Here is a 72,089-nt window from a genome sequence, read left to right on the forward strand (position 1 = left end):
ATCAGTTTGAGAAATATTGCCATCTTAACAATGTCTTTTGATCCATGAACATGAGATATTTTTCCATTTAGTTAGATCTTCTTTAATTTCTTTCAGCAATTTTTTTTGTAGTTTGTATTTATTTTGTTGAATTCATTCCTAAGTATTTTATTCTTTTTGATGTTATTGTGAATGGAGTAGTTTCTTAATTTCATTTTTGGGATTTTAATTGCAAGTATATAGAAATACATTGGACTTTTGTATAGTGATCCAGTGTCTTACAACCTTGCTGAACTCATTTATTATTCTAATAGGCTTTTTTTAGAGGATTCTTTCCTATGTACAAGATCATGTCATCTGTGACCAGAGATAATTTTACTTCTTTCTGTCCAATCTGGATGCCCTTCCTTTCTTCCATCCTTCCTTCCTTCCATCCATCCTTCCTTCATTCTGTCTTTTTTTTGCTTACTACCTTGGAAAATGCCTGAGGTACAATGTTAAACAGAAATGGTGAGAGTGGTTATCCTTGTTTTGTTCCTGATTTTAGGAGGAAAGCATCCAGTCTTTCACCATGAGTATGATATTAGCTGTGAATATTTCTTAGATGCCTTTTATCAAGTTGAGGATGTTCCATTCTATTTCAAGTTTGTTGAATGCTTTTTAAAAAAAAATTAAATCAATTTTTATTCTTTCATGGATTTTAACAATTATACACAACTTTTAATATAAAGATAGTGTAACTCAAGGATAAGGTGGCAATATATACGACCTCTCCCATTCATTATTCAGAATGGAAGGAAATCTTCTGAAGGGCACAGTGTGTGAGATTTAACACTGGAAAAATACATACAAAACTTGTTTAACTGGCTCCATTTAGGACCAGGTACAGCACAATAAATATAGAACTGCATCATCTTTTTAAAAGATTGTTGTAATTGTAACACATTCTTATTAAAGAAATATGATTAGTACCCTAATCTGAAATTTTACAACATATAAGTGGTGAAGGGACACTTAAAATGAATATCTGAGCTATTCTCCAGCATCTTCACACTCATACATCAGCATTCTTAAAAGGACACATTGCAAATTCAGAACAAGAAAACTTGTCAAACTTTCTTCAGCATACATTCATTCCTATCACAATTCTAATTTGCTGATAGCTTTAAGGTAGGAATAGAATATTTTTTATCTTTCTAATTTCCATTGGTCTTAGGGCCTCTGATAAGAGACCACATTGGAAGTGTAGTCTGAGCAGCACCATTATGTCTACATGTCAACAAATCATTGCATAATTTTTATCTGCCAATATTCTGAAAGATTAAAAAAAGTTTCATGGAAAAATGTCTTTCCTGTATAGCCGGCAACTGTTACAGCCTACAATCTGCAATCTAAATTATAAAAAATAACTTATATTTTAAGTATAACTTAATATATACTTAACTATAGCTGAATTTTCTGTTGATTGCATCTTTCCTTAATAGACCAGCAGAAATGCATTACCTAAAAATTTAAATGATAATATATTGAGGCATAGAGTAAAAAATCTATTCCATTGCATTTGGGTATTTGAGATTGTTAGGCATGTTCACACACCCTCTCTATTTCTTATCTAGGAAGCAATGGGACCAGCATTATTGGTGAAAGAGTTAATGGGAAATTTTTGCTACCAGAGCTGCTCTGAAGTGCGCCCTATTATACAAAAACCAAAATTATTATTTTAAAAATATATTTAAGGAACAGGATGAAATGAGCTTTCTTCCACATGATAGATTCTGTTATCAGTAGATATAGGAATTAATTTCATACTGATCAAACAGAATGAAAATTGTTATGCTGGTATGGCTATAGATGTTTTGAGAAACCTTTGAGCCAGTGAATCAAAACTAAATGAAAGAAAATATTTCTACAATTGGTAAGCTGGTTATTTAAAAATGCAATATGCAAACAAACATGTAAACATGTGACACATGTCATTAATTTGTGAAAACATAATGCCATTATGGTCCTAAGAAATACTACAGCCAAGTTGGACCTTGAAAGTACAAACAGATTTCATCTACTAAAAATCTTCTCTGTGGCCTTTTTTTTTTTGCATGGGCAGGCACCGGGAATCAAACCCTGGTCTCCAGCATGGCAGGCGAGAACTCTGCCTGCTGAGTCACAGTGGCCTACCCTCTCTGTGGCATTTTGATGCTCATACATACTGCTACATGGTTTTAAGAAACTTTGGTTTCTAAGATGTTTGAAGAAAAGAAAGACTGTATGATGTGGATCAAGTTTTCAGTGATTGTTTTAAATGTTTTCCTAGTAATACAGTACAATAACAGTCCTTGATACTGAATTTTTACTAGTGAAATAAAATATGCTTTAATAAGATGATGCTAATCTAGGTTTGACTGGCTAGTTCCATTTTCACTATTTTGGAGGGTAATGAGTCATATATTATGCTGAACCACACAATTGCCTGTTTTGAAAACAGTATAGTTCCCAACAGTTTCCCCCCAATATTCCTAACTTACACTGGGGAAAAATGCATAATTATTCATGTTTAAAAATGGGAAATATTTCCTGCAAAGTGGTTACTTGTCAAAGTGCTAAGTTGCAATTAACACATAGATATTGAGTTATTTCACAGAGAAGCTGTCAAAAGGTATAGAAATCTGGATTTCCATTCCAAATCCATTGCAAATAGAGTACATGCAGTAATCCTGTTTATAATTTAACAGTGAAGAGGAAAGGGGAAACCTAGGACAAGGGTTGTCATCCTACATACAAGTTTACAGTAATGGAACCATTTTATGTCATATTTACTACATTCACCACCAAAGATAAAGAATCAGGGAGGTCCCTCAAACATGGAAATGAAGGAATGCTAGTTTTATAGAAGACCTATCAAATAAATAGGGAAATAAATTACACGTATAGGCACTGGTCTCAAAGCAGCACAATAAAGAAACAGCGTTTGAGATGAGGAATTTAGAAAAATTTACACCTGAAAAAGAAAGAAAGATATCATAGTCTAATCTTCAAGGCTATGGAATGCATTCTGCATATCTTCAAGAAATTAAGCCCTTGATCTTTGCCTCACCATCTTTCACTGGAGCCTTGAATTTCATGAAGGACAGTTTATAGAGCGTCTCCCCCATGTGCTTATGGATAATGGACCATGTAATTTTACTGTCAATCTGGGTAGTGGTTTCAACAGCTTTATGGGCCATATCATAAAATGCAATCATGCTGGGCAGTGTCCCTACTATATTATAGAATGGGCAGAACCTGTCATAAGGAGTATTCCCATTTTGTTGAAGGTAGTCATCTTTGATAGGTGTTACTACCTCCAGAGTGATTTTATATGCTTCTGCTAAAGAAGCCTTTCCTACATGTTGTATAATTTCTACCAGGTCTTCTTCCTCCTGCAGAATTTCCTTAGCTTTGGTCCTCAGAAGAGCAAACTGTGTGAAGTGTTTTTCATAGTACTGATCCAAAGCACGCATGTGCTAGCTGTGGTTGATCTGCCAGTTGATGAAACAGAAATGCTTATGTTGAACTAGTTTCTTATCTAAGTCCCAGAACACCTGCACAATACCAAGAGTTACAGATATAACTGGATCAGAAAAATCACCACCAAATGGAGAAACTGCTCCTAAAATGCTAACACTCCTTTCTCTTTCAGGATTTCCAAGGCTTTCACCCTTCCTGCTTGCTCATAGAAAGAGACTAGATGGGCACCAAGATATGTAGGCTATCCACTATCTGTAGACATTTCGGCTAAGCAACCAGAGATTTCTGTACAGGCCTCAGCCCATCTGGAGGTATAGTCAGCCATCATACTGAGGTGATAGTCCATGTCTCAGAAATATTCAGATAATGTAATTCCAGTAAAAATAGAGGCTTCTCTAGCAGCAATAGGCATGTTGGAGATTTTGGTCACCAAAGCTGTTTTCTTCACAATTGATTATACCTTACCATCAACTTCCATTGTGAGCTCTAAGAAGTTCTGGAGAACTTCAGACACCTCATTTCCCCTTTCACCACTTCCTACATAAATGATGACATCATTGTTGGAATACTTTGATAGTGACTGTGATTTCACTGTCTTTCCACAGCCAAAAGCCCCAGGGATATTAGTAGTTCCTCTCTGTTCACACGGGAAGAGGGCATCAATGACTCCACGTCCAGTCAACAATGGATGAATGGCTGGTAGCTTCTCAGTGACTGGTCAAACTTGACATACAGGCCATACTTGGACCATGCTGAATTTCTCATCTATACCTTCAAATTGAAGGTATGATCAGAAGTATCATAGTTCCCAGGTGGAGCAATGTAAGTTACTGTTCCTCTGTTTCATGGTATGATTTTAATACCATGTGACTTCTCATTGACAATTCCATAAATATTTCCATGATTTTATGTCTAATGAGTAAGTTCTCATTAACAATTCCATAAACATCTCTACCAGTGAAATGGCTACTAACCCGTAAGTTTTTGCAAGGTGTAAACTCCCATTTGAAATCTCTGTTAAGAACAGACACATTTACTTCTGTGGGAATGTAGATCCTTTGAGTCTGACTGCTAATATCTGACAAAGGTCTTTGAATACCATCAAAAGTGGCTCCATAATGTCAGGACAAAGTCAGCTGAGAGAGGCTTACTGGTTCAGGGGACAGGCTCTCCAACAGACACACCAGAAATTTATTCATACACCTGGATAGAAGCTATGTCACTCTTTAGTTGAATACCTCTCCAACCAATTCGCTGTGGCCCACTCTTACCAGTTCATGCATAGCTGCACCTGCCATGTTACAGGCTGTAACCACAGGCCCTGAGACCCCAAGCACATAACCAAATGTACTGTCTTTGTCTTCATCAAGTATTTTGGGTAGCTTAGAGAAATCCATCATGTTAATTTACTGTGGCACGAGGTGCAGACAAGTAAGGATCACAGATCCAGAATCTTTCTCACTGCAGGAGGGGAAGATTCAGCTCTGTTGAAAGCTTTTTATCATGAAGAAGTTTGAGGTTTTCTAAAATGTTTTTTTCTTCTGCATATATTGAGCTGATCATATCCTTTTTTTTTTTTTGTCTATTGATATGATGTATTACATCAATTGATTTTCAGATGTTAAACTAACCTTGCATTCTTGGGATAAGTCCTACTTGGTCAAGGTGTATAATTCTATTTATATGTTGGATTTGGTTTCTTAATGTTTTGTTGAGGATTTTTCCAGCCATATTTGCAAGAGATATTGATCTGTAGTTTTCTTGCAATGATTTTGTCTGGTTTTAGTATCAGGGTAATGCTGGCCTTGAAAAATGAACTGGGAAGTTTTTCCCTTCTCTTCTATTTTTGGAAAAATTTGTGAAGAATTGGCATTAATTCTTTGATTATATGTTAGAATTCAATGGTTAAAGGATCTAGGTCTTGGATTTTCTTTGTGGTTAGCTATTGTAAGTCTGTTCAGAGTGTCTGTTTCTTCTTGAGTAAGTTCAGTAGTTTGTGCCTGTTTTAGTTTCCTTGGCTGCCCAAGCAAACACTGTGAAATGGGTTGGGTTAAACAATGAGAATTTATTAGCATGCAGTTTTGAGACTAAAAGAAAGTCCCAATCAAGTTGATGCTTTCTTCCTGAAGACTGGTATTCTGATACTGGCTGCCCACGATCCTTGGTTCTTACCTTACACATGGCAAGTTACATGATAGCATCTCCTGGTCTCTTTTCTTCCTGGTTCTTTAATGTTCAGCTTCTGGCTTTCTCTCTGTCTGTCATTCTCTTTATAAAGAACTCCAGTAATAGGATTAAGACCCATCACGATAAAGGTAGGCCACACCTTAACTAAGAAACCTCATCCAAAGGTCCAATTTACAATGGTTTCACATTCTCACTGGCTAGATTGTTTTAGTGAATTGTGCTTCTTCCCCACAGTGTTAAGTCTCTGATGTATTCCCTAGGAATATGCAGCTTTGTGTATGCCCACAGTCACCATGGAATGACAGTGGTACTGGTAGGGATGTCTTCTAATCTTTCCCTTACTACACCCATCTTTTAAATTACTCAAATGCACACCCTGTGTTCTATTGTTTACAACAGTGGTTTTGGGCATAAATGCCTCTATACTCCAATCTAATCTAATCCAATCTAATGCAACCTAATCTAATCTAGTCTAAACTAATCTAATCCAGCTCCTTCAATGGAGTAATTTGTTTAGTCAGGGTTTGCTATTTGTTCTGACTTTAGGAGGGCTCCTCCAAGCGGTGTTATTCCCAGTTTTCTTCTGCAAATTTGCCAGCCTCCAGTATTGGCTGTATCTTCATTCGATATGCAAATCTCCCAATTCCTTCACCACAATCTCCACTGTTTTTGAGGATATTCTTTGGTTTAAGTGTCTCCATGTTCTGTAGCAAATGAAATCAGTTCCTTTGGGGAGAGATTAAAAGTGACCTGTTTTATGGCCTGCTTCTCCCCTCCAGGCAAAATCTCTGAGCCAGAGCTCTGGAGCTGGGTGAGGACATTGGTCCCCCTCTAGGGTGGGTTGAGGGCAGTATCCTGAGGTCCTCTTGGCTTGCCTCGCCTGGCATCAAACCACTGTCTCATGAGCTGGGGAAGGGGCCCAGTATTGTTAGTGCACTCCACACGAAGTTGAACCTCTGTTCCATATTAGGGGGTTGGATGGAAGAAGGGAACCCCCATCTCTTGACTGCACTTGCTCTGGACTTGGCCTCAGCAACAGGCAACTGAGGGCAGGATGAGAAATCCTGAGGTCTTGTTCCTCCCAGAAAGAAAGCCCTCTGGCTGAGAACTTGAGGAGTAGGGAGCCCTATGTTCTTAGCTCCAGCAATCTGGAATGGAATCTCTGCCTTGCTGCTGGGGGTAGGGGAGAGGGAGGAAAGACCTTGGTTCAAATGCCAGACTCTTGCCTTTCTTACTGAATTTTGGTATATAATTTTGAATAGATGTTTCTTTATCTGTTGTTTATATATAGGAACATTTCCAGAGGATTTAAATGGCTGTTCTAAAATAATTTTCACCAATTTTACTGGGGAGTATGTCAGCAGAGCTCTTCTTACTGTCATGCCAGAAATCGACCTTGGCCATTATTTCTTCATATATTTTTTCTATTCCCTTCTTCTCCTTCTGTGATTCCAATTACATGTATGTTTGGTCACTTAATATTACCCTACAGGTTGTTGAATCTCTGTTCATTTTGTTTTATTTTATACTTCAGTTTTGTACAGTTTCCCCCCATTGCTATATTTTCAAGTTCTAGATAATTTCTTCTGCATATCTATGTTATAAGCCCATCTAATATGTTTTCCATTTTAGGTATTGTACTTTGTAATTAAGTTCCACTTGATTTTTTTCATAATTCATTACTCTTTTCATTGTGTGAAACTTTTAAATCTTTAAACATATTTACGAGAATCATATTGAAGTCCTTGCCTGCTATTTCTATCATTATTGTCATTTCTGGGTCTGTTTCTATTGATTACTGTTCTAGTTTGCTAGCTGCTGGAATGCAACACACAAGAGATGGATTGGCTTTTAATAAAAGGGGATTTATTTTGTTGGTTCTTCAGAGGAAAGGCAGCTAACTTTCCCCTGAGGTTCTTTCTTACGTGGAAGGCACAGGATGGTCTCTGCTGGTCTTCTCTCCAGGCCCCTGGGTTCCAACAACTTTCCCCGGGGTAACTTCTTTCTGCATCTCCAAAGGCCTGGGGGGAGCTGCAAGGGCTGAGATGAGGAATGCCGAGCTACTTAGACTGTGCTACGTTGCACTCTCTCATTTAGGCACCAGCCAATTAAGTCAGACGTCACTCATTGCAGCAGACACGCCTCCCAGCCGACTGCAGATGTAATTAGCAACAGATGAGGTTCACGTACCATTGACTTATGTCTGCAGCAACAAGACGAGGTATGCTCACCTGGCCAAGTTGACAACTGAATCTAACTAACACAATTACTTATTTTCTCCTAGTGATGATCACATTTTCCTGTTTCTTTACATGTGTATTAGTTAGGGTTCTCTAGAGACACAGCATCAACAGAGAACACTTGCAAATATAAAATTTATAAAAGTGTCTCATGTGACCGCAGGAACGCAGAGTCCAAAATCCGCAGGGCAGGCTGTGAAGCCGACAATTTTGATGGAGGGTCTGGACGAACTCCACAGGAGAGGCTTTCCAGCTGAAGCAGAATGGAGCCTGTCTCTTCTGAATCCCCCTTAAAAGGCTTCCAGTGATAAGACTGAGCATCACTCATTGCAGAAGACACTCCCCTTGGCTGATTACAAATGGAATCAGTTGTGGATGCAGCTGATGTGATCATGATCTAATTCTATGAAATGTCCTCATTGTAACAGATAGGCCAGCACTTGCTCAACCAGACAATCAGGTACCACCATTTGGCCAAATTGACACATGAACCTGACCATGACAGTCCACCCCTTGTCAACTTGGCAGCTATACCTATCACCTTAAACCATACCTAATTTCTAAATAAAAAACATTAAAACATACATTTTTTTTTCTTTCACCTAACAATACTCAACTGTCCTGCATAGAACTGGAAGCACAGTAACTCTCTCCAGAATAGGGTGCAAGTCCTTGGGTAATATTCATTCTTAAACTTGATATCTTACAACTTAAATAGTATAACAGGAATAAAACAGCATCACAGTCCTCGTTTCTGTAACTGATCACATGGTCACAGTTGATATATATCACTACCTTCTTCCACTACCCATTCCATGTTCCCTTTACCCTCAGCAAGCACTTCAGCTGGCCATGGTTCTTTGCCTGGTGGGCTGACCCAATCCTTCATTCCTGAAGTTTCAGACCCATTGGTAGTCCTGCCTGGATTGGGTTGTTGCAGTTTTCCATTGATTTTAATCACAGGGCATAGTAGTACTAAAAGATGCCCTAGGGGCGGGCCGCGGTGGCTCAGCAGGCAAAGTGCTTGCCTGCTATGCCGGAGGACCTCGGTTCGATTCCCGGCCCCAGCCCATGTAACGAAAACGGAGAAACAAAATACAATAAAACAAGAAAATGCTTAAAAAAAGATGTTTCCCTTTCTTCCTCCCTTCCTTCCTTCTCTCTGTCTTTCCTTTAAAAAAAAAAAAAAAAAAAAAAGATGCCCTAGGGGATCTCCTATATTCCAAGAAAACTCTCCTTTACCTACATTGTATAGTTGCAGTCCTATTTCCCCCTGATAGTCAGGGTCAATCACCCCTTCTTGGCTTGTTGATCCAGGGGCATTAATAGTGCAAAGTGACCAGGTGGCAGTCTTAAATTCAAGTTCAATGGAATCATTGTTGTTTCTCCTGCTGGAAACACTCCTTTTGGAACCAAAACCTGTAGACCAGCAGAGCTCAGGGTCGCAGGGACAGGAAGCAAAATTTTCCTAGTGGAGCACTAGGAGTAATAGTGAGTGGTGGCACTCCCATTTCCACCCCTTGGTTCCTGGACCCATGGATCCTGGCTATGGGAGAAACAGCACCATACAGTGGACGCTGATTCAGAGCATATACAGCTTCCTGGAGAACATTACCCCAGACTTTCAAGGTGTTGCCACCTAGTTGGCACTGCAATTGAGTTTTCAAAGGTCATTCCACTGTTCTATCAATCCAGCTGCCTCTGGATGATGGAGAACATGGTAAAACCAGAGAATTCCATGAGCATGTGCCCATTCCTGCACTTCATTTGCTGTGAAGTGTGTTCCTTGATAAGAAACAATGCTATATGGGACACCATGACGATGGATAAGGCATTCTGTAAGCCCATGGAGGGTAGTTTTGGCAGAAGCATTATGTGCAGGGAAAGCAAACCCATATCCAAAGTATGTGCCTATTCCAGTTAGAACAAATCGCTGCCCCTTCCATGAAGGGAGTGGTCCAGTGTAATCAACCTGCCACCATGTGGCTGGTTGGTCACCTTGGGGAATGGTGCCATACTGGGGGCTGAGTGTGGGTCTCTGCTGCTGGCAGATTGGGCACTCAGCAGTGGCTGTAGCCAAGACAGCCTTGGTGAGTGGAAGTTCATGTTGCTGAGCCCATGCATAACCTCCATCCCTACCACCATGACCACTTTGTTCATGAGCCCATTGGGCAATGACAGGAGTTGCTGGGGAAAGAGGCTGACTGGTATCCACAAAACAGGTCATCTTATCCATTGATTATTAAAACCTTCCTCTGCTGAAGTCACCCTCTGGTGTGCGTTCACATGGGACACAAATATCTTCATGGTTTAACCCACTCAGAAAGGTCTATCCACATACTTCTTCCCCAGACCTCTTTGTCACCGATTTTCCAATTATGGTCTTTCCAAGTCCCTGACCATCCAGCCAAACCATTAGCAACAGCTCATGAGTGAGTATACAAACACACCTCTGGCCAGTTTTCCTTCCAAGCAAAATGAACAACCAGGTACACTGCTCAAAGTTCTGCCCACTGGGAGGATTTCCCCTCTCCACTGTCCTTCAAGGATACCCCCAAAAAAGGGTTGTAGTGCTACAGCTGTCCACTTTCGGGTGGTACCTGCATATAATGCTGAACCATCTGTAGATCAAGACCCAAGTTATCTCTTCCTCAGTCAATTCACTGTAAGGAACTCCCCAAGAGGTTATAGCTCTGGTCTGCGAAAGAGAAGGTAATGTGGCAGTAGTAAAGACCATGGGTATTTGGGCCACTTCTTTTTTTTTTTTTGGAAATATATAAATTTTCTTTTCTTTTTTTAAATACCAAAAAACACATAACAAGCACAAACATTCCTATTTTGATCATTCCATTCTACATATATAATCAGTAATTCACAATATCATCACATAGTTGCATATTCATCATTATGATCATTTCTTGCAACATTTGCATCTATTCAGAAAAAGAAATAAAAAGAAAACAGAAAAAAAATTATACATACTGTACCCCTTATCCCTCCCTTTCATTGGTCACTAGCATTTCAAACTAAGTTTAATTTAACATTTGTTCCCCCTATTATTTATTTTTTTTCCATATGTTTACTCGTCTATTGACAAGGTAGATAAAAGGAGCATCAGACACAAAGTTTTCACAATTACACAGTCACATTGTGAAGGCTATATCATTATACAATCATCTTCAGGAAATGTGGTTACTGGAACACAGCTCTACATTTTCAGGCAGTCACCTCCAGCCTCTCCATTACATCCTGAATAACAAGGTGATATCTACTTAATGTGTAAGGATGACCTCCAGGATAACCTCTCAACTCTGTTTGGAATCTCTCAGCCATTGACACTTAGTCTCATTTCACTCTTCCCCCTTTTGGTCGAGAAGGTTTTCTCAATCCCTTGATGCTGAGTCTCAGCTCATTCTAGGGTTTTTCTCAATCCCTTGATGCTGAGTCTCAGCTCATTCCAAGATCTCTGTCCCACGTTGCCAGGAAGGTCCACACCCCTGGGAGTCATGTCCCACGCAGAGAGGGGGAGGATGGTGAGACTGCTCGTCATGTTGGCTGGAGAGAGAGGCCACATCTGAGCAACAAAAGAGGCTCTCTTGGGGGTGACTCTTAAGCCTAAATTTTAAGTAGACTTGACCTATCTTTTGTGGGGTTAAGTTTCATATGAACAACCCCCAAGACTGGGGGCTCAGCCTATAGATTTGGTTGTCCACACTGCTTGTGAGAATATCAAGAATTCAACTTGGGGAAGTTGAATTTCTTCCCGTTCTCACCATTCCCCGAAGGGGACTTTGCAAATACTTTTCCACTCACTGATTGAATCATTCCAGGATTCATTGGGGCATCACTCTCGACAAACCAACAAAATCTCATGTCCTACCCAAGGTTCTTGTACTTATGTTGTTCAACCAACTATCTACATAAGTTATATTAGGAGATGCACTAGTCAAAATATAAATTTTGTACCAAATAAACATTTTTTGCTTTAGTCTCACACATAAATTGAAATTTTAAAATATTAACTACCATCTATTTCAGCACCCTGCAGTAATGACATTCCTTTGTTCTTCCTCATGCAAAAACATTTTAAAAATTACATTTAGTCACTATCATTATACACTTTAGGCATTCCTAGATTATACCATCTCAATCTTTATCATCTATCTTTCTTTCTGATTTCATTTATGCCCACAGCCCTCCTCCCTCCATCATTCTCACATTCAGCTTCATTCAGTGTTTCAACATAATTGTATGACAGTTAGGTTGTATTCTGCTGCCCATTTCTGAGTTTTTATATTCAGTCCTGTTGCACAATCTGTTTCCCTTTAGCTCTAATTACCCAATATCTTACCCTATTTCTATCTCCTGATGGTCTCTGTTACCAAGGAAATATTCCAAGTTTATTCACTAATGTCAGTTCATGTCAGTGAGACCATACAGTATTTGTCCTTTTGTTTTTCGCTAATCTCACTCAGCATAATGTCCTTAAGGTCCATCCATGTTCTTACATACTTCATAACTTTATTCTGTCTTACAGCTGCATAATATTCCATCGTATGTATAGGCCACAATTTGTTTAGCCAACCGTCTGTTGATGGACATTTTGGCTGTTTCCATCTCTTGGTAATTATAAATAATGTTGCTATAAACATTGGTGTGTGTGTTAGTTAGATTCAGTTGTCAACTTGGCCAGGTGAGCATACCTAGTCTTGTTGCTGCAGACATGAGCCAATGGTACGTGAACCTCATCTGTTGCTAATTACATCTGCAGTCGGCTGGGAGGCGTGTCTGCTGCAATGAGTGATGTTTGACTTAATTGGCTGGTGCTTAAATGAGAGATCGCAATGTAGCAAAGCTAAGCAGCTCCACATTCCTCATCTCAGCACTTGCAGCTCAGCCCAGGCCTTTGGAGATGCAGAAAGAAGTCACCCCAGGGAAAGTTGTTGGAACCCAGGGGCCTGGAGAGAAGACCAGCAGAGACCATCCTGTGCCTTCCACATAAGAAAGAACCTCAGTGGAAAGTTAGCTGCCCTTCCTCTGAAGAACCAACAAAATAAATCCCCTTTTATTAAAAGCCAATCCGTCTCTGGTGTGTTGCATTCCAGCAGGTAGCAAACTAGAACAGTGTGCAAATGTCCGTTTGTGTCCTTGCTCTCATGTCCTTTGAGTAGAGACAGCATATAGATGGGTCCTGTTTTTTAATCCATTCTGCCAGTCTATGTCTTTTGATTGGGGAGTTTAATCCATTAACATTCAGTGTTATTACTGCATGGGTAGTACTTTCTTCTACCATTTTGCCGTTGGGATTTTATATGACATATCTAATTTTCCTTCTTTTTACCTTTACTCATAGTCTTCCTTTCTATACTCTTCTCCACATCTCTCTCTTCTGTCTTTTCGTATCTGACTTTAGTGCTCCCTTTAGTATTTCTTGCAGAGCTGGTTGGTCTCTTGGTCACAAATTCTCTCAGTGATTTTTTGTCTGAAAATGTTTTAATTTCTCCCTCATTTTTGAAGGACAATTTTGTTGGATATAGAATTCTTGGTTGACAGTTTTTCTCTTTTAATAATTTAAATATATCATCCCACTGTCTTCTTGCCTCCATTGTTTCTGCTGAAACATCTACACATAGTCTTATTGGGCTTCCCTTGTACGTGATGGTTTGCTTTTCTCTTGCTGCTTCCAAGATTCTCTCTTTCTCTTTGACCTCTGACATTCTGATTAGTAAATGTCTTGGAGTACATCTATTTGGATCTATATTCTTTGGGGTATGCTGCACTTCTTGGATCTGTAATTTTAAGTCTTTCATAGGAGTTGGGAAATTTTCAGTGATAATTTCCTTCATTAGTTTTTCTCCTTCTTTTCCCTTCTCTTCTCCTTCTGGGATACCCACAACACATATATTCATGTGCATCATATTGTCTTTCAATTCCCTGAGTCCCTGCTCATATTTTCCCCTATATTTTCTTTTTCTTGCCGGATTTCAGATGTTCCATCCTACAGTTCACTAATACTGTGTTCTGTCTCTTGAAATCTACCATTGTAGGTTTCCATTGTTTTTCTCATCTCTTCTACTGTGGCTTTCATTCCCATAAGTTCTGTGATTTGTTTTTTCAGACTTTCAGTTTCTTCTTTTTGTTCATTCCTTGCCTTCTTTATATCCTCCCTCAATTCATTGATTTGGTTTTTAATGAGGTTTTCCATGTCTGTTTGTATATTTTGAATTAATTGTTTCAGCTCCTTTATGTCATTTGAATTGTTGGTTTATTCCTTTGACAGGGCCATATCTTCAATTTTCCTAGTGTGATTTGTTTTTTGCTGGTGTCTAGGCATTTAATTATCTTAATTAGTTTATTCTGGAGATTGCTTTCACTTCTTTTACCTAGGGTTTTCTTGCTGGATGAATTTGTTGTCTATCTGTTCTTTGACATTCAGTTCAGCTTCTGGACCTCTAACTTAAGTTTTGTTTAACAGAGGAGAATTTTTCAGTTCTTGTTTCTTGCTCTGCTTATATGGTGCCTTCCCCCCACCCCACACACACACTTAGGAGCGTCTATGTAGGTATTATAGACCCCAGCCGATTTTCCGAGACCAAACTGGCCTCCTATTAGGAGGAAAGCATCACCTGCATCGGTTTTCCCTGAGGGTGAGACCCAGCAGGTTGAAAGACTTTCCCGTGAAGTCTCTGGACTCTATTTTTCTTATCCTGCCTGGTATGTGGTGCTTCTCTGCCTGCAGGTCCCACCAGCATAAGATGATGTGGCATCTTTAACTTTGGCAGACTCTCCCTGCTGGGGGCGTGGTGGAGACAGAGGAGAGGTTGTAGGCTGGTTTTAATGGCTTCAAATTACCAAGCCCTAGTGTCTGAATTCCTTGAGGGAGGGATTCCACCTGAGTTGGGCTTCACCCCTCTCCTGGGGAAGGCACAGTCTCCAGACAAGCCCTCAAACGAGCTTGTTTCTGCCTATGTCTGGGGCAGTTGCAACCTGAGAGGCCCTGTACTGTATCCAAAGGCAGTCAAGCCTTTGTAGAAACACAGTGACAAAAATCTCTGTTTCCTTTTTTTTTCTCTTTTTCTGTCAGCCCTGCCCCCTTGGCGCCAGGGCAAAAATGAGCGTCCTCTGCTTTGACCAGGTTCACCTGAGCTGGGGGCCTATTTTTAGTAGTCAGAATTTGTTAATTATTCCACAATTGGCTCAGCCCCTGCTGCTGGTAAAGTCCTTTCCTTTCCCTCTGGGAAGCAGCCTGTGGGGGAGGGGCGCCAGCCGCTGCAGCTTTGGGAACTCACAGTTCTGGGGGCTCGCAGCTGGTCCAGCTGGTCCAGACTGGGGTATGCTGTGTGTGCAGTCACTGACGTGGTCCCAGGAGCTGTTCTGTACTGTTTCTGGTTATTTAGTAGTTGTTCTGGAGGACGAACTAAAACGCACACATTGCTAAGGTGCCATCTTGGCCCGGAAGTGTTGCATTTTGATTCTTTTAAGGCTTGTTTTAAAGCTTTTTAGATAAGAGTTAGAATAATTTTTATTCTTGGGCTAGTTGAGCCATACTATTAAGGCTTTACCTTTCCAGGGTATATATTAAAAGACTTCAGTGTTCAATGAAGTCTCTTCTACTCTGTCTGATTAAAACTCACATATCTCCTAGCTTTGTCTGAGCTTTGGGAATTGTTTATAGCTCTCTGTTATTCTTTCTCCCATTGAAAACTTAAGTGATTTTTAACAGAAATAACTGACTGATACATGCTTTCTACACTGACATATTCTGCAGAGATGTTGATCACCTTGTCATTCCATAGAGTGCCACACTTATCCACTCCATTGATTATATTGTGTTGATTGAACCTGATAAGCATAAGTGGCTAGCACTATAGATACTTTAGCAGGTCATTTGTGATAAAACTCACAAAAATTCAGGACCTGTTACCTCAGAGACTTTCTAATGGCTTGTTAGGATATTTATTCCAAGATAAAAGACACGTTGCTGTGCCTTGTGCCATCTATCAAAAAAAGAATCACAATGTTTGGTGACCTTATTTTAATTTTTCAGGCAACACACAACCACAATCAGGTGTGCTACTCCAACCCATTTACCAAGTAGCCTGTAAAGCTACCAGTTTTGAGTAACAATCAGAGTAAGAAAGGGCTCCTGCAGCAAGTCTAAGCAGCTGATAAAACTGCTCTGCCTCTTGGACTTAATGATCCACTCATATTCAAAGTGTCTGTAGCAATTAGTGATGCTGTACGAATGCTCTGGTAGTTGTCTATAAGAGAATAATGTTCTTTTCTAGAAAAAACTACTCTCTTCTTGAGAAACAGCTGTTGGTTCACTCCTAGGCATTGATTAGGACTAAATGCTTGATTATGGGGCCAGAGAGACTATGTGACCTGAGCTGCCCATCATGGACTTGTTGAGCAAGTCCATCATGACTCACCAAGCCATAAAGTTGGATGTGTACAGCAGTAATCCAACATCAAGTAGAAGTAATATGTGGGAGGTCAGGCTTGAGTAGACCAGGAGGGCACAATTATTTTGTGTGAGCAGGTGACTCAGACTCCTTTGAAACCTATTCCTGTTTTACCACCTCCTCTCTCTCTGTCTCCACATTTGGCCTCATGGGGAGTTCCTTTTGACATTCAACCCAGAAGGAAAAATCTTGGGTTGATTTATAGACGGTTTTACTCCTGGAGTATTGTAACTCAAATAAGGAGTGTCCCTGAAATCAGTGGCTGAAGAATCCTTACAGTGAGCAGAACTTTGAGCAACACATTTGGCTGTCCACTTTGTCTAGGCTGAATGATAATCCCAAGATAACCCAGTATGCATTGATTATGGGCAGTAGGTAATGGTTTGTGGTATAAGGATTAGAAAATTGGAGGCAAGGAGGTCTGAGGAAGAAGTAGATGGATGAACTTCTCTGAATTGGCATGAAGTGTGAAGATACTTGCATTGCTTGTATATGTTCAACAAAGAACAACTGGATATCAGTACCAGGTGGCCAAGATGACCTTTTCTGTGGATGTCAGTCAGTCTTGTTCCTCAGCCACACACTTACTTGCTCACTCAGTTGACTCATATACCAAGTGGCCATAACAGCAGGGATGGAGACTATGAATGAGGTCAACAGCATGGGCTTTTGTTTACCAAGGCTGACTGACCTAAACAAGGCTAACCTTGATATACCCAAGGCTGAGTCCCCATTATGGCAGCATTGTCAGGGAGGAACAGTCAGCCATTCCATAACAGGTTGATTAAATTAGAACTCTTCCAACATGGAGGGTGAAGCAATTTGTCCTTAGTGGAATTCACATATATCCTGGATTTGGATTTGCCTTCCATGCCTGCAATGTAGCTGTCAACACCACATGTGGACTTATGTAAAATTTTGTTCACCATGACGGTATCGCAAATTATTTCTGATCATGGGACTCATTTCTCGTCAAAAGATGTGTGGCAATAAACCCATACCCGTGGGATGCACTGGTTTTATAATGTATACCATCACCCAGAAGCAGATGGCCGGATACAAAGTTTGGGATAATCTAGTGAAGACTCAGTTACAGTGCCAGTTGGTAGATAACTCTCCGAGAAGGTAGGTTTCCTATCTTGAAGGATTCAGTGTATGCTTTGAAAGAATAATCACTATGTGATACTGTTTATTCATTGTAAGTATGCACACAGGCCAGGGACTTAAGAGTAGAAGTAGCTTCTCTCATTACTCTATCTAGTAACGTATAGAATTTTCAATTCCTGAGTTTGAAACTTTGAGCTTTGTGTGTTTGCTGGTCTTAGTTCTCAAAGGAAGAAGGCTTCTACGAGGAGGAATCGCATAACATCCAGAACTTCTCACTGAACATATACTGTTTTATGTACTGCCAATGTTATTAGCATTTGTCTGAACACTAATACTGAAGCTAAAGGGAATTAGCAGACATACTTAGACTCTAATGTCTACACTATAATTTAATAATGACTACCTTCAAATAACAAAGTCTTTTTGACATTTAAATATTCAATTAAAATGGTTTGATTCATACCAAACTAAGCAAACCATAAATCCAGTACTTTTTTTTCTTTTTTAACTTAGAATTAGTTTTGTGGCATCCATGGAGAAATAATTAAGTGATCTAGCAAGATACTTTTAATTGACAAAGTTTTCTGTTTCAGTGGCTATAAAAGTTTTTTTCTTTGCAATTCAATTTCTCTAAAAACATTTTGCAGAGAGAAGCAGTAATAATTATTTGGTAATGCCGAGATGAATTGAACTGCTTCAATTAAGTGAAGAATTAACTTATTCTGAGACCTGCATATGCAAATGCCTAGAGATGGGAAGTATATAATGTTGTTTAAGTAAAACTGCAAGGTCCAATATGGCCAAGGGAGGACAGAATTGGAAGAATGGAAGAGATGGGGCTAATAAAGCAAGCAGAGACTAGGCAGGTACAGCGAACGAATTTGCTAAAAGCAGATGTCCTTTTTTAGGATGCATGTTTGGATTGCTAAAGGGTAAGTGAAAAAGTGGAGTTTTTATTCTATAAAATTTATTCTGCCTTTGTTATGTAATTTACTAAGTCTTTTACTTACATTTTTTTCCCCTACTTGTTACTATCCTTCCATTAGAGTATTGATTTGGAGTTCTGAAGACATGGGTTAAAAATCCCAGTTCTAATTTTACTAATTGCATGATTTAAGCAAGTTATTTAACTTGAGTCTTTTTTTTTTCTTTGCATGAGCAGGCAACTGGGAATCAAACCCGGGTCTCTGGCATGGCAGGTGTGAACTCTGCCTGCTGAGCCACCATGGCCTGCACTCTTCATTTTTTTTTTAATCCACAAAGAGGAGAGGGAGGGGGTGGGTATAAGCCACTTACAAGGCTGGTGTAAGTTAAAAAAAATAAACATCAACCAGTATCTGGCACATAGTAGACACTCAACATGTGCTCTCCTTGGATAAAAGTCCTAGAAAATAAAGGCTCCTACAATCAATAATAATAATGATATAATCAAGTCTTATATGCTCCTTTCTAACCCAGAAGTTCTCAATCTAGGTTGCACATTAAATTCACCTGAGGAACTTCAAAACCTATCAATGCCCAATCCCTACACACTTTAATTGGTCTTGGGTGAAGCCTGTGCACGGTATTTTTTTTAAAGCTCTCCAAGTGAGCCTAATGTGAATTCAAGGTGGAGAAACAGTGATCTAGCCAAATGCTGACCTCGTCCCTCTGAAATCAATATGTGTTTGTTTGTGTGTCTAGCACACAAAGTAAAAGATGAAAACATGAAATCTATGAAGAGAAAAACAACTGCAGGCCATAACACAGACATTGCTAGGAGCTGGCAACATATTTGACAGAATTTTTAGATTCTATTTTTAATGTTAAGTCCACACTGATTATGTAACATTGGGGCTAAAGGCTTCAAATAACAGATCCCTATTAACCTGTAAACTAGATTGTTGATTTTATAAATCTTGGTTCTCAATTCCTTAAAAATAATTTCTATGGTAATTTCCTTTCACATGGGAAAACTGCAGTTTCTTATTATACTTCTAGTATAAATCAGCTTTTTAAAAAGCACTATTTATTTGAATTCTTATTTAAATCCCCATTTATTTTGAAGGTCACTCATTTCCAAAAAAGTTCTGTCAGAAAATTAACTTAGTAAAACAAAATATGGCTAACATTATGAAGATACAAGATAGTTAAGAATACATATATGGATCAGCTTACATTTTAGACTTATTGTTTAAGTGGATAACTTTTCATTCAAATTTCCTTGCTGTCCCTTTAACATTTCCTAATAAGTTTCTATAAAATGTGAATAATGATCATTGTCCACTTCGGGGATATTTAGTTTTAGAAATCTAAAGTCATTTGAAGTAAACAGAGGATGAAAGGATATACAAAGTGTAGCTGTCTTAAAAGACTATATATAAATTTACAGTATTATTTCCTCTGAAATATTCATTTAAAAAGCTTCTAGTGTAGACTACACTCACAGGAAAAAATATACTGAAAATAAAAACCTCGAACAAAGTACAAATTAATTTCCGTTAAGATCTGTGTACTAAACCGACCATGCCAACTGTTTTTTCCTTAAACTGTACTGGGTACACAACAAGTAATTAACCCCCTATAATATAAATGTGAAGTCAGCAAAAAGTTTTTAAAGAGGTAGTACATGAAAGGAAGGCAACTACTTTTGTAAATTACATTACCAGAAAAACAGAATAAGAATACATTTCTTGACAGACATAAGAAAAGAATATTATAGAATTTGAGCTCAAGGTTCAGTTTTGAAGTATTTTTGTTTTTTCTAGACCTGAGTTAATAGTATAGGCTTTTTGAGACTGTCACAAGAACTCTCAGTACTTCTAATCATGATGAGGGATACTTATCTGTTAGCCAAAGGATTCTAGTAGCACATTAAAGTACGGAGACAAAAGTCAGGGATCTCTAGCCTAATGCTGCCTTCTTTCTCTGAGTATTCAGCTGGAAGAGATGTGGAACAAAGACAAGAGAATGGAGGATGAGCTAGATTCCCTCCTCCAACTTGTGATATGTAAATGTCACGAGTAAGAGCTGCCTTGGAACCTACTTAGCGGACAGGTTACCAGGGCTTGCATGACCATGTCACATATATTTCCTTCTTCATACAGCTCCCTGAAAAAAATTCTACTTTTCCCATTGTGCCAACAGTGACCTTTGAAAGGAATAGACTTGGATTTCCAGTTTTTCATTTTTGTTAAGTGAAGCCTAAAATACTCCTTTTAGCAGCAATGAGCAACTTCATTTAAAATGATCACTTTGGACTGAACTAAAGAGAAACAGCAATTGTACTCTATCTAGTTAGCCTTAGCTCAGTAAAACTTACAACGATGTATAACAAGCGGCTAAGGAAAGTACAAAGGTGAGGAATCTGGGAGAAATAAACTACTGATTATTCTGGTTTCTTCTCTAGGTGTAACTACTTTAAATTCATCAAACAATATTACCATATTTTTAATTGTGAAAAGTAGTCTTTAATTTCAAGTTTTTGGTATTGGTATTAAGTTATAATTTGAATAGACTCAGTATTATTATATAACAAGAATTTCATCTTTTTATTATCATTTTAAAAATTCAACACATATTACCTTGACATACAAAACCTTGAATGACTTGATATTCATAGATAAAACTGCCTGTAGGTTTAATTGCCTTTAAGGAAGTTCTTAGTAGGATCTCGGCCCCAATATCAATCCACCAAGTATTAAATGACTTCACCAATTTTCAATAAATGCAAAAGCTGATATAATCTGCTTATAAATCATTATATAGCCAATAGATAACAGGGTATATAGAAATTAGAAATTCACCATTAGGACCAAGGAAACAAAGAGTGATTAAAAAAAATCCTTCTGATTCATTCATTTATAGAGAAGAGGACTTGATGAATTCTGCAAAGAAATCATAGTTTTTAACTAATCCAATCAATTTTCCTAATCTTTCCTAACCTGTAAACAGGTTAGGGAGTGAGAGATGGTGGAATGAACATGAAGAGTTCTGTTTTTAATCACTGTCATAAAAGCTTGGGAAAAAGATAAACCACAAATCACCAAAGAACATTCTTTCCTTAAAATGTTTTCAAAATAAATAGGGGACCAATCTTCAGAACAATGCACCAACCATGGATAAGTTAAAACCTTTAGAAGGGAGGAAAATTGGGATAACTCCTGAATACCGTGTAATCAAGACTCAGGAGAAATGACATGCTTCCAGTTTCCTGGCTAAAGAAATAATGGATGGCAGGGTCTAGCATTTCAACACTTTATCTAAAATCACGAAACAGTAACAGTGGTGCAACACATATGGCTCAAACAAACAAGCAAAAAAACCATGTACAAATCTAAAAGTATGCGGTCAATGTTTAATATTCTGAAGACTATTTAAGTAACAAAATCAAAAAAGATTTTTTTACTTGGCTAGGTTCATTTTCTCTGGATTCTTTTAAGAGTTAAAAATGAACTATCATACTTAATGATTTAGAACCATCAGTTTTACTTCTGGAAAATCTAATACCTTTCAAAAAGTTATTTTACTTATAGTTTTAATGTTAACACAAAAAAATTACCTCCTAACATTTCATTTTAAAAAACTTTTCTGCAGCCAAAGATTCCTATTCTTTAATTACAGTACTGCAAGGCACATACAGAACTCACCTCCTTCAAAACACACAAAAGATATACTCCCTGAAATAGAATTTAAAAATCCTTGAACAATTAGAAATACTACAAAGTTACCAATTTTTAGGTAAAAATGTTGCTCCTACAGGATCATGCACCTTTCTTAAAATCAATTCAGCACATATTTATAAATATTCCTTTTTAACATTTGTACTTGAAATTCAGATACAGTGATGCTGAAGACAGCACTAAACAAAACCTGAAAAGTCCTATAGCTTGATACATTTTATGTTATTGCCTTCATTAGAGACTGTATCATCTCTAGTTTTTTCAAAGACTTGAATTTAATAAAGGGTTTATTAACACAGGAAATAAAGGGTTTTATGTTTTTTTTAAACATTTCCCTCATCTTTAGCATTGATTATTTTACAAAGAATGCTAAATAAATTACTTTTTTTTTCTTCAGTAAAACTAAGAATAGGATCATTTAAATGCCTCTACTAAATCTAATGCAGCTTAATTAGGGACCAGGTACTTATTTTCCTTTGAAAATGTTTTGGTCAAGCATATCTAAACATAAAAGCAAATGGAATTTTAAGAGGTAGATTTCTTTCCCATGATGTATTTCGTTAATAAATGTTATTGTCAAAAAAATAAAACAAGTACTGGGTGTGTTTTCTTAAAGTATAAGGGTCTACTGAAAAGAAAAATAAAAGATAGATATGATATCTGTTACAGTCTTGACATTTTAACAGTCATCATATTGGATGTTTGTGATCAGTGCATTTTGGACTCTCTCAGAATTAAAAAACGAGTCTGCCAACTGTGTTAAATCCTCCTCCACCCCCTCCACCAGTTGGTCCACAGCTTCCTGGTGGGTCATTGTCATCAAATCCATTGGGTCGAAATGAACAGGAGGCAGATGCAGCTTGTAGAGCCCGGGCTCGAGCATTCAACTCTTGTTCCTAAAATTAAAAATATTTTTTATGAAATTAAAATACTAAATACAATGGATAGGGTATAACACCTATAAAATATTTTTTAAACTGCCACTTAATAAGCATCCTTAAATCTTAATCTTAAAGTTACTGAACTTGAAACATGTTGACCACACCAGTACTTATCAAATTCAACTAAACTGTATAATCACATATGGGATAAACTACGTAGAAAACAAAATCCTAGTGTAACTGTACAGATTGGCAGATCCTAAGGGCCATTCTGTTTCAATATCTTCACTTTATACCTGAGAAAACTAAAGCTTCCAAATCATAAAATTTCTCTATGGAAAACATTACAGTTTCTGCAACACGCATCAATACATATAAGAGTGGATTTCTTTTCTAATACTCTTACTAAAGAGTTGAATTCAAAAGTTCTCACAATGGATTATCTCCTCTATATCAACTAGCACTATTTAAAAGGGGTTTAAAAATTATAAAAAGGGCTTTAAACAATAGAAGAAGCCTGAATTTTTCTACCTTCACCCCAGAATATTTCTCAGTAAATCAAGTAAGACTGATCTCAAGAACACTGTAAAGAGAAGTTATCTCTTTACCATAGAATTTAAAACTCTTCCATACCAGATCGTTAGAACTCTTATCAGAACCACTCATATTCATCAGTGTGCCAGGCACACATATAAGGTGCTCAATAAATATCAACGACCTCAGATTAGAAGGCTTTTAGGTAGTGGGTTTCAAAGGGAGCAAATGTGAATAAATAATGGCAAATTCATTTGGCAAGGTGTAAAACTGGATTCTAAAACTAGAGACCCAAAAAATCTTTGAAAGCATATACAGAATATTCTGGCATGTGCCTATTTTTCTAGGAGAGGGTCTACAGCCTTCTAATAGGGTCGGTGACCCAATCATAAAGTTTTAAAAGTTACTGGTAACAGTAAAACTTTTTGCTTGTGACATATAATCATCCTAAAGAACTTTCAAAACACAGTTAACGTTAGCAATAAAAACTGTATTATTGTTTCAACTAAAAGCCCAGTTACTTTGCTCCATCGGGCAAGGTAATACTATATCAGAATTTCCATCTAAATTTTTCAGTTAACTATTCTCCCCCAACACAAGATGCTCAAGTTTTCATTATGGAAAAAAAAATCAGGCTTACATGGACCTCTCTCCCTTGTATTATAGTCCTTTTACTTCTCAGTAATGTATAGTGAATGCTGTGTGACTCCCAATCAACAAAATGAAAAAAAAAATCACATATTTTTATGGCTAAAAGGGACCTTAGATAATATATATTCATAATGGAATGGCCCAATTAACCAGTCTTTGTCAGGGCTTTTTAATACTTAATTTGCAGGATATTTCTCAAAAATATATATTTTTTCATTTATTTGTGTCATTTGCATTGGGATCCTCTGCCTAATGTCTAATCACACAGTATTTTCAGGAGAAATATGAATTTATTCTTTAATCTGTGAAATTAAAGAATTACAAATATTTTACAGATGGGAAAATATTTATGAGAACCATAATTTTTAATGTTATACAAAATATTTTCACCTATATTAAAAGAAAATAAAAGTTTCTCTTAACTTTTATTCATTGTTAAGCTTATCTTTGGAAAACCCACAACCTCATATTTATATATATATATATAATAGATATAACAGAAACAGATACAAAAATAAAAAATCTAATTCCTTATTGCTCTAGCTCTATATAGCCTATTAAATTATCGAAACATGAATTTGTGCCTAAGGAATAAAATTTGGTTTTAGATATAGATGATGTTTCTTAATGAAGGAAGATGAGGGAAATGTTTAAAAAAACATAAAACCCTTCATTTCCTGTGTTATTGAATGACTATGTGAGGAAGAGTTCAAGAAGTTCTGTTCTTAAGAAATATGGTGAGAATTTTGCCTGGACTTTATTATAAAGTGATTTCCTCCAGGAGGCATAATGAAGAACAGACAAAATTAAGCTAATAACTTCACTGCTTCTAAGATCCATGAAATCTAAATATTTCAAGGCAGAAAGTTTCCCAAGAAAGTAATACTTCTCTTTTTCTTTATTACTAATTTATATAAATAAATATATGCCTGACAGAGAAAAACTATGAAGTTCTGGGTTTTCCAAAGACAAACTTAACAATGGATAAAAGTTAAGAAAAACTGTTTTCATTTTCTTTCTTTTAATATAGGTGAAAATATTTTGTATAACATTAAAAATTGTGGTCCTCATAGCATATCTAATTATATCACAGATTTATATCAAATATTAAAATTAATTTTTCTTTAAATAGTAAACTATAGACCTAGCCACAGAAAGGAATTATGGGTTTTGGTATACAGAACTTTCAGTATATTTAGATCTTTCACTCAAGTAAAACTGTTAACATTAAATTAATCCATTTTTTATTTTTCTTTAAACTGCACATATATATTATATGTGTTTTTCTGCAAATTTCATTAACAGAAGAAACTTATAATAGGATAGTCTCTAAAACACAAACTTACCAGATTTGGTCTGTGTGAGAAACTTCACAATTTATGATATTTTATATAATTAGAAGCCATTGCCAATTATATTATTGTATTTAAAAGTAAAACACAATCTAAATATATTTACATTTCTAATTAAGATTTGAATGTTTATTATAATATGCTTTTAAAAAGATCCTTTGATAATGACACTTTGGTTTAAAAGCCAGTCTTAATACAGGTTGAGTAAACTCCTTACTACACAACTTGGTGATATCTTTTTTGAATTAAACAACTTGCCAATATGAAACTTAAGATGAAATTTAGAATGGTTGCATAACAGTTAAAAACTGAATTTGCAAAATAACTTTTTTATAGTGACATAAGAGTCTTAAAACAATAATGTACAGAATGGCTCCTCATGCTCAAGTATAGTATGATAAGGATAAAATGGGTAAATGGTAAGATGGTTAAACTGGAAAATCATTTAGAACTAGGTCACAGTACAAGCAGTTTTTATGGTTATAAGAACATCTAGTTTTCTAATCACAGAAATTAGTTTTTCAGCTTTCAAAACGCGTTATAAAACTCTCCTTTGAGAAATGGAATATTTCATCCAATCACTGACATGCAGATTCTTTTGCATTGTTCCATCAGTAAAGATGGAATACCAAACCTTATTTTATTTGTATTATAGAATTTCTACTCTCCAATCTTCCAGAATCTTGACAATTAATATGTAGTGCTTTTTTTGGTAGACAGTAAGAAGTACATAGTTGAATAAATTCTATTTTTATTACTTTAATCTTATAAGCAATCTGACTGGATGTTAGAGTTTTCGATAATGAATCAGTTCTAACAAGCTTTCTGACTTCTATTTTTTTGTGTGTGAAGTCTGTTCTTGATTATAAAATCACTTTATAATAAAGTCCAGAATGAACTCCAAACAATGAAGAAGTTTGTTCTTTCATTATATAAAATATCATGAATTGTGAAGCATTACTGTGCTTTTATCTTTTCTCTAAAGATCAGTACTATAGTGGCCCATCTCTTGTTCTATCTACATTTTTTAGGGTTTCTTTGACTTTCAAATTAAATTTTTAGAAACTTATTTATAACTCATAAAATCACTTGGGCTACCCAATTAATAAAGCTACAATCTAATTTTTTTTCCTACAATATCACCTACAATTTACTACTGGTCCTTTTTTTTTTTTTTGATAGTTGGTAGATTCCAAAGAAAAATAATTGTATCAAGATCTTTATTAACCTTAAAGTAATAAAATCATTAACTCCTTACAAAAAGTATATTTACAAGTGAATTCATCTCATATGAAATTGCTATTCTATGGTTTTTACTTACTAATTGTCCTATTATCTCATTGGTTTTATTTACCAGATCTTCGAAGAATACAAATATCCTTTACCTTAAGTATCCTTTATCTTATATATCTGAATGTCAATAAATGCCCTCAAATTTTCTAACACAAAAACTTAGAAGAAATAAGCACCAAATTTAGTAGTTGTTTCCCCTGGTGGGTAGGATGGAGGGGAAGAATATGCTTCCACTTCTTAAAAACTTTCCATATTTCCATATTGTTTGATTCTAGACTGAGTACATCTTTTGTAATGAAACCAAAATGGTTTTCTATGTTGCAGCTATGATTTTTCATAGTTAATATGTAACATAAGAAAGTAAAACAATTATAGGTTCAGTCCATTTCCTCCCAGACTTAAGAGATTCCTCGAAAATACAGAAGTTGGATTTCACTTAATCACCTAGCAGTTCCTTAAACACTTTCTACAAACTTACCTGTAAATACAGTTTATTATCTTTTGTTATAGCATCCATAAGTTCTTTCTGTAGAGGTGGGTCTCCATTTACCCAGAGTCCACTGGTTGTATTCTTACCACTTAGACCATTAGTGCTGTTCTGTTTTTTATACAAAAGTACATAAGCTGTGTCTTTTGGAAACCTACTTGTAATTTTCTGGACTGACTGAAATGAAGTAAATGTCACTCTGCTGTCATTAAATAAAAACCACTCTTTTGACATTTCCTTATTTTCTAAGTCCTGTTCAATAATTGCAGTGGGACTATCTCTGCCCAATAAATGACTCTGAGAGGATGCTAAAACCAGAGTTTCAGATTGGTGGCACATCTGGTATGAAGACTCTGTACCTGTGATGTTTCTGGCATAAGAATAGTAATGACCACTTTCAGAGGATATACCAGAGTGAACAACAACAGAACTTAACAGATAGGGCACTAATTTTGCACAGCAAGCTTCTTCAGTCCCAGAAGGTTTTAATTTTTTAGCTAGATTCTCACTAATATCAGTAAAATCAACATCTATGGACCAATTTTCTGACAATGAAGAGAGAGTAGAAATTCTTTTAACAGGTAACTCCAAAACCAGTGGCAGTGACACATCATCTAAAATTTTTCTTCTCACTTGGTACTTCTGATCATAGGAAAATCTCAGGAGAGTAAGAATAAGGTATTCAGGTTCCTCCGTAATATGCATAGTTTTCTCAGCATTCTGTAGAGAGGCACAGTTTTCACAATAATATTGGTTGTCACCAGTAAGAATCTCTGGAGCCAAAAAATAATTTAGTAAGTCAGTTACTGAAGGTGGAGTTTCACCTCCTGGTTTCTGAGATATACCTTTATTAAGAACAATCTTGCTAGATTCATCAGGGGCAGAAGTATTTTCAGTACAGTGAAGCTCATCAGGAAGACTGTCTATAGTTCTTTCTTTCACAGTTGTATTGCAGACAAAGGCAGCTGTTGCTGAATTATAAACTACTGGTTCTTCTGAAGGATCAGGTACACTGGTTTGCATTAGACCACCATCTTGTACATTAAGTGCTGCTGCTGCATCTTGAAAAGGCAGGTTTTCCACAGAAGAAGAAGGACAAAAGGCAAGTGAAAGATCTGTAAAGGCTTCCACTTTTTGTGAGGTACTCCTGCAGTTCAAACAACATATATGAGTTCGCAGTTTTCCTCCAAACATTTTTTCTATTAAAGTCTTTTCACCGTCACTTGTATAAGAGGTCTCTGTTAGTAGAGCTGTCTTATTGGCTACTTCATTGTAGCCCAGACTTTCAGAAGGCTTGTGTGAAGACTGAACCTTCAAGACCTTTTCTTCTTCGTGGAGTCTGCAGGAGAGTGTATCATTATATAATATCATTATAGAATAATTATTTCACATAAGCTTAAATGCAATTTTTCTATTTAAGTATTAATTTAAAGAATCAAACTTCCCCTGCTTACTTGTGTCTGATGCTCCTTTTATCTACTTTGTCAACAGATGAGTAGAACATATGGAATAAAAATAAATAATAGGGGGAACAAATGTTAAAATAAATTTAGTTTGAAATGCTAGTAATCAATGAAAGGGAGGGGTAAGGGGTATGGTATGTATGTATATATATATATATTTTTTTCTGTTTTTGTTTTATTTCTTTTTCTGTTGTCTCTTTATTTCTTTTTCTGAATTGATGCAAATGTTCTAAGATATGATCACGATGATGAATATACAACTATGTGATGATATTGTGAATTACTGATTATATATGTAGAACGGAATGATCAAAATAGGAATGTTTGCATTTATTTGTTGTTTTTTTGCATTTAAAAAAAATTTCCCGTTTAAACCAAGAGTAATACTGAAAATCATCAGTAATACTGAGAATGTAGGGGCCTATCATTATCCTATGTTTTCATTATGCTTTCTTTATGCTGCTATTTTATGGCACTTATCATATTATAGTTAATTATCTATGTCTATTAACTGTCTTATAGAAAAGATATAGAGAACCTGGCACAGAAAAGCCACTTACTACATTCTTAAAACTGGAAGGAAGGCAGTCAATATAGTCGAGTCCAGCTAACTTTAGGAGTCGTTCATACAACAGAAGGCAGCAAGAAAATAAACGATGATAGGTTTTGGTAATTAAATGGAAAAGAGATAGTAAGGTATACTGATTACATCTAATGATAAGTAAGTCTGAAGTGGTAGTTCTTAAACTTTTTGATCTTGGGACCCCTTCATACTCTTAAAAATAATTGAAGAATCCAAGAGCTTTTGTTTATGTGGGTTATAACCATTGAAATTTATTGTATTTAAAAACTGGGAAATTAAAAAAATAATAATATATTTTAAAACAATAATAAACCCATTACATGTTAACATATAAACAGTTAAAAAATAGCTATATTTTCTAAGAAAAAAAATTAGTGAGAAGAGTGAAACTGTTACATTTTGTGAATATTTAAAATATCTGGCTTAATCATATCTGCTTCTGTGTTTAATCTACTGTGATACGTTTTTTGGATGAAGTATATAAAAGAAAATCCAGTCTCATACAGATATTTAATGGGAAAGAGGAGAAGCTCACAGACCCCCTGAAAGTGTTTTGGGAACCCCCAGGGGTCCTGTACCACATTTTTTAGTGCAGCTGGTCTAAAGTAAGAAAGTTCAAAAAAGAAATGAAACTAAACACAAAAGAAAAGTTTAAAAACATATAATAAATACAAGGTATTTTAAAGAATAACACTTGAAATAAGTTTTTTTTTTGAAAATAAGTCTTTAAAGGTAGAAAAAACAATATCCTATAGAAATAAACTGTTATAAAAGGTTACAATTCATATTATAATATCAAACTACTTTTTACCTGTCCAGAAGAAACCTGAGGTATTCAGAACAGTCCTGTTGGGATCTAGGAGTAAACCATGGAGGTCTGGAAGCCTCAAAGAATATCCGAGGTGCATAGGCTTCCCTCTTTCAGTAGCAACAAGAAAATACAGGGAAGTGAGTCTCACACTGTGAACCAAATAACTTATACCATAATATATAATGCTTAAAAAAGATTATTTAAAATTTCATTGTAGTCAACCTTTACTACAAAAGCGCCAAACATGAGGCAACTTAAAGGCAGATAAAATTTGTTGAAAATACATTTAGGTAATTTTTGGTCATAAATTTTCAGATGAGAATCGATATCTAGAGGAGCTATGTGATTTGGCAAGGTCACACAGACAAGTTAGTGGAACCAACAAATGTAGAGGGAACTACATTTGAACCCAGGCCTCTCTAACCTTTTTTTTTTTATTGTAAAATATAACATATATACAAAGCAAAGAAAGAAAAAAGCAGTAGTTTTCAAAGCACTCTTCAAAAAGTAGTTATATGACAGATCCCAGATTTTGTCATGGGCTACCATACCATCCTCTAGATTTTCCTTCTAGCTGCTCCAGAACATTGAAGGCTAGAAGGAATAAATATTTTTTTATCAACAAAATCAACTTTCTTCTTCTTTTTTGTGAAAAATAACATATATATAAAATAAGCAATAAATTTCAAAGCACAGCATAACAGATTTCAGAGTTCGGTATGGCTTACAATTCCACAATTTTAGATTTTTACTTCTAGCTGCTCTAAGTACTGGAGACTAAAAGAAATATCAATTTAATAATTTAGCAATCATATTCATTTGTTAAACCCTACCTTCCTCTGCACAACTCCACCATCACTTTGATCTTTCTCTCACTCTTTAGGGGTATTTGAGCTATGTCTATTCTAACTTTTTCGTGTTGGAAGGGGCTGTCAATAATATGGGATAGAGATGGATCTAGCTAATGTTCTGGAGAGGCTGGCCCCTCCAGGTTTCAGGACTACCTCTCTAACTTTTAATATAGTACTCCTCGCATTGTTTCTCTCTCACAGTTGTGTCACTTGACTCCATGATTTTTAAAAAAACCTTAACTGAAAAAGATATGTTAATGAACAGACATTTTGGATAAACTTACAAGGGGGACTACTTAACAGAGCCAAGCGTATCTACTTCAGGTAAAATTTTCTTTGTGTATGCACATTACAAATGTTCACAATGTGAGCTCATTTGGGTAGATAATTTGCTCATACTTTTTATTAGAAGGAAGGCAGTGTAGTAAACTGGTTGATAATGGACTCTGGGGTAAACTAAGTTCAAATACTAGATTTTGTTACAAGAAAAACACTGAAAAGATGCCATTATCACTTGAAAATTTAGAATTCTCCTCACTTTTGAACATTTGTGGTATGTAAGATGAGAATCCTCAATTAAGGAAAATTTTACCATAATCAGTGGTATATTATAGCATTCTGAAGGGAGAAAATTGAGTGTACGCATTGAGTACAGGCTTCAGAGCCATTAGGGTTCATATCCCAATTCTGCCACTTGTTTATGTGAGCCTGAGCAAGTAACTTCACCCGTTTCTTCCTTTGCAAAATGGGGATACTGAGGATTAAGAGATAATACATGTAAAAGCAATTAGCACAAGGGCCAACCAATTTTAAATGTTCAATAAATGCAGATTTATTAATTATAAGAAAAAGGACCTTTTTGCTTATGTAGGAAAATCTACCTACCTAAAACAATCTTTGTAGGTCTGCTGTCAGACAATTCTCAAAACTATAAAAACATTCTCTTAATTCCTTTCTCTTTTTTGAAGGATCAGGAAAAACTTCTAGGGTTCTGCCCCCCCCCCCCCCACCAATATCTTCTGACTTAATTAAGGTAACAAATATAGACTAGTGATAAAGCAAGTGTGGAAATTATTCTTCTTGGAAACAATGCTGTTGTTGGTGATGGTGGTAGACTGTTTTCATTTCCCTTTGTCCTGAGACATTAAGTTTATTTTGTGAATATATTTCCCCCAAATAAAGACTAATACAAATATCTGACTATAATACTACTCACAGGCCACCACAATCATTTCATATGTCAATCCTGTCTTGATTCTTTCCATTTAAGAAGTTATACTAGAGATATTTCCCAGCTTCTAGACAGGAAACAAGGCATTCCCATCAACTCAATCTCATCCATTTGTAACCTATTTTGTCTGCTGGTTCTAGCTATAGACTCCTTTAGACTTCTGTGAAACTAACGTAATCAGAGTAAAACCCAAAAAATAATGATAGATCTTATTTATAAATGATATAAAATATTCTCATGTATATCCTCAAAACCTAAACTATCGGGTTCCTTTAGGGGAGGAATTTCTCTTTGAATGCTCATCATATCTTGCAGATAGAGTCAACAAATATCTGTTGGATGAATGAATGTTTATAAGATTTTCTTGTCATTAGCATAAATTCATTTCCTTGGATTAATCTGTATATATAAAAGACCATCACAAAATTTTAGGCTCCAAAACTTGGTAGATAAACAAAACTACAGAGACCTTTAGTCATAATGAAAAAGTAAATATCAACAAAATGAAGAAAAAAGAAGGCAATGTGTTGCAAAATTATTTTAATTGTTCATTGCACAAATCCATCAATTTGGCATCTGTAAACTATTAATAATACATTTAAAATGATTCTTCATTAGGAGTTTATTTATTATATTGGAAATCAGACTTTATCTTCAGTAATCAGAACAATGTACCAGCATTATATACCACATGAATGAGAAGTAGGGGAAGAAAGAAAAACTTAGGGCATATCTTGATGCCCTGATATTTTAAGCAGTATCTCTTTAGCATTTTTAAATGGCTTTGTTGTGTTGGGCAGGATGTACATTATTTCATCAGTTAAAAAGATTCACCAAGTTTGTTATAATATGAGGTTTAAAGATTATCATTAATGTAGTTAACATACACATAATACACACACATACACTCACCTGTGTATGAGCCAAAAAGGCAAAAAGATGCTGTAATTTTTTCATTAATGAGTTGCACCCATTTAGATTTAAGGATAAAACTTGTCTCCTAAAACTGAAAGAGAAAAAAATATAACAATGTATGTAGATATGTGTACATATATACACACCTTTTTTAAAAAAATTAAGTTCTAAAAGCTAAAAGAAAGTTAGTTTAAAACTTATGATTCTAAAAGTTACTTTAATTACCTGATGCCCTTTATTTAGCAGAGGTCCTTTTGTATAATAAAGCGAAGAAGGAATGGGGGAATGACAATAAGTGAACACTTAATCGTTGCCTGCCACTGACCTATGTACTGTCATATATTATTCTTGTTTTCTGATTAGCAAACAGAAATGCAAAGTGAAGATCTGGTACGAACTACACCAAAGTTCACACTCTTTCCTTTTCTAACCCCTGTGCTGATTTATCTAGGAAAGATGTCCTCAAGTCCACACACGAAAAACATGTATTTTATTATGGTATGGTAAAATCTGAAGACTAAAGGGATAATGAGTAAATGTTACCAAAAACGTCTGGTACCTGCTTTAAGAAGGCATATTAGAAAAATATCTATCAAAAAAGACTGATGGGGCGGGCCATGGTGGCTCAGCAGGCAGACTTCTTGCCTGCCATGCTAGTGACCCAGGTTCGATTCCTGATGCCTGCCCTTACAAAAAAAACAAAGACTGAAGTTTAGGCTGTATTTCAATAATTTGGAATCTTCAAATCCACGATAAATGAGGTTTTGCTATGTAAATATATACCTATACCCACAGGACTAGTGTATTTGTCAATCACAATAAAAATGTTATCAAGATACAGTGAAAAATGTTAATAGATTTTCAAAAATAATTTGCATATAAAGTTAAAAAGTCATTAATATTACCTGGAATGTCACAAAACACTCACTCAAACTCTGCACAAGAGCCACAAGCTATTATTTCTTCTGTATTAAAAACTGGCAGAATGAAAAGATTAAAAAAAAAACAGTATTTCACAGCTCTTGCCATTTACTTAATTTTATTGCTCAATCTATAGCTAGAATTCTGCAAAATGTAGAATTTACTACTGTGAAAAATATTCAGGAATATGACTGTAATTACCAGAAAGTCACCAACCTAATTTTTTGCTGGTGATTTTCTTCGTATTACTATGCAAACTTGTTACTTTCTGAGTAGATAGGTAAAACAAAAAAGCATCATAAAGGAAAAAGGTGTTCACCTCAACCCACTTTTTTATTGCAATGAATAGACATTAGATTTCAGTGTCTTAATTTAATCTATAATTTAGACACTTAAATTTTTAAAAAATGCCTTTAAACCACAAAGTTAGAATGATATAACTATTAGAGAAGAATAGAAGGACTACTGTGAGACCTGAGCTCATCTGCAGCAATCCATATGGTCTTAATACTTCCTTCATTAACATTATTTCCTCAAAGTAGAGAAAGTTTAAAGAAATGCTAACAATAGTTACCTGGCCAGATCCACCTATCAGAGACTATTCCTAAGTAAATTAGGTTCTTGACTATAAGAATTCTTGACTAAAACCTCTTAAACTTTTGTAGCCAAGAGGGTAAATTATTTGACATAATTTTCTCTTAACACACAGTCAATTTTAGAATAAAATACATTTTAAATGAGAGAAAAAGTGTATCTATACACACAAATGAGCATTCATACATGCATGAATGTAGACAGAAAACTGTTAATTCATAACCTAAGTGAGCAACTTTTAAAATTCTTTCAAAATCTGTGTGAAAGAAAAAAATATCTGTAAAGAAAACATATAAAGTTAGAGTGGTTTTAACAGTGTTGTACTACTTTAGAAAGGGAAAAGGACAAACTACTCAAAAAATAGTTTCAGAACTATTGGGTGTTCACTTGGAAAAAAATACATCTGGGAAATTTGGATGGGGAAAGCTTTCTGGAATTCTGACACTATAAATGAAAAATAAAAAATTATAACTAAAACACCTCATAAAGTTGAATGAGGATTATCTTTTAGAGTATATATATATAAATCAACATGGAAAAATATTTAAAAAGATGCACAAAGTAGAGAGGTTATTCAGAAAAGAAATACAAACGGACAAAGAAAACCAGGGGAAAACCCTTTGCAATGGTCGACAATATGTATATTACAATAACAAGACACTTTTGCTTGGAATGGAAAACAATTCAAAAGACTGATAATAGCAAATTCTACTAAAGGTATGGGGTCACTGGTACAATCATTCATTAGTATGTGAGTTCAAAATGCTGCATACAGCTTTTCTGGAGAGCAACTGTGCACATCCTATTTAAACATTCTGTTCTATACACGCATATGGGCAGAAAAATGTTAATCATGAGCAAAACAATCTAATATTCATCAATAGGACAGTTAAATAAATATGGTATATTTATTAAAAAAGACACATATCTGTATTGTTGTAATATGAAAACATTTCCAGGACAAATTATTAAATAATTACCTAGAAAATATAACATGCTGTCTTCCTACTGTGAGGTAGTATTACTGGCTACTGCACTACTGATGTGCTTTTTGAATTGCTGTTGCTTGTTGAAATTGCTTTGGGAGGCTGCCTTTTTGCTCACCTGCAAAATGATACAGCTGTACTAGATGACGTGGTGGAGATATATGGATTCTTTCAGTTTTATGCCTAGTATCACTTGATTCTAAGATTATACATTTTCTTTAAAAAACAAACAAACTTCAAACACAACAAACCAAACTAAGGAAAAAACAGTATCTTCGTTCTGATAGTATAATGTGGGCTCAGAAAACAAAATAAAACTAACTCCACAAATTACAAAGGCTTGGAACTCAATTTATAGTCCCTCTGGTCAAGTTATTTTTGAATGATATTTTATGGTATTGAATAGAGAAAATCGAACCATGTTTTTGCCTTTAGGAAAAGTTTATCATTACACAGATGGCATTCTAAAGTACTGTAACCAAATATAGTAATCATCTTAAGATCTACTTTGCCATATTTTTTCATAAAATGTTTGTACACTGGAAAAATATCATAAACAAAGTTAAGATCTTCCAAAAGAACTAGGTTTGAAAGTGGTAGAAAAATTATCTTGTATATAATACACACAACATTTAAAATATATACATACTCTACATGCTTATTTTAGGTAAATTTACCAGTTATCCAATTTTTGTATCACTGCTTAGATGATAATGGCAAAGCAACAATTCATGTTCTTCATAATGCAAAGTGTTAGTGTGGGTGTATTTATGTTTTAATCCCTTCAAGGTTTATTTTTCCCTTATATCACAGGTATTTATTCCCTTTTCTGCTCTTTCCTAGGATGCAGTTATCTAGCCAATTTCCATTGGTCATATAATAAGATAAAAGGTATGTACAAGTATAAACAGTTTATCAACTTTATATTTGACATGAGAAATTTATTTACTTATCTTAGTTCAGTGAGTGATACAGCATAGGCTATGCTTTCTCTGTAAATATTCCTCCTTTTTCTACATAAACACCTTAGAACACTTATGGCTTATAGTTTTCCATACTTATAAAACTTATAGTTTAACTACTTACTAAAATCTTCTCAGCTTTCACTTGGCTCTGAATACTGAGACACACTGATTCTTCACCCAGAGTGCTAATCTTAAATTGAATGCATACTATTTCCACTCATTGACTTCATTCTTTCTTTAATGAATAGAAATATAATTCACGAAAAGATTTTTTACTCTCTGACATGAAGAATAGGTATATTTTCCTAAATAAAGTATATCCAGGGCAGGCAACAATGGCTCAGTGGCAGAGTTCTCGCCTGCCATGCCAGAGACCTGGGTTTGTTTCCTGGTGCCTGCCCATGCAAAAAAAAAAATGTATATCCAGAATGTTTTAACCTACAGGATACATGAGTTTTCTAGCTGGATTTGAGAGAGTTAGTGTCAGTTAATAGGAAGTAAAAGTCTCTCTTATCTGATCTCCTATTTGCTTTGCTGCAAAAGAAAAAGGATTTGAAAGTAAATTTTCCAGAGGGATAGGAACATGTCTGTTTATATATATGTTCAGTATCTATGCTCTTGGGGTGGGCAGCAGAGTTCATTTTTAACATCAAGGAAGAGGGTATTCTAAAAAACAGTAAAATATCTACAAGCAGAAAAAACTAAACATGTTTCCCACCACTGAAAGAAGATATAAAGAAGAAAAGTACACCATCTTATGGGATAAGAACAACATACTTGAGGACACATAAACTCTTTGGAATAGGCCCAATCAATTCACTGTTACATTAATAAATTATCAATCAGAGTTATTAAAAAGTGACATGTTAAATAGGGTGGTATATGAGAGTCCCATATTTTATTCATGATTATTCAGTAAACTTTGTTCTTCTCTAATTAAAAAATGGTAAAAAATAAAACCCAGAGCTAAATTAAATAAATAAAAAAGGTGACTTCTCAAGGGGTGCAAGGGTAGCTCAGTGGTAGAATTCTCGCCTGCCGTGCGAAGACCTGAATTTGATATCTGGTCCATGCACTTGCCAAATCGAACAAGCAAAACAAACAAAAACAAAAATTCAACAAATACTGTTGCAATAATGGGATGTGCACATGGAAAAATAATGAAATGTGACCCTGCCATACAGCATACAAAAAAAAAAAAAGTTGACTTCTAAATGCAATGCATAATATAAATAATAAAGTAGAATCTATAGACATTAACATGTTAATAGTTTCTGAGCACTAAAAGGATTTTCATTCTGAATGAGGCAATTATATGAAAATATTTTAACACTTATATTTATAAAGCATGTGAGGATAATCCCACCATCTTACATTTCATTAGCATGCACTGATTTCTATAATTAAAACAAAAGTGATTCAAATTAAAACTTACTCTGTAGCCATAAACAACGCCTGTATAACACTATTCATATAACATGTATTTCCTAGATTAATAAGACCAGTTTTCCCAGTTTCAGATTTTCCAGAAAGTCTAGACAAACAAGATGCCAAAGAATTGGATTGAGAAGTCCAGGCACTTTGATTGAGAATTAACTTAATCTTCTCTTCACTGGGCTTAGGAAAATCCTAGATCACAAAGAGGAAAAACAAGTTTAAAAGTAAAACAGAATATTTTTAGTATCAAATTAACTAACACCAAAGAAGATACTTCCACTGACATTTAAGATTTCTTTTTTCCTACTTAGTTTTGAAATCAATGACAGAATTAGGCCAGTCATCAAAAAATCAAAATACATTGCAAGGCAAAAATAAATACTGCTAAAGGAAGAGTTTGTCAAGTTGAAGAAAACTGAGGAACCAGGAATTCATGTCATATTTGAACTATTTTATCTTCCATATTTGCCAGGAAAATGCTTATAAAATAAAACTTTGGGATCAGAGAGTATTCTGCAGTGCTATTTGAAGGCAGTAGAATGAAGACTTAAATTAGCACACAATCGAATATGCTAAACAATCTGCTTTCAAAAATTGTAATAAAAATTAGAAGTGTGTCCTTTTCATTCACTACTAGTATTTACTTAATATCGGCTCTTAGAAATACAAGCCCAAAGTGATTAGTGGATGAAAATGAAAGAATTTAAGTACAATGACTTCTGATTTTGAAAAATAAAACTAAGGTTATGTGTAATCATATAGAAAATTATTGAAAGGCACAGATTCTTCCTACCTGCTTTGTGAAGTATGAAATAAAATTTTAAATGTAAATGATTTTAAGCATGAGCAGAGCATTGGAGAAAAAGAGTTGGTAAAATCACTTAGGCTTTCCTGGATTACTATTACCACTTTCTTAGAAAAGGAAGCTTTTCTGAAGGAATTTCAATCTCCCAATTTTTTTTGTTGGCAGACTCACAAGAGTGAGTCTCTTGCTTCTTCTGAGCCTACCTAAGTTATAAGAATTTTCAATATGAAAAGCACTAAAGAATTCTAAAATAGCAATCAATTAACAACAATAGCTTTCATCTATGGACATGGACAATTTAAAAGCTTAACAGTGCTGTTAAATCCATAGAAAAAGCTCTCAGATATAAAGACATTTATTTCTAAAGCGTTAAAGTGTCATATCAGTTTTCACGTTAATTATTGAACAGTCTTGTCCTGTGTGTCTAACCACAATAAATTTTATTTAGCTAACTATAAAGTAAAAATAACATGATTTTTGATCCATTTTAGATACTGATGTAAAAGTAATGACAGTTTTACATTATATTTTGAATTTCAAAATGAAAATTAATAGAACTGATTTCTAATAACTTCTGATTAAATCTCTCTGAGCCAAGTTCTCCAATTCTTTTGCTACATGTTGATTACAGAGTTTATTAGGAGGAAACTACATATTATGACCTATTTTTCATCATGAACAGAATCAGTGTTGTTTAGCTCCACTAGTTATATAAAGTTGAAAAATAGGTTAAGTTCACAAATAAGTAAAGATTTCATGAAATATGGTAATTCATGAACAGTCCAGAGCAAAATGGAATAAAAAAACTGAAAGGAACCGAAGTCAAATATTTCTTTAAAGTGCATGTCCTTGATTCTAACATGCATTTTACATATTTTAAAACTTCTGAAATTGGGATACAACTTTTATGCATGTTTTTGTTTAATATAGCTTTTCTTTTTAAACAGATTTTTCCCAAAGCTGTTATACATTCAAAGACATGACCTATAGTTGATGGCATGATAGAACTGAGAAAATATGGTGATTCATTTAGAATGGTTACAGCAAAAAACTGTCCCCTAAATAATAATGAAATCTGATTCCAATTGCATTTATTAAACAAAAAGCTTATTACAATAAAGTAGTAAATTGAATATCTGCTTATGAGAATGTTTCACCATATTCATTTATCACATCTTGGCTTGCAGTTCCACTAATACTGGTATACCTATCATTCATACCTTTATTGCCTCCAGAACAGGTTCGTAGAGATCTGGAAATCCAGAATAGTGGTACATCATACAGTGTATCAATTCTGTTAATTGCACTAAAAAGGCTGTACTGGAAGGCTGGCCATCACTTTTGAAAGAGTGAACCAAATGAACTACATGAGGAACAACCTGAAGCGAAAAAAAGATAAATACTTCCTTGGCATGAAAATCTCTAGCTTGCAAATGGAATGTCAATGCTGGACAATCAGCAAATACTTTCCTATATGTTTAGTCACAGTCTTTTTCTAAAGAAGTTTCAGGGTTAAAAATTTCTAGAACTTCAAGGCAAATTTAATTTCCAGTCACATGTAATTGTAATTCCATATAAGACCCCTCTCTTCATCTTTATACTCCATCCAAATCAAATTAAAATACAAAATAAGAGCCTTAGTTATTGCTGCTATTCTAAAAAAATGCCTTATGTTGAAAAATTTTGAGAACTATTATATTCACCAGATCATTCAATGTGGAACAAATTTTTAAAAGATAAACCCAGAAGTAGCTTAATAGCTCCATCTAGTGTGAATTCAACTTTTTTATTTGAAAGAATTCTACATACTTTGCATATTAAAGTCTACTTCAAGAAAGTCTTAGAAATAAATTATATATATACTAAAATTACAGTTCAGATAACAGGATTACTTTTCTATTAGATAAGCACAGGGATTGTGTCTTATGGTAAAGTGGCTACCCTTACCAAACACCCCTACCTACCTTCCACCCCCAAAAAGAGACATCATTCTAAGAACAAAGGGAATCGGAATGTCTATTTATTTTTAAGGAGCTGAGGTTAAAAATAAAAGAAAAATCTAAAATGTTTATTGCTCATAAACATGTAAAAATGTGTTAGCATTCATAATGAATAAAACAATGTTCTTCATTGTAGAATTAGACTGAAAAGTCACTTAATATAGAGCTTTCATGGTCAAGTTCATGTGTCAACCTTGCCAGGTGGTGGTGCCCAGTAGTCTGGTTGGGCAAGTGCTGGCCTGTCAGCTGCTATGAGGACATTTCATGGACTTAAATCATGACCACATTGGCTGCATCCACAGCTGATTGCATTTGCACTCAGTTAAGGAGAGTGTCTTCTGCAGTGAGTGATGCTTAATCTAATTACCAGAAGGCTTTTAAGGAGGATTCAGAAAAGACAACACTTTTCCTGCTTTAGCCAGCCAGTCTCTCCTGAGAGTTCACTGCAGACCTTCACTAGAACTGCCAGCTCACAGTCTGCCCTATAGGTTTTAGACTTACATCCCCATTGTTACCCAGCTAGCCTCTTCTGAGAGTTCATTGAAGAACTTCACTGGACCTGCCAGTTCACGGCCTGCTCTACAAAACCTGGAATCTTACATTTCCATGGTTGCCCAGCTAGCCTCTCCTCAGAGTTCATCAAGGACCTTCATTGGAGCTGCCAACTTGCAAGGTGCCCTATAGATCTTGGACACTTATGTCCTGATGGTTGCATGAGAGACTTTTATAAATTTTATATTTATAGATATCTTCTGCTGATTCTGTTTCTCTAGAGAACCCTTAGTACAAGAGCCAATCACATATTTAAGAGGTATTTATAAAATGAAACAAATCCTTTCATGCAAAAATGTCTCATTCTATTAGCACTACACTGTCCTTGTCCCAACTAAGTATTAGTTATAATCTGATATTATATATTTACACTTTCTATGGTAAAAAGGCATCTGATTATGTTTTATTTCTAGCTCATTTCTGTTGTTAACTCATGGTGAAAGAAAAGTTATAGTTCTATGGGTACATCATCAAATAGCAATTAAAACAATTATTTTAATATTTGTTAAATTAACTCCCTTTCCTTTTCCCTGAACACAATCACATTCTTAAATTTAATACTTATTCCTATTCTGCTCTGTTTGGGTTTATTCTAATATTTGGAGTCTTAAATCACATTTCAGGTTTTATGTAACTTTCTCTAATCTAACCTCCATCAAAAGTACTGATGACTTTAAAATGACCAGTTCCTAGTGAGTTCACTCTATTTTTGTCATTTCTGGGTTTCTAAGCAAATAAGAATTATAATTCTGACCTTTGAAGTCACAGCAAGCAGATACTCTCTTTCTAGCTAAAATATTCAGAGACCACTCTCCTCATTTCCCCCTGCTTTTAAGGGAAGGGCATGGAGGTGGGGGGAGAAGAGGAAGAACGATGGAGAAGAGGAGAAAATTTCAAAGATGATTATCAATTTACAATTCCAAGTCTCCCAAAAGCTTTCCTGGTATAGATTTGGGTTTGTAATTAGGTTACATGGCTGCTACTACTATATCCTAAATGGTCAGTATTATCATGGACACAGAAATTAGACTAAGTTCTTCAAAGCTATATAGATCCACTTTCAAAAAGGCTGTTACTTTCTAAATGCTTGAAAGCTAATTTTTTAAATATGTGAATCTAAATTGTTTACTTAAGTTACTATTTGAGTGAATGTATATAATTCATTTAACCAGAAAATTTGCTCTCCATTTGTACAATCTGCTACAGTTTCTATTTAAAATATTTCTTTTCCATTTATAAAAAGCATTGTAAAAGTAACTTAGCCCACAAAAACATGCATTATAACATCAATTTTTGTTTGCTGTGTAATACTTTATAAGCATATAATATAATGGATAATGATGCTAGTGAGTCCAGATTATTGCTTAGACTTAAACCCCTCGTTGAGCTATTTGGAATTATAAGCAATTTAATTACCCCTTGATCACTACTAGATGCTCAAATTACTTTTAATTGAGTAGCTAGTGAGGCTATACACAGCATTTAGGTAGTAATTAGGTCTTTATGTAGAGTACAGGATAAGCAACTAATCAAATTTTAAAGAATGTCTTCATTATGAAGAGTAATAAACATAATAATGGATGATTAAGTTATGTTAGAGACACTTGTTCATAGAAATTCTGAAAATAAGCCATTATTTTCAAGTGGCTTACACATGATTGTGCTTCAAGACTGGGACAAACAGTTGATACTTTTTCCCTTGGAAGATTTAATATCTGCTATATTAGTTCAAGTTTGAGTTTTGTTTGTATAAAAGGGTGAAATAAGCTATCTGCAGAACTCAGATATAAAGTTATCGGTTGATGATCAAGCTCACAAAAATCAGGGTAATTAACTACAGAAATCACTCATCTTAAGTAATAATTTATAATTTAATTATCAGTTGGTAAAGTTAGCTTATTATAAAACCTGCATATTTTCATTCAGTGGAAGTAAGGCAATGAGTAGCTTATAAAAGTGTCTGGTTCTCCTAGGCTGGTTATATTTCTAACTAAAAATCAACAACTGGAATTCTGTACCTCTTTATTAGTCTCCCCTGAAATTTGTTATAGTGAATCTGTATCCCTAAGGTTTTTACATTCTGGGTATATGAGTAATGAATTTCTAGTCCTGTAAAATTGATGATTAGATTTCAAAGGTAGCTGGTAACCACACTAAGACACTGTCTTCCTATGATGCCTTAGATAGACAAATAAACCACTTTGTCATTCTCTACCTGCAATAATTGATAATCACATTCCAATAGGTAATCCTAGTTCTGGGGCTATAACGCAAAGACTGATGTTTTCCTCTTTTGGAATTATAAAGCAACCAGTGTTTTTTCAACTATATTTCCTCTTCTATATTATATACATTTGCAACAGCCACCCATTAGTGACATCTCCACATGGAGGAGTAACTTTCATTTGATGGCAGTGGTTGCAGATGGGGCAACAAGATGCAGATTTAGTGAAACATAAAAGATGCTGAAATACATGCAATGGAATGAAATCCTACAATCTCAATTTTTAAAGAAATCATAAAGCTACATGAAAATAGTTGGATTTAGGGCTACAGTATAGTCTTTCCACTATACACAAATGTAACTCAAAATAAAGTTCTTAAAAGAGAATTTTTCAGTGTAGAAAGCTTATATCATTACCTACCAAATGGAAAGCCTCTGGAGAATGCTGGAAACTAAGCAGCATGTGAGAAAGAACTGCAAGGGCACCAGGTCTCACAAGAGGAAACCAGAGTCGATTAAAAACCTTAAAATAAGAAAAGATACCCATCTTAGAGTTTGCAGAGAAATCATTAACCTAGTCAGCAGTTATTTTTCTAGGGTCAGAACTTTCTTATGTGCATGTCCCATTCCTAGAAAGTTCTATCATAACGTGTTATTAAAATTTGGGGAGGGAAAAAGTTGAGGAATAAGAACATGATGGAGATCAAAGGGAATATAATGGCCTAAACAACCCTTAAAACTACTCAATCAAATGAAAATCTGTCAAACCCATGTTTACAAGGTGATACCTCCCTGATCCACTATTCAATCCACAAACATTTATTGAGCACCTACTATTTCTAGGCATTGCTCTAGACCCTGAGGATTCAATAATGGATCAAAAGAAAAAATCTCTAATCTCACCCTGCTATAAGGTGGATAGAGACAAAAATGTAACAGTGTTATGAAGAAATAAAAAGAAGGGTATGATGAACAGGAAATGCTGGGTGGCAAGGGGGTCAGCTGTTTTATATAGGGTATTTCAAAGTGCCTCTTGAAAAGGGTGACATCTGACTATAAAAGTGAAGGGTATGAGAGAGTAACCTGGAAGATACTTAGGAGAAGAGGGTTATAAGCAGGGCAAACAGCAATGCAAAGGCCCTGAGCCTTCCACCTCGGTGTTGCTGGAGATACAGCAAGGAGAACAATGTAAGTGAATCACAGAGATTGAGGCAAGAATAGCATGAGATGGGATCCAAGGGCCAGATCACATAGGACCTTGTGTGCCACTTAAAGACTCATGGGGGACCAATGGCAGAAGTAGAGAGCCTACTGCCTTCAACGTGGCAAGAGATGATGGTGACTTTGGACCAGGATGGTAGCAATATATCGGGTGAAAAAGTGGTGAGATTGTGGATATATTTTAAAGGTGGAATTCTCAATAGGATTTGTTAGACATAGGCTGAGAGGGAATAAAAAGGGACAAGGATGATCCACAGATTTTGGCCTGAGCAAGTCGAAGGTTGGAGTATATAAAGGTGTTTATTAAGATGGGGAGGATCAGATTTGGGACGGAAAAATCAGGGGTTAGATTTTGGATAAGTTGAACTTGAGATCTATCTAGGTATAGATAAATAGGTATAGGCAGTTACATATATTAGTCTGGAAAAATGGACTAGAAATATAAATCTGGCTGTCATTAACGTAGAGAATTATTTCAAACCATGGGATACCTATGCAGTGAGTACAGACTGAGAATAAACTGGTCCAAAGACTGAACTTTAAGAAAGATCCAGTGTAGGAGACTGAGATGCTAGTGAATGAGAACAAAAACCAAATAGTGTCCTGGACACCAACTGAGGAAAGTGTTTCATGAGGGAGTGATCAACTCTATCAAATGCTGTTGATAGGTCAAATGAGAGGAGGTTCAGAAATTATCCCTGGATTTAGTGATATTGGACAGCACTCATGTGAAATATAGTTTTGGAGAGTAATGGTGGTGAAAGCTTGATTAGGGTACATTTAAGAGGTAGTGGGAGGAGTATGTTTTCATATAAGATATATGTAAACAAGTAAAATACTTATACTTAAATGGCATTTTTTCCAAACCTATTATTTAAAACAAAAACAAAAGAATATATTCAAAATTAGATGTATACATTTATAAAGGGGACAACCCAAAGATAACTAGCTTGATTACATGAGTCCATACATCCTTAGAGTTATTACCCCAACTTACCAGTTCTATTTTCAGCAAAGTAACGTCTATCAAAATAGTAAACTTCTGGACAGCTGCCAGTCCTTTCAAGAGTGCAATCACCCATGTTTCAACATGCTGAGCCAATGGCCAGGACAGCCAGTCAATCATTCTGAAAATTGAAGGAAAACAAACAAAGCTGTCAGTATTGAAAATATTTTCAGCATTATTTAGTTAGGAATGACATAAGTTATAGTAAAAAACTGCTTACTTTTTAAAAAAAATTATTTATTAATTAAAAAATAAACAAAATAAAACAACATACATAATCAGTAATTCACAATATTATCACTTAGTTGCATATTCATCATTTCTTAGAACATTTGCATTAATTCAGAAAAAGAAATAAAAAGAGAATAGAAAAAGAAATAAAATGAACACAGGAAAGAAAAAAAAAAAAAGATTATACCTACCATACCCCTTACCCCTAGCTTTCATTGATCACTAGCATTTCAAACTAAATTTATTTTAGCATTTGTTCCCCCTATTATTTATTTTTATTCCATATGTTCTACCCCTTTGTTGGCAAGGTAGATAAAAGGAGCATCAGACACAAGGTTTTCACAATCACACGTGACAGCTGTAACATTATTCAATCATCCTCAAAAATATGGCTACTGGAACACAGCTCTACATTTTCAGGCAGTTCCCTCCAGCCTCTCCAATACATCTTGAATAACAAGATGATATCTACTTGGTGCATAAGAATAACCTCCAGGATAACCTCTCGACTCTGTTTGGAAACTCTCAGCCATTGACACTTTGTCTCATTTCCCTCTTCCCCCTTTTGGTCAAGAAGGTTTTCTCAATCCCTTGATGCTGAGTCTCAGCTCATTCCAAGATCTCTGTCCCATGTTGCCAGGAAGGTCCACACCCCTGGGAGTCGTGTCCCACGTAGAGGGGGTAGGGGGGTGAGACTGCTCGTTATGTTGGCTGGAGAGAGAGGCCACATTTGAGCAACAAGAGAGGCTCTCTTGGGGGTGACTCTTAGGCCTAAATTTTAAGTAGACTTGACCTATCCTTTGTGGGGTTAAGTTTCATATGAACAACCCCCAAGACTGGGGGCTCAGACTATAGCTTTGGTTGTCCACACTGCTTGTGAGAATATCAAGAATTCAACTTGGGGAAGTTGAATTTCTCCCCGTTCTCACCACTCCCCGAAGGGGGCTTTGCAGATCCTTTTCCACTCACTGATCAAATCACTCTGGGATTTATCAGGGCATCACTCTAGACAAACCAGCAAAATCTTATGTCCTACCTGAGACTCCAAGTACTTATGGCGAAGAACCGCTTACTTTTTGACTCAATATTTATTAACTTGTGAAAGGTACTGTCCAAGATGTAAACATGAGTGTGATAGGTGCTTGTTCTCAAGGAGTTTCCAATATTGTGAGCTTATAATTTCTTATATTTAATATAATTCCATAAAACGAATTGCTGATAAATTGTCATTTTGCAAAAATGCAGAATTTTAAATTTATGCTATATAGTGATATAAGATTTTACTTGGCAAATTTACTCTAAAAACAGTGTAGATATCTGAAATAAGATACATGGTTATAAATCAAGATTTCTTTTTCCTGATGATTAGAGTCTAATATGAAATGAACTCTTAAATAACACTGTATTTTGAGTTGTAAAACAGGTCTCTTCATCCCTTCCAAAATGCTACTATACAAAGACACAAAAAGGAAATTGCAAGTAGATAAAGGGCATCAAGTGTGCAAATATCCTAATAGTTTTTCATTTTGCATTGAGATTTTTTCTTCTTTAATACGAACCCAGTTTAACTGAAGAAAGACAAAGGATGGGGTCTGACGGAGACTGCCTAAAGTTAGACATTTACCACAGCAAGGACTAGTACAACTCTTCTGGGAAGCAACTGGGTCAAATAGTTATATTATTTAATCCAGTAATACAACTTGGGGGATAATATACTAAGAAAACAGTAGGAGAATAAAATGTAGATATTTGAAGTCACAGTGGTCTGGGATTAAAATTTCAATTCACCATTTATTAGCTTTGGAACCCTAAATCCCTTATATAAGAATATTTTACTTCTCTGTGTTTCAGCTTCCTCATCTTAGATTACATTTAAGTATGCTTTTTTACAGGGCCGTTGTAAAGACTGAATGAATATACTACACTGGAAATCCTCATTATAAATTCCTTTCTTCCACCAAATACTAACATGTGACAATAGAGAAATAAATACCTTAATTGTACAAAATGTCAAATATAAATGTTAAGTACATAAATATGCTACCAAAGAGTCTTCTACAATGTTAGAACTGACTTCTAAATTGATATGGTTATTTTCACAACAGCTTTGTTATAAGTATCTACATTAACACTGGAGTGTTACCTTTATTCAAGCTTTTGCTTTTAAGAAAAAATGTTCCATCAAATGTTAAGATGCATGTCAACTGCAAGTCATCTGTACATTCCCTCCATTCCCTACATAAATTTTACTTCCCTCTTTGTTTCTTCTGGCCATCTTCTTCCAATAATTATGGTTACAAATCATTGAAGAAGTCTCTGACAAGTATTCTATATCTTCCAACTATTGTTAGTCTGATTTTCATCAAAGTTTGTGGTCACTGTATACATAAGGAGTAAGAAAGCAGAGACACACTTGCATTTGTGCAAAAGGAATATATTCACTAATAATCTGTTTATGATATGGAAAAATTGTATACAACATAAATGTTCATCAATAAGGAAATAGCTAAATGTACCATAATATTGAAATTATGCTATATTAGAACACTATGTAGAAGTTATAGAGACTGAAATAGAGCCAAATGAATCTATCAACAGGGATATAATATGGAAAGATCTGAGATATTGATGAATTTAAAAAGAAACCCAATAAGTTTTGTTCCATTTTAAAAGAAAATCATCTAAGTGCGAGTGCATATATAGTGTATAAATATGCATACATAAGAAAGAAGTGGTCTAGATGTGGAGGCTATTTCTAGCAGGACTGCTACTGTAGTGCTAGACAAGACTCTGTAGAACACAGGGTCTGAGGCAGTAAACCCCGCTTGGTTCGAAGGGCAGTCTGGTAAAGGGTACTCATGAGCAGAGACCAGAAAATTCCATTTTGGCCATGACTCTTTATTATCCCTTATCACTTAGCCAATCTTTTCTCCTATCCTCCCCATTTCCAGCTCCCCATCCATAAGCCTCCACTCTTTACCTTATCTCATGTGTACCCAATCTCAAGAACACCCTGAAGAAAATTCAAGTCAAAGATAACACACCAGAAGTCATTCATAAAACAAATATTTGAATGCATATTACACACTAGGTATTGTGTTAGGTGCTGGGAATATAATAGTAAGATATAACTTTTGCCCTCAAATAGGTAAGAAAAGTTAGGAAATTTGTCAACAGTTAACAAATAACAGCACTGGCATTAGAACTAAGCTCTGCTGGAGTATAATGCAATGTGTTTTGCTACACTTTATATTCCAGTCTGCTTCAATCTGGCTGGACTTACCTATGCCCAAACCTTCTCAGACACAGGCATGTTAAGATGAGTTATTTCTTTGGGTAAGGACAGTCTTATCTATTATGTACGGATTCCTATTAGTTTGGTTCAGAGGACAACTTATTTAACCCTGACAGACTGATTTAATTGTTTTTTTACTACTTAAAAAACATTTAAATGCAGTTGTTATTTTTCTATTTAAAAGACTTATCTCCAACATTAGATAGTGAGCTCAAGAGCAGTGATCTTGTTATTGTCATTGTCTTATGTATTTTTGGATGCCAGTACTTAACATAGTGCCTGGGACTGAGTAGGAGTTCAAACTTGTTGAATAAATGAAACTATTTTTGCCTACCGTTAATTTTTAAAACCTTAACATTAAAATCAGCAATATTATGGTAGGCCACAAGATAGATTTAATCTTAATATACAGTGAATAAAACCAATTTTTACTTTTAGATGGCAGCCTAAGGGCTGGATTCAGCCTGGAGTTTTATTTATCCCAATGTTTTAAAAATTGGGAAATTTCATAAAGAAAATGATTAGGCTTATTTTTTTTATTTTTGCATGGGCAGCACCAGGAATTGAACCTGGGTCTCCAGCATGGCAGACAAAAACTTTGCCACTGAGCCACTGTGGCTTGCCCTGATTATTTAAAAAATGTGATCAAGTCAGACAGTGCTCAAATTTCCCTATGACAGCATACAATTAGAGTTGAGTATCAGCTTTCCTTTTCATAAGGTGTTTCTGTACTCAAATTAAGTACATTGCCCACTACTCCCATTCCCCATTCAATTACAGTTGGCCTAATTTGTTCTTTAATGTTAACTGCCTGCACCTGGTATGGTATTTGCCTTTGTAATCTTTTGGATTACAGAATAGATAACATAAAAAAATCAAAGAAAATGACAATAAAGCAAGATAACTTATTATAGGGGAGGTACAGAGTATGGGGAAGAACAGGGTGAGAGTATGGTAAAACTAATTATCACTATTACATAACAGCAACATCTCTTTTGATCACATTTTCTATAGAGAATAATTACTACAAAGAGATGATGGGTTAAATTGGATTATGTGGTCTAAATTGAAAATGCAATACAAAACTGGGCTACAACTTCCCATAGATACAAATAAATAAAAGTTAATTTCCAGATATATTTTGAAAACAAAATACATTCATAAATTGGAGATGATGATAGTTTTTTAAATGGTTGAAAAATTAAGACTCTTTAAAAAGTACTGAACATCAAGAAGTAAAATTTGCACTTGATTTAATAACTAACAAAAGTCACTATCGCTTTTTGCTCAAAAGGGAAAAATGAGGTCAGGATGACTCAGAAAAATCATTATTGGCAAAAAAGACCAACTAGAAAACTCTGTTACAACAATGAATGGCTGACTCCCTCAAAATAGTAGGGATAAAAAAAGGTGTCATTCTAAGAAATGTCTTAAAGAATCTAAAGGACCTACTAATTATTATTAATCAAAGGGAATGAAAAAAATGATGGAGTTGAAAATTGTTTATTTTGTACTGAGATATCTAAGAGTACAAGCGTGCCAACTGTGGAAAAAAGTATCAGGCCATTAACGTAAGTTTCTACTTCTGCTTCTAATAGGCAGTGACCCTGAGTAAGAAATTTGACTACTCTGGATTTGTTGCATCATTGGTGATAACTCTGGAACCACACTTGGATTCAAATACCAACTCCACCACTTACTACCTGGGTGACCTTGGATAAGTTATTCAACCTTTCAGTTTCCTAAATTATAAATAGGGCCATTAATAGTCTCTACCTCAAAAGATTTTGGTGAGGATTAAATGACTTATGGCATTGAAAGGGAAATGCTAGCTATTATCCCTTGATGTTAAAGAGAGAATGAGCAATAAGAAATTGGAAGTAAAAAATACAGGTAAATTGATACAATTACATTTAGTAGCAAAAGGAGGAAGAAGAAAAGCTAAAAGACAAAGGTCTTTTAAAACACTGGAGCAACAAGGGGAAGGTGGGAAAATCAAAGTACCTATAGTTTGTGAGATCACTTACATAAGCTTTCTGAGAATGCAATATAAATATCTAAGTTTAAAAAGAGCAATTACTGGGGTGAATGGGTAGTTCAGAGGTTAGAATGCCCATTTTTCATGCGTGAGACCGGGTTTGATTCCTGGACCATGCACCACCACCGCCTGCACTGCCCCCTCCAAAAAGCAATTATTGTACAGTCTCATTTAGAAAATGCTTTTAAGAAAACAGGGACCTAGACTGTAAGCTCTCATAACAGTCACATTTTGTCTGGAGTGGTAATTATTATTTTTGGATTTTGAGAGGTTGTTTTATATATGTATAACCTGGTATTAAGAGATAAGAATGATGGTGATCAGGTCAGGATTAAGGTAATTCAGAACACAGGGGTAAGGAAGACATTGTCTATATTTTAGATCCTTACCTACTCTTTGAGACCAAAGGAAGCAATCAATAAGCCAAGCCCTTGATCTTGAAGCTTGCTCTTGTGAAGAGCAAAAGTCTAGCTTACCTATAGGCATGCATAAGAGTCACCTCTGGAGGACCTCTTTTGTTGTGCAGATGTGGCCTCACTCTTATCTAAGCCCAACTCTGCAAGTGAAATTATTGCCCTCCCCACTATGTGTGACGTGACATCCAGGGGTGAAAGTCTCCCTGGTAGAGTGGGATCAACAATTCTATCTTGACCAAAAGGGGGAAAAGAAGTGTAACAAATAAGTTATCAGTGGCAGAGAGATTTCAAGAGAGTTGAGAGGCTACATTGGAGCTTGCTCTTACACAGCTTCAGTTAGACATTGCTACCTATCAGAATTTGCCAAACCCCAAGCAAAACCATTCCAGCCAATCCTAAAGAACACCTAGTGCAATATGTTAAGATTCTACAAAGGTTCCATGAACTAGGGTAACTTCCTAGAAACCTACAACCTGCAGATGGGTCCCTGGACCAGATAAATCCAGAAACTCAGAGGGGCCAGCGTTTCTAGAACATCAGCTAGTTCTATCTCCCTACCCCTTATTACTGACAGCCCTTCCAACATGAAAAAGTTAGAGTGGGCATAGCCCAAATATCCCTAAAAAGTGAAAGAGCAAAAGCAACGGTGGAGTTATACATAGAAGGTAGGGTTTAACAAATGAGCATGATTCCTGAATCATGATATTGACATTTCTTTTAGTCTCCAGTATCTTAGAGCAGCTAGGAGTAAAAACCTAAAATTGTGGAACTGTAACCCATACCAAACTCTGATATCTATTCTACAACTAATTGTTGTGCTGTGCTTTGAAATTTATTGCTTTTTTGTATATATGTCATTTTTCACAAAAAATTTTAAAAAATGATGATTAAAAAATACACACATTTCTTCTAGCCTCCAATGTTCTGGAGCAGCTAAAAGGAAAAATCTGAGAGGATGGTATGGTAGCCCATGACAAACTCTGGGATCTATCTTATAACTACTTGTTGAAGAGTGCTTTTGATAATGAATGCTTTTTTCTTTGTTTTGTATATATGTTATATCATACAATAAGAAAAGTTAAAAAGAAAAAAGATGTACATTTATATGTTATTAGTGTCCATAATTTTATAATGGGTGCTCAGAAAAGCCATTTTGTCCCAAACCTTACATTTAAAAAAATATGCTTAGCAACTTCACAAAAAAAATAGAAACATTATTCAAAAAAAGTAATTTTGTCCCAGAACCTTACATTTCAAAAAATATGCTTAGCAACTGCATGAAAAAAATAGAAATATTATTTAAAAAATGCAAAACAAACATAGGCAGATATGAAACAAGGATTGTTAGACACGAAAAGCTCAATTAGAAAAACTTAGCCATTGAAATAAAGAAACCCAATAAGTGGAATAAGTTCTATAGATGGGTATCTTTGAAAATTAATACATTGTAAAATTGTACTAATGCTCTTCCCCCAAAATATTCACAAGGTTTTCTCCCTCATTTTCTTCAGGCTTTTACTTTATGGTTGCCTTTCTCAGTGAGGCCTGCCTCTACCTCTTTTAAAGTGAAAACCACTATGCACTTCATATGCCTCTTCCTGTATACTGTTTCCCCAAAAAACTTATCATCATGTAATATACTACATTATATACTTACTGTAGCTAATCAAATCTAAAACAAAATCAACTTTAAGTTGCATAATTAGTTTATGCACTATTAAAACAGGAAAAGCCTTGCCAATTAAGCTAGGGCACCAAGGACAGTCCATTTCCACATTTTAACATATCTGAACACAGTATGCATCTTGGAATCAAAATTTGTTGTTAGTCTGCCTCCAATTACCAGGAAGTAAACACACAAGTGCAGATATTTTTATCTGTTTGTTCAAGAATATTTTCAACACATTCTGGTGCATATAATAAGTGCTCAATAAATGTGATTTGAAGAAATGCTGAGGAGAAATAATAAACTGTAAGAAAAAACTGTAAAACATCAGGATGAAGAGAAAAACAAAGAAGCTACCAAAAAGCCTGACAATACACAAAACAATGACATTCAGATTGACAACAGACTTTCCATCAACAATAATAAATGTCAGGAGAAACAGCAGTATTATTTTCAAAATGCTAAGAGAAAGTGATGATTAAATTAAAATTTTGTATCTTTACAAATCATCTATTTAAGACTAAGGGAGAGAAAGACATTGCAAAAAAGTCAAAGGCTAAGAGTGTATTATCCATTTACCCTGGTTAAAAGAGAAAGTAAAGTACATACTTGGCCAAAAAAAAGTGAACACCAAAGGAAGAAATGTCTTGCAGGTAACAATAACAAGCAAAGAAATTACTAATGTATATGGACAAATTTGACTCCTGACTACAATGGTGATCATGTATAAATTTGGAATTAAACAACAAAAAAAGCTAAATTGGAAATGGACTTATGAATTACAGATATTTCTGTCAGAGCTACGGTTAAGAACTCAGTCCAATTGATTTGGAGAGTTCTTATATATCCTTCACATTTAATTTCATGATTTCAGTTTTAAACATTTCTGTAATTTGTTCATTATCTGCAAAATATGACTGAAAATATCTTTTCCTTCCAAATCTACAATTACCATCCATAGTGTCATGAAGAGGTACCTGCAAAGAGCTTGGGTCATACTTGCATCTTTTACATTTGGATCCGTAGTAAGGCTCCTGATGAGAACTGTAATCATCTGTAGAGGGATATGTTGCACAAGGCTTGCCAATGCTACAGAAGGTTCAAATGTTGCATCTGTTTTTTTTTTAATTAAAAAGAAAAAAGAATATGACAAGATGGCTCAAGTGAAATATTTAGAGAGAACATTACTTTAAAAAAAACTAATTGCAGCAAAGGTGTTAACTTAGAAAGCAGTTGTTAAAGCTATACTTCATGGACAGACTCTAATTTATAAAAGGAATGTAAAATCACAGAAATGATAGATTAATAATGAGTAGCAATGATCGCTCATTCTACGGAAAGATCTACTACAATATAAAAATTATTATTTGCTATGGACATATTTAGTGCGTGTTACAGTACTTATTTGCATTCTTTAATATTAAGTTATCATTAGAAAAACATCAGCAGTACCACAGCAACAGCAGGGTTAAATATTGGGGGGAGGGACAAGAGTTAAGGGAAGATTTAGATTTCCTATTTTGTGAGGGTGTGTTTATTGGTTATCGTTCTCTCGGGAACAATGAAATTATCTAAGATTGAGAGTGCTGATGGGCTGTGGACTTTGGGCATTATACATGAAGCCTAATGAATGCAGATTTCTGAAGGATGCACTGACTGAGTAGTAGACTGGTGAACGATGGTCTATATATATTATCGAATATTACAAAAAGGAACGAGGTTGTAAGGCATGAAAACCCGTGGGACATTCACTGAGGCATAATAAGCCAGAAACAAAAGAACAATTATTGTATGGTCTCCTTTAGAAAATGCTTATAAGAAAACAGGGGCTTAGATTGTAAGCTTTTATAGCAGACACATTTAGTCCAGAGTGGTAATCATTATTTCTGGATTTTGAGAGGCTGTTTTATATATCTATAACCTGGCACTTACAGATAAGAACAAAGTTGATCAGGTATGGATTAAGGTAATTCAGAACACAGGGGTAAGGAAGACATTGTCTATATTTTAGAACCATACCTACTCTTTGAGACTAAAGGAAAAAAGGTTTATTTTGTCCAGAACCTAAATTTTCGGTAGCACATAATCTAACTCAACCTGTCTGGATAGCTCATTTGAATAACTGAAACACAGGGAGACCAGAACAAGAATGAGGGCATTTAATCCTTTATATTTAATGCCTGGATACATCCTAGAATATATTAAGCAGATAATCAAAAAGTATTGACAAAGTCCCTTAAGGGATGGGAAAAAAAAATACGGAACTATAAAACTTTACCATCAGGGAAACCCCTGATACTGTGTCAAACATCAGGGACACCCAAATCAATAGACAAAGACCTTGATCTTGACACTCTTGTGAAGCTTATATACGTAGCAGAAAAGTTTAGCCTACCTATAGATATACCTAAGAGTTACTTCTGGAGGACCTCTGTTGCTCAGATGTGGCCTCACTCTCTCTAAACCCAACTCTGCAAGTGAAATCATTGCCCTCCCCTCTACGTGGGACATGACATCCAGGGGTGAAAGTCTCCCTGGCAGCTTAGGAGATGACTCCCAGGGATAAGTCGGGCCCTGGCACTGTGGAATCAACAATTCCATCCTGACCAAAAAGGGGAAAAGAAGTGTAACAAAGAATCAGTGGCTGAGAGTTCAAATAAAGTCGAGAGGCTACTCTGGAGGTCACTCTTATGCAAGCTTCAGTTAGACATCGTTACTTATCATGGCTTACCAAACCCCAACCAAAACCATTCCAGCCAACCTTTAAGAACACCTAGGGCAATATATGATTCTACAGAGGTTCCATGCATAAGGTAACTTTCCAGAAACCTACAACCTCCAGATGGGTTCCTGGACCAGAGACGTCCTGAAACCTATAGGGTCCAGCCTCTCCAGAACATCAGCTAGTTCCATCTCCCTACCCCATATTACTGACAGCCCCTTCCAACACGAAAAAGTTAGAGAGGGCATAGCCCAAATACCCCTAAGGAGTGGGACAGAAAGATCAAAGTTGATGGTGGAGTTATACAGAGAAGGTAGGGTTTAACAAATGAATATGATTGCTGAATCATTAATAGATTTTTCTTTTGTCTCCAGTATCTTAGAGCAGCTAGAAGTAAAAACCTAAAATGGTGGAATTGTAATCCATACCAAACTCTGAAATCTGTTCTACAACTAACTGTTGTACTGTGCTTTAAAATTTATTGCTTTTTTGTATATATGTATTTTTCACAAAAAAGAAGAAAAAAGTCAATTGCAATGAAAAAAAATACATTTATTCCTTCTAGCCTCCTATATTCTGGAGCAGCTAGAAGGAAAAATCTGAGAAGATTGTATGCTAGCCCATGACAAACTCTGGGATGTGTCCTGTAACTACTTGTTGAAGAGGGCTTGAAAATATTGCTTTTTTCTTTCTTTGCTTTGTATATATGTTATATTATATAACAAAAAAGTTAAAAAAAAAATTAAGATATCATTGTGCTAAACTATTCATTAGTAAAGCAGTAGTCAGAAAAGAAATTCAAGGTATCATTTCAATTCCCACTTTAGAGCCTCCAAAATAACTTGTAACTATTAATTACAGTAATCAGGCTGCATTGCTCTAAGGAAACATTTTAAAATCTTTTAAACAAGTCACAATTACAGTGAATAATTTGGGGGACTTTGCTTAAAATACATACAAATTCAGCAAATCCAAAGTTAAATCCAAAGTTAGTGTCTTTACTGCTACAATTCAAAAAGCTCTGGAGAAACCTAATAGCTATAACAAAAAGTTGCAGACAGGTGACACAAGTAAAATGACCAAAAAAAACCCAAAATAAACTCATTTATATGTTTGGTAATTCTTTAATAAGTGTATTAATTCATCAAAACACATGGAGCTTGTTAAAACTTCATCCCCATCTTTTGATCTTACGATAAAAGAAGGACACGTCCTTCACCAGTTCAATCTTCGATAGCCAAGGAGTCCCCACCACTGATGGTACAATTAGGCAGACTGGCTGTACTAAGTAGAAGGAGGTGGACATAGTTTTAGACCTATTATCTCACAACCTGCAGACTGGAATCTCCAAGGTGGAATAGGGCATGTAGACTCACAGGTAAAATTCCTAGGTGTAAAAGCATTTTCTTGCCAAGTATCACTTAACATTCCCAACCTCTTTTTGGAATATGCCATTCTTGGGTTATATCCCAAGTACATCTATTTAAGCTCTTATTCTCTTCCTCTTTCATTCTACCTAAATCCTCTCTCCCACACACTACTGCAGACAGAAAATATCAATGTTCACAAAGTACATTACTAACTGGGATGATCCAGTAATAAAACAAACTGCACAGTCCCTAAGTTTAAAAAAATGGGCGAATAAAAAAAATGAAGGGAAAACTCATTACAAGTTGATAAGAGTCGGTAGAATAATAACATGGTAAACATTATGCTACTATTAGTCATTAAGCTTTATATAGTAGCAGTCATCCTCAAAGCATTCCAAACTTGAGCAGAGGCTGAGTAATTAAGCAACTTGTTTAGTGCCAATGGTCTTTGAGCTACACATTCTCTATCTTTAAAACAGGAATGCTGCCGGTTTTTAAGGTACAAAGTAACAGCCTACATAGGGTAATGAATGGGAATAAAATTTCGGATGAGATATTAGCATTTGCCTCCATTAAGAATGTTTTCAGGGCAGAGAAGCAAACATTGTGTATATATGTGTAAGAAACAGTGAATATCCAAGATTCTCTTAAAATACAACGACCCTTACCTGTGGAAGAGATGCTTGCAAAAACCTCTTGCAGGGAAGGCAGGAGTGTGGATGGCTCGGCCTTCCATATGTTCTGCAGCAAGTTACTCACTTTTGTCACCTGAGAGACATATTCACGCAGCTCCTTCTCCTCGGTGGACACGCACTGGAAGTGGCCTATCGTCCGAACGAGCTGCTGACAGAAGGTGACGGACAATTTTCCTTTGGGGATGCACTGCACGAAGTCGGTCAGGAGATCGCTCAGACGGGCACACAGCTGCGGCTCCGGTCTCTCACAAACCATCCGTAACACCTCCACCTGCAGTAGGCTGAAGAGGTCCAGCACCGATGGGCAGCTTATGATCAGCTTCAGGCCGTTGTGAATATAGTCCAGGATGGCTACGTCCTTCCTGTCCAGCGAATGGTAGCCCTGCTGAAGGAGGCCCAACACGAAGGTCTTGTTGAAGAAGGACTCGAACTCTGGTCGGTGGTAGCGTGCGTAGGCCTCCAGCACCTGGTGTCCCACCTGTCGCTGGAAGAGGTCCTGGCCCTCCAGAATGAGCCGGGTCGTCAGGTCAAACATGGCCTCACACTGCGCCTCGTCGAGCCCATGCTCGGCCGATTCTACCACCTTCCGCACAATCACCCGCTTTAGGGGCAGCGGGTGCGAAGAACTCACCAAGCCCTCCAGGATCTTGTCCATGGTCGCCGCGCGGCAAGTCCAGGAGCTGGAGGTAAGGAGCGGGAGGTGACAGCACGAAGGAGGGGCAGGAGAGCCCCCGGGAGGAGATAAAACTGTAGATAAGCAGCAGCGGGACCGGCCACCGCCACTGCCGCCTCAGTAGCCACATTTATCGGGCAGGAGGGCCCATCAATCCCAGGCAGAAGCTGGTAAGCCTGGCTATCTTAAGATCCGACACCGCCCGTGGCGGGTCGAAGGAGTTAGAGGCCCGCACTCCACGGCCGTCCGGGGCCGACGGTCACTGTCAGCATCAGCGCCGGGGGCTCAAAAGGACCCGGGGAATGCCGGAGGCACTGAAGGCCCAGGGCTGCGAGCTGGTAGGTGGAAGAAGCGCGCCCCCGCGTCGCGAGATAGGTTTGGGCGTTCGGGTTTGAACAGGTCCTGACAAGAAACCCTCTCTCAGCTAAGTCGAAAGCGGCTGTCAGGGAGATTGCCGGGGGCAGCCGGGTGGAAGACAGGGAGGCTAACACCCTTGACCCGGATTCAGAAGTGCCGGCAAACAGGAAGTGAAGCTCTTAGGCGCCTCTGGAAAGGCCCGCCCCACCGCACCCTACCCGCTGGGCCCACTCGTTTCCTCCTTCACCTCCTCCTCCACTCCTCCTCCATTCCTCCTCCACCCCCTCTCAGACCTCCTTTTCCCCTCCTCCCCTCTCACCCTCCTTCCTTTTAGCCCTACTCCAACCCAAGACCGCCCACTCCCTCCCGGCTGCTCCCCTCCCCGTTCCCGCGCCCCGCCCCCTCGCTACCGCGCAGGCGTGTCCGCCTCCAGTCGAGTTGCGCAGCGACGTTCGCGTCATTGAGCAGCGTGTGTCGAGTCACAGGTGGCTGTCCGTGCGGAGTGCACGCCGGTTTCGATTACTCGGGAAACCCAAAGGAACTGTTACCCTCGAAAATCCTGTGAATATGAAAGTTTTGAAGACGCGAGAAGAGCATCTGTGAAGAAAGTAAGGAAAAGAACTCAACTAGGGTTGAGGAGAGACTCTTAATGTCCCGGGTCGTTATCAAGAAATGTGCTAGTTTTTTTTTTTTTTTTTTTTTTTTTTAAGAGTTCATAAATGTGAGTGCCTTTCTCCTACTTTGCGATTAAAGTAAGGACAGTACTGGCAGTGCTGTGGCATCTGTTTAACTCCGCGACATCAGCAGCAATAGAGGTTTGATTTGTCAGGCTTCTAATGAATAGCCAGTTAGTAAGCTTTTGTGTCACATCGGAAATATAAATTGTCCAAAAAGATGGGAGGAGAATAAGGAAGATGGCAGCTGAGAATGAATGAAAGTGTATGTATACTTGTTGTCATAAAGCAGTACTTTGAAAATGGAAAACGACGTGAAAGTATTGCAAGATTTAATATATGTGTAAACTAACACTAAAGATGGTTTATAGTAATGAGAACAGATTCAGTGATCATACTTGAAAATTAAATTCCAGAGGTTCACAACGAAGAATTAACAGAGGCCTTTGCATCGGAAGAGATTGGCTAATTATATTCTCCTGGGTGACAAGAATATAAAGTTCAGCCTTAGTTAATCTAATTGTGGAACTGGACATTAGTGGTCTGTAATATAGACAGTGTTCTAGTTCATCTGAAATTTCTGCTGAAAATGAACAGAATGGTAAATGGATTTGCTAAATGGTGTTATGTTTTTTACGTAGTTACAGACATGATTACATCAAAATATCTAACACATCAGTTAGGTTAGTTCTGAGGAGATTGGAGTTGAGGAGAGGAAAACTTGAGACTGGGGTGGTTTGAAGAAAAGCATTTATTAAAATAAATACAGGAAGCCAATAGACTGGTCACTAGCCTTGGCCAATCCCTGACCCACAAACCCAGGTAACAAGATATGAAGTTAAGAGAGACTGCCTTTCCTAAAAAAAGTGCCTGGTGTATTAGGGTTGGAAACTTAAAACCAGCCAATCAGAAATAGACACCTTGGGAAAAGGCCTGCTGGAAACAGCCCAATTAAGTTAATACAGTTTAGGTAGCCAATTCCTCTCTTGCTTCTGTTTGCCCTATTTAAGTTCCCCTTTCCATTCCCTTGGTGAAGCTTCTAACCAGGTCTGGTTTGGCACTGCCTGATCTATGAATCCTTCATTGCTCATAACTTTGATAAAGGTTTAAATTTTACAGATTGGCAATAAAAGTCAAGGAGGTAATTAATTAATGGCTCTAAAAAATAATCATGCTAGAGCACTGGATGTGGTGGGTTTAGAACGTTTATTTTTCAAAAAGGAAGAAGGCAAAGTAAAGAAAGTTTCACTTTACTGAGAATGGCGCTACATTAGATGACAAAAAAATCATGTAGAGAGTAAAGTTATGAGGGGAGGGAATGGTAGGATTGTAGATTTGAGGAGGAATGGAGAATTTTTCCAGTTAGCCTTTGTGGGGAATATTTGAGGGAGACAAGTGAGGATGAAGATTGTCGAGCAGTGTCAGTGAAGAGAATATTGCAAAGAAGACATGAGGAAAAAAAAATTGGTTAGTTAAAAATTTGACAAGTGAATTACTTTGTATCATCCATAATATTTTCCCTGTTCCAGTAATCTAAAGTATCTTGAGAAATTTTATGTAAAATAAGATGTCAGAGATAGCAATGCAGTTTGCTGTCAGTATATAAAATTCAGATAACATAAAGAGTTTCATACTTTCTGGTTTGCAAAAGCACCATGACTCAGTATTTTTCTTTCTTTCTTTTTTTTTTAATTGACACAACAGAACAACATACAAACTCGAACATTTTTAACATATAAACATTCCATACTTGGTGTACAATCAGTGGCTCACAATATCATCACATAGTTATATATTCATCATCATGATCATTTCTTAGAACATTTGCATCACTCCAGAAAAAGAAATAAAAAGAACACTCATACGTACTATACCCCTTACCCCTCCCTCTCACTGACCACTAGTATTCCTATCTACCCAATATACTTTAACCTTTGTTTCCCCTATTTTTTTCTATATCCCTTACCACTCCCTTTCATTGATCACCAGTATTTCAATCTACTCTATTTAGCATTAGTTCCCCATATTATTTATTTATTTTTAATCCATATTTTTTACTCGTCTGTCCATACCGTAGATAAAAGGAGCATCAGACACAAGGTTTTCACAATCACAGTCACATTGCAAAAGCTATATCATTATACAGTCATCTTCAAGAAATATGGCTACTGGAACATAGCCCTATAGTTAGAGGCATTCTCTCTAGCCTCTCTAATACACCTTAAACTAAAAAGGGGATGTCTATAAAATGTGTAACAATAACCTCCAGGATAACCTCTCAGCTCTGAAATCTCTCAGCCGCTGACACTTTATTATATTGTCTCATTTCTCTTTTCCCCCTTTTGGTCAAGAAGGTTTTCTCAATCCCTTGATGCTGAGTCCCAGCTCATTCTAGGATTTCTGTCCCACGTTGCCAGGGAGGTTTACACCCCTGGGAGTCATGTGCCACATAGAGAGGGGGAGGACAGTGAATTTGCTTGCCATGTTGGCTGAGTGATAGATAGGCTATATCTGAGCAACAAAAAAGCTTCTCTGGGGGTGACTCTTAGTCCTAATTTTAAGTATGCTTAGTCTATCCTTTGTGGGGATAAGTTTCATATGAACAAATCCCAAGATTGAGGGCTCGGCCTATTGATATGGTTATGACTCAATATTTTTAAAGTACTTCCTGAGCGATAGATACATGGAATAACAAAATATTTAGTAGTTTTGAATGCCATAGTATTCAAAACATGCTTCCTTCATTTGCCTTTGGTAAAAGATGTATGTAATATGCTCTTCGGTGGTTATGAGGTTTTGATAAAAGTGGCCAACTAAAATTGAATTTGTTTTATATCATAAGTAAAAGTTATATAATAGTACAATATCCATGTTCAACATTTAAAAATATTTACAGAAAAAGTCTGTGAAAATGTTTTGTTATAGTGTGCTATGCTGCTAATTATTGGTTTATGGGTGCTATTGCAGTGGGCTTAAAATTTTGTGTGAGGATTTAGTCTAAAGCCCCAATTACTAATTACCTGGTTTTATAAGTCTCTAAGAGAGAGAGATGGTGTTAACAGATAGGGATGAAAGAGAAAATGCTCAGGATAGAGAATTACCATTAAGTACCCTCTAGGAGCCTGAGGCTCGTTCATTATACTTAGATCCATTCTATAGTTGGAAGTAAATGCTGAGACCACATGTTTTAGATGAGGAACTGAGCTATGAGAATGTTAGCTTTCAGAGGTTATATATGAGGTCCATTGCTTCGCATCTTATTTAAGAATTAATCCAAACACCAACTATAACTACAAGTTATACATAAAGGCCTTACATAAAATGGTTGCTTTCTGTATCTTTTTCTGCCACTCTCCTTATGGCCTTCTTATGGTTCTAACTCAGATCAAACTCTCTTAGGTTTTTAGGGCTTTGCCCTTACTGCGGCCTATAATTTAGGTCTCAACTCTGAAGTCATCTATCCTCAGGGAGTCAGTTCCAGGCTGTCTACTACTTTATTATGTTACTGTTTATTTCTATGTAGTACTTAGTATCTGAAATTATTTTATTTATTCTTTATTCAGTTGCTTTCAGCTACATGAGGTCAAGAAACTCATTTGTTTTAGTCACTTCCATATCTAGCAGTTAGAACAGTAGCTGGCCCAAAGTAAGCAATCTCACAATTTGCTAAATGAATGAAATGGAAAACTATGTTTTACTCACAATTTGCTAAATGAATGAAAAACTATGTTTTAAAAAATCCCAAGGAATCTACAGAATAACTTTTAGAACCAATAAGTTAGTTCAGCAAGGTCATAGGATACAAGATAAACATACTAAATTCAATTTTTCTTTTATGTACTAGCAATGAACATGTGGAAACCAAAATAAAAAAGACAATACCATTGGCAATCACTCCAAAACAAAAACAACAAAACTCTTATGAATCTAACAAAATATGTACAGTACTCATATGCTGAAAATTATAAAATACCGATGAAAGAAAGCAAAGATCTAAATAAATAGATATTATTGAAAGGATGATTGAAAGACTCAACAGAGTAAAGATATCAGTTCTTCCCAAATTGATATAGAGGTTTAGTGCAATTCCTTTTAAAATTTCAGCAAGTATTTTTTTAATACAAATGTGTTGTAAAATTTATATAGAAGGGCAAAGAAGCTAGAATAGCTAAAACATTTGTGAAAAACAAGTAGAAGGAATCATCTCTTTACATGAATTTAAGACATTATATAGCTAAAGTAATTGAGACATTGTGGTATTGGTAGAGAGATAGGCACACTGATCAATGGGACAGAATAGAATACTCAGAAATATAACCACACAAAATATACCCATCTGATTTTTGACAAAGGTGCAAAGGCCATTTAATGGAGGAAGGATAGTTTTTTCAACAAATAGTGTTGGAGTATTTGTGTATTGATAGGCAAAAAATGAACCTTGACCTAAACGTTACACCTTATACAAAATTAACTAAAAATGGATCATAGTTTTAAATAAAAAATGTAAAACTGTAATACCTTTAGAAAGAAACATAGCGAAAAAAATCTTCAGGACCTGGGGCTTGGTGAGATTTCTTAGACTTGACACCAAAAGCATATATCTATAAAAGAAAAAAGTATGTTAGACTTTATCAAAATTAAGAACTTTTGCTCTATGAAATACCCTGTTACGAGAATGAAAGACAAGCTGTGTTAGTTAGATTCAGTTGTCAACTTGGCCAGGTGAGCATACCTAGTCTTGTTGCTGCGGACATAAGCCAACGGTACATGAACCTCATCTGTTGCCAATTACATCTGCAGTCAGCTAGGAGGCGTGTCTGCTGCAATGAGTGATGTTTGACTTAATTGGCTGGTGCTTAAATGAGAGATTGCAACATAGCACTGCTAAGCAGCTCGGCATTCCTCATCTCAGCACTTGCAGCTCAGCCCAGGCCTTTGGAGATGGAGAAAGAAATCACCCCGGTGAAAGTTGTTGGAACCCAAGGGCCGGGAGAGAAGACCAGCAGAGACCATCCTGTGCCTTCCACGTAAGAAAGAGCCTCAGTGGAAAGTTAGCTGCCTTTCCTCTGAAGAACTAACAAAATAAATCCCCTTTTATTAAAAGCCAGTCGGTCTCTGGTGTGTTGCATTCTGGCAGCTAGCAAACTAGAACACAAGCTAAAGGCTGGCAGAAAATATTTTCAAACCATGTGTCTGACAAAGGACTTGTATCTATATATGAAAAGAACTCTCAAAACTTGATTATAAAAAATTAAAAATGGTGAAAAGATATGAAGAAACATTTCACTGAAGAAAGTATACAGATGACAAATAGACTTATGTAAGGATGTTCAATATTAGCCATTAGGGAAATGCAAATCAAAATGATGAGAAAGAGATCATTATATACCTATTTGAAGAGCTAAAATAAAAAAAAAAAAAATGACAATACTAAATGCTGTGTTTCAGTTTGCTAAAGCTGCCAGAATGCAATTTACCAGGAATGGGTTGGCTTTTGCAATGAGGATTTATTAATTTACGATTTTATAATTTGCAATTTTTAAACTGTGAAAATGTCCCAGTTAAGGCACCAAAAAAATGATGCCTGGACTCTGGGACATTTGGGATACCTCTGTCTCCTGGAAGGCACATGACTGGCATCTGCTGGACCTTTGCTCTTATGTTCCTTTGCTTTCAGTTTGAGTTCAGTGGCTTTCTCTCTCAGCATCTGTGGGTCATCTTTTAGTATCTCCAGGGCATTTCTCTCTAAGCTTTCTTTCTCTGTGTTTCTCTCTGGTCTCTCACACATTGAATGGGCTGAATTACATCTCAGTTGAAACAACCTAATCAAAAGGTCCCACTGTCATCAACAACTCCATCCTGACCGAAAAGGGGAAAAGAAGTGTAACTAATAAAGTATCAGTGGCAGAGGGAGTTCAAATAAATTGAGAGGCTGCTCTAGAGGTTGCTCTAAGCAAGCGTCAGTTAGACTTTACTACCTTTCATAACCTGCCAACCCCCAACTAGGACCATTCCAGCCAATCCTAAAGAACACCTAGGGCAAGATTTCACAAGATTCCATGTGTTAGAGTAACTTTCCAGAAACCTACAACCTCCAGATGGATCCCTGATCCATGTAAGTCCTGAAATCTAGAGAGCCCAGCCTCTCCAGAATATCAGATAGTTCCATCTCCCAACCCACTTTAGTGACAGACCCTTCCAATATGAAAAATTTAAAATGGCCATAGCTGAAACACCCCTAAAGAGAGAGATGGAAAGATCAAAGGTGATGGTGGAGTTATACAGTGAAGATAGGATTTAGCAAATGAATATGAGTGCTGAATCATTAAATTGATATCTCTTTTAGTCTCCAGTATCTTAGAGCAGCTAGAAGTAAAAACCTAAAACTATGAAATTATAACCCATGTCAAACTCTGAAATATGTTCTACAACTAATTGTAGTGCTGTGCTTTGAAACTTATTGATTTTTTTTGTATATATGTTATTTTTTCACAAAAAAAAAGAAAAGAAATCAATTGTGATGATAAAAAATATTTAAACCTTCTAGCCTCCTATATTCTGAAGCCATTAGAAGGAAAAATCTGAGAAGATCCTATGGTAGCCCATGAGAAACTCTGGAATCTGTCCTGTTACTACTTGTTGAAGAGTGCTTTGAAAACTTGCTTTTTTATTTCATGCTTTGTATATATTTTATACAATAAAAAAGTTTAAAAAAATAAGGTCCCACTGTCAGTAGGTCTGCCCTCTTACAAATGGCCTTTTATGGTGTACATAATAACTTCAAATCAGAATACTCTACCCTATGGACCCCCAAAAGACATGTTCTTTCCATATGCAAAATACATTAGTTCTATTGCAATATCACAAAAGGCTTAAATTATTTCAGTAACAATATGAAGTACAGAGCCTCATCAAAATCAGTTATAGATGTGGTCTATCCTAAGGCGAAATTCTCCTCTGGCTGTGAACCTGTGAAGCTTAGAATAAGTAACCTGCTCCCAATATACAAAAGAGGGACAGTCATAGGATAAACATTCCCATATCCATAGGAAGGAATTGAAAGGAAAACATGGGTCACTGGGCCCAAACATTTCCAAAAACCTACAGGGTATACCTTATTAGATATCGAGGTCTGAGATTCATTTATACAATGATGTTTTGTCATTGCAATTGAGAGAATGGCAGTCCCACCCTTTCTAAGGGCTTACACAGTCACCCTTCTCTCTCTAAAATTTATATAGAAAGACAAAGAAACTAGAATAGCTAGAATAATCCCAACATCTCCAAGCATTGGGAAGATTGTCATGTCTCGGCCCCATCCTCCTCAAGCATCTGGGTGGCAGCTGTACTCTCTGCCATCTCTGGAGCACACTCTCAACCCTCAGAACAGTGGTAGCCAAGCTCTCTCCATCCCCAGTGAATGGCCTCCACCCTCTCTGAGACCTGGGGCTGCAGCACTCTTCCTGAACAATGGGAAGGAAGTCCAGCCCTCATCAAACTCCAGGGCAAACTCATTCTTTCCGCATGCTTGGGTGGGTCCATTCTCCTGGCCCAAAGTCTCTTGGCCCCAGACCTTAGTTTCCATGGTTTTGCCTTTGAGGTAATTTTTCCTTCAATCTGTCCATTGACTACTAGGTTTTGTTGTTTTCAGCTCCTGGTTCCAGTGTCCTCATTTCTGAGTCTTGTCTACAAGCATCTCCAAACATCTGTCACTTGGTTGCATCTCTTTGCTCTGCGTGGGCTCTAAACTCTCTCTCTTTCTGAGATCTCTTTTCAGGACTTCAGTAAACTAAGACCCATCTTGAATGGGTGGGGCCACATCTCTGTGGAAATAATCTAATCAGAAGATCTCACCCACAATATGTCTGCACCTACAGGATTAAAGTAAGAGAGCATACAATGGGGATTTATTAATTTGCAGATTTTAGGCCATGAAAATGTCCCACATGGCTGGCATCTGTTGGTCCTTTGCTCCCAGGTTCTGTTGCTTTTAGTTTCTGATTCCAGTGGCTTTCTCTCTGATGGTCTGTGGGTTCTTTCTAAGCTCTCTGTCTTGGTGTTTTCTTCTGAGCTCTCTGAACCCTCTGACCTTTATCCTCTCATAAAGGACCCTAGTAAAAAGGACTAAGACCCACCTTGAATGGGCTAGGTCACATTTCAGTTGAAACAGCCTAATCAAAACATCCCACACACAGTAGGTTTGCTGCCACAGGAATGGATTAAAAGAACATGGCCTTTTCTGGGGTGCATAATAGCGTCAAACCAGCACATAGAAATAAGGATGCAGAGAAGCCTGTCTCTCGTATTTTGCTGATAGGAATGCAAAGTGTTATAGCCACTCTGGAAAATTGTTTGGCAGTTTCTTAAGATCTCAGCATGCGACTATCATACAACTTAGCCACTGAAGCCCTGGATATCTATTCCATAGAAATGAGAATGTATCTTCTTTCAAAAATACAGGCAAATATTCATTACTGTCTTATTTGTAATAGCAAAAAAATGAAACATCTGAAACATTTATCAATAGTTGAGTGGTTAAGCAAATTGTAGTACATCCATACCATGAAATACTATTCAGTAATATAAAGTTATAAACTATTGATAGATACAACTTGGATAGATCTCAAAGACATTATGCAGAGTGATAAAAGCCAATTGCAAAAGTTACACACTGTATAATTCCCTTTATATAACCCTCAAAATGAGAAAATGGGGATGGACAGATTAGCAGTTGCCAATGGTTGGGAATTGGTGTGTTGGATGATATATAAAGGGGTAGTACAAAGGATGATCTTTACAGTGATGGAATATTTCTGTATACCTTGACTGATGATTGCTACAGGAATCTACACATGTGAAATGGCATAGAACTGCACATACATTGTACCAAATGTCAATTTTTTTGATATTCTGTTATATTAGATAAGATGTAACACTAAAGGAAACTGAGGGGTACACGAAACTTTATCTGTACTATATTTTCAACTTCCTGGGAATAAATAATTACTTCAAAATAAATTTTTAAAAAAAATTTTAAATGGCCTGTACTTACAATTAGGTGACTCTACCCTGTTTTATCTTACCCCCAAAACAAACCAAAAATATCCCACAAAATTTAAAAACTTTGTATCAGAACTTTCAGAATCTGGATTCATAAGACAAACAAAATCATGACTGTTCATAGGCAGTCCAAATATGATACAATTTGAGCATCAATAAGATGAACATCAAACTATGTTTACATCTATTAATTCATAATGATATGGAAAAGTTTATTTCCTTTGGAGGATATTAAGCAATCTCTTTTTTTTTTTTTTGAAAACTGGTAAATAAAGAGAAACAATCAAGCATTTCTCCTTCCTTTCCTATAAAATGTGTACCTTAGGGTAAGCAAAGAGATAAATAGTGAAATTTGAAAATTATAGAAATATTTCAGCTAACAAAGAAGGAATGATAGAATTGGACTATCACCATTCTGAAGCCTCTAGACAATTATAATCAACAACTAATAAAAAAAGGAGGAACAACCAGATATCATGTACCTATATAATGATCTGTGCACAATACAACCCATGAAGTATTCTTAGAAAAACAATATATAAATAAATAAACAGAATTTGGAATCTGATTGTTCAAGTTTGTAAACTGCTGAAATGTAATATACCAGAAATGGAATGGTTTTTAAAGAGGAGAATTTGTTAAGTTGCAATACAGTTTTAAGGCCATGAAAGTATCCAAATTAAGGCATTGAGGGAAAGATACCTTAACTCCAAAGAAAGGCCTGATGAAGTTTGGGATTCCTCTCTGCTGGGGGGGCACATGATGATGCTGCTAACTTTCTCTCCTCATTTCATAAGGCTTCCCTGGAGGCATTTTCCGTCTGCTCCAAAGGTCTCTCGCTGTGTGGCTCTGTTGATTCTGCTGGCTCTCTCGATTCAGTGGGTCTAAATCTTTTTCCAAAGTGGTTCCCTCTTAAAGGGCTCCAGTAAGCAACCCCACCTTGAATGGGTAGAGACATCTCCATGGAAACCATCTAATCAAAAGTTACCCCTCAAGAATTGCCTGAAAATGTAGTGCTGCGTTCCAGTAGCCATGTTTCTTGATGATGATTGAACAATGATATAGCTCTCACAATGAGACTCTGTGAATGTGAAAACCTTATGTCTGATGCTCCTTTTAGCTACTTATATCAACAGAAGAGTAGAACATATGGAATACAAATAAATAATAGGGGGAACAAATGTTAAAATAAATTCAGTTTGAAATGCTAGGGGTAAATGAAAGCGAGGGGTAAGGGGTATCATATGTATAGTCTTTTTTTTCTCTATTATCATTTTATTTCTTTTTCTGTTGTCTTTTTATTTCTTTTTCTAAATCGATGCAAATGTACTAAGAAATGATGGATATGCAACTATGTGATGATATTAAGAATTACTGATTGTATATGTAGAATGGAATGATATCTAAATGTTTTGTTTATTTTTTTTAATTAATAAAAAAAAGTTAAAAAAAAAGTTACCCCTCAAAATTGGGTGGGCCATATGTCTATGCAAAACAATAAAAAAGACTCCATCTAGTAATATTGAATGAGAATTAAAGGATATGGCTTTTCTGGAGTTTATAATAGCTTCTAGATCAAGCTTCTAGATCAGTGTACCAGTTTATAAGAAATGGATACTACAGAGAAACATGGTACAAGTCATGCTATCAGCAAAGTCCAAACCAGTGAACTACAAGATAAGCAATCTACTTTACTCAACAGAAAGTTTGCCAGCAAAAAAGAGAGAAAGGGACCTATAATATAGATGAAAGGGGACTTAAGAAATATATTTACTAATCACAACATATGGATCTTACTTGGATCCCAATTTTTAAAAATGCAAAAAATATTATGACAGCTAAGGAAATGTGAATCTTAGCCAGATTTTTTTTGATGAAATTAAGGAATTATTAGTTTTAGGCATATGTATTGTGATTATGCTACACTGCCCTTAAATTTTAGAGATACATACTGAAATATTTACAGATAAAATGATATCATGCATTTGCTTCAAAGTGATAAAGACATGGGAGGTAGGTTTTGATGAATAAAGATTCTCTGTGGTGGTTAGGTTCATGTGTCAACTTGGCCAGGTGATGGTGCCCAGTTGTTGGGTCAAGCAAGCACGGGCCGATATTGCTGTGAGGATATTTCATGGACTTCAATCATGAGCGCATTGCTTACATCCATGGCTGATTACATCTACAGTCAGCTAAGGGGAGTGTCTTCTGCAATAAGTGAAATGTAATCTTATCACCCAAAGACTTTTTGTTAAAAATGTATTTATTAATTAAAAACTTAAGAAACAAAATATCAACATACATAATCAGTAATTCACAATATCATCACTTAGTTGCATATTCATCATTTCTTAGAACATTTGCATTCATTCAGAAAAAGAAATAAAAAGACAATAGAAAAAGAAATAAAACGAACACAGAAAAGAAAGAAAAGAAAAAAAGATTATACCTACCATAGCGCTTACTGGTCACTTTCATTGATCACTAGCATTTCAAACTAAATTTATTTTAGCATTTGTTCCCCCTATTATTTATTTTTATTCCATATGTTCTACTCCTTTGTTGGCAAGGTAGATAAAAGGAGCATCAGACACAAGGTTTTCACAACCACACAGTCACATTGTGACAGTTGTATCATTATTCAGTCATCCTCAAGAAACATGGCTACTGGAACACAGCTCTACATTTTCAGGCAGTTCCCTCCAGCCTCTCCATTACATCTTGAATACCAAGATGATATCTACTTGATGCATAAGAATAACCTCCAGGATAACCTCTCGACTCTGTTTGGAATCTCTCAGCCATTGACACTTTGTCTCATTTCCCTCTTCCGGAACACTTTTGGTCGAGAAGATTTTCTCAATCCCTTGATGCTGAGTCTCAGCTCATTCTAGGGTTTTTCTCAATCCCTTGATGCTGAGTCTCAGCTCATTCCGAGATCTCTGTCCCACGTTGCCAGGAAGGTCCACACCCCTGGGAGTCATGT

General features: G+C 36.0%; 1 protein-coding gene and 1 pseudogene across 2 annotated transcripts; both read right to left on the reverse strand.

The window, feature by feature from the left end:
• Positions 1-3,001: 3,001 nt before the first annotated feature.
• On the reverse strand, positions 3,002-4,883 carry LOC143666078 (V-type proton ATPase catalytic subunit A-like; annotated as a pseudogene).
• A 17,793-nt stretch (positions 4,884-22,676) lies between these two features.
• USP38 (ubiquitin specific peptidase 38) lies at positions 22,677-59,782 on the reverse strand. Of its 2 annotated transcripts, XM_077139938.1 has the most exons (10): positions 58,313-59,782; positions 54,530-54,665; positions 45,898-46,027; positions 44,101-44,202; positions 40,124-40,282; positions 38,097-38,290; positions 33,193-33,286; positions 30,199-30,305; positions 27,333-28,680; positions 22,677-23,039 (listed from the first exon to the last, which is right to left on the reverse strand). In XM_077139938.1, the coding sequence occupies exons 1-10, from the start codon at positions 58,992-58,994 to the stop codon at positions 22,878-22,880; spliced, it is 3,114 nt and encodes a 1,037-aa protein (XP_076996053.1). In that variant the 5' UTR covers positions 58,995-59,782; the 3' UTR covers positions 22,677-22,877. The 2 variants fall into 2 exon arrangements, with proteins under 2 accessions (XP_076996053.1, XP_076996055.1); XM_077139940.1 differs by lacking the exons at positions 54,530-54,665; positions 58,313-59,782 and adding an exon at positions 48,281-48,490.
• Between the last annotated feature and the right edge of the window lie 12,307 nt (positions 59,783-72,089).

Source organism: Tamandua tetradactyla, chromosome 22 (assembly GCF_023851605.1).
Source record: "Tamandua tetradactyla isolate mTamTet1 chromosome 22, mTamTet1.pri, whole genome shotgun sequence".
NCBI classification, from domain to species: domain Eukaryota; kingdom Metazoa; phylum Chordata; class Mammalia; order Pilosa; family Myrmecophagidae; genus Tamandua; species Tamandua tetradactyla.

Bases quoted from the DNA above. Each gene is read 5' to 3' on its own strand.
- USP38 (XM_077139938.1), bottom strand. From the start codon at position 58,994: ATGGACAAGATCCTGGAGGGCTTGGTGAGTTCTTCGCACCCGCTGCCC. The intron at 46,028-54,529 runs GTACCTCTTCAT...TTCAATTTTCAG, and splicing joins ATGACCCAAGCTCTTTGCAG to AATGATTGACTGGCTGTCCT. The intron at 30,306-33,192 runs GTGAGTGTATGT...TGCTACTGAAAG, and splicing joins CCTTTTTGGCTCATACACAG to AGGGAAGCCTATGCACCTCG.